Raw genomic sequence first — 72,089 nt, forward strand, 5'->3', positions numbered from 1 at the left:
TAGATGTCCACTCATCCCAGGCTTTAGCAGGAAAATTTTCAAAAGAGAGACCACTACTCCCAGACAGGAGCTTCCTCTTTGCTTGAGACGCATACCTGCTTAAAAGGACACCATCTGTTTACCTTTGCCTGGTTTTTAACACCTTTCTCTTAGTTTATTTTGTACTATCACAAGTGTTTTTTAAATCAAGAACATTTTGCTGTTAACGTATTTATTGCCTTTCCAGTTTAGGTCCCCATTAAAATGAGTTGTTTTATGTAAAGACACTAAGGAAGAATTACAAAATCTTTGCATTCAAATGACCATTTTCAAATGGTTTGGTTTGGTTTTTAAAGTCTTGGGTCTAAAGAAAATGTGCTCATAGCACTTGGCTTAAAATGTTAGTTATTCCAGGACACAGGACTTTGGGGGAAATATCAAATAAAGCAGTATCAATTCTAGCTGTTCTCTTTTCACACATTGCCTGTCCCAAGATTATATACACAGAGCAGTGTATTTTTTAGGCGGGGCTCTAATAGCATGGGCCTCCTATCACACCTGACACTGTGGACCACTCCCCTTTCTTCCTGAAACTTTGTTCTAATGACTTTCGGGCACTTTCTTCCTCCCTCTCTTGACCGGCTGCTCTGTTTCTATCTTCTCTCCCACCCCCTCTCAATGCTGCCCCTGTCTCCTGGGTCTCACTGTTGGTTGGATTTTCCTCATTTTTCTCTCTATATTGTGTCATTTGAAAGTCTCATTCAGTTTCATGAATACAATAAGAATTTCCACATGGTACAAGACTTCCAAAACTATATTTTCAGCCCTGACATTCTCGCTAAAACTCTGTGTAAAACTCCCTCTCAAGATGTCCTTGTGGCCTCTGAGACCCAAGGCATCCAAAGGTGGTCTCACCAGCTCTCCTTCCAAAGCACACAGACTCCAGTGCTCCCTCTACCCCAAGCAAGCCTTCTCCCTCTAGTTTCCTCTCTGCAAATGACCCGGGTTAGCTAGCCTCATAGTCTTTGTATCCCTCTTCTTCTTTTCTCAACCAAAATAAAACAGTTGACAAATTCCTCCAGATCTATTGCTTCAATATATCTCAGATCTGTCCATTGCTCAAAATTTCCTAGCCTAGCTTGTTTAGACACTACTGTCTCTCACCTGAAATATGCTAACTGGTCTCTTCTACCCTTAATTTCTCTCTTACATTCATCCTGTGTAGCAGCCAGGTTAAAGCTCTTAAAGATCAGTTGGATCATATCACTTCTTTGTTCAAGTTTCTACACCTTCAGTGTAACTTGTTCTATACTGTTCAAGTTTCCTGGCCTCCCATCCAAGAGCCAATATTGACCTGACCCTATGTGATCATTTAGATCTCACTTAGCATGACACTTCTTCTGGGACTTTTTCTCTGAGCCCACAACTCTGTTCTGTGCTTACACAGCAACGGTCCTCTCATCATACCCTGGATCAAACTTCACTTTAAAGATTCATTTATTTATTTATCTTCCCTCAGGCTGCACACCATCCACAAGTGCAGAGAGAATGGGAAACTTATTTACAATTATATTCCAAGTAGTGGCCCACGGGAGGAATAATAAACATTTGTCAGATTAACTGACAAATAAGTGCATCTACTCACATCAAACAAATAAATAGATCTACTCATTCTAAAGCCCAGTGGTTCTGGACAAAATGACTTATTGTCCCAGCTCCTATCTTGATGTGGTCCATAGCTGGTCCTAACCACGAGTCTTCACATAACTAAATTCAACCGACTGTGATGGGCACGTGACTCAAAATGCCCCTCCACCATGAAGCCTTTCTTGAGCCTCTTAGTTATGAGTGCCTTCTTCCACTTCTAAACTCTTGCTATGTTTTCTTCATTCCTCTTTTATGATCCTGAATGTAATTTTATCTTTTAAATAAAAATTGTATATATTTAAGGCATACAATATAATGATTTGATATACATACACATAGTGAAATGATTACTACAGTCAAGCTAATTAAGGTATCATCTCACATAGTTACCTTGTGCCCCACTAGCTCTGTATGCTCTGAGAAGACAGAATCTTTGCTTCTTTTATTTTCAACTAAGTACCTAGTATAATCCTTATAGAGAGGAAAAACTTAATAAATCAGTATTTACTGCTTGCAATAACTGAATGAATTAGCTATATCAACAAATGATGACACTTTCTTATCTCAAGCCATCCAATCTATATTTCTCAGAACTCTTCTGTAAACTTTTGCCCAGATTTTTAATTTGAGAAATAATGATATCCCCTCCCCCAATGATTTTAAGACTTACACTTAACTCTTCCATAAAGATCTTCCACTTGGGGAGTTAATTTCTGTGTGTGTGTGTGTGTGTGTGTATGTGTGTATATAAATTGTATTAAGTTATAAACTACAAGCAAAAGTTCGAAAAACTCACATGTACTACATGTACTGTTTGATGAATTTTTATAAAGCGAGTAGATGCATGTAACCAGCACCCAAATGAAGATGCAGGAAATGTCCAGTAACGGAAGTCCCCTCATGTTCCTTCGCAGTCACTACCTCCCCAAGTGTAACCCCTAATCTTGACTTCTCATTTTATCTTACAGTATCTTGTTTTTAAACCTTTTATAGCTGGAATGCTCTATGATGTCTCTCTAACCTTTTATTTGTGTGATTCATTCATACCGTGTGTGTAGTTACAGTTTGTTCATTCTCACTGATATATAGAATTCTTTTGTATTAATATTCCATAGTGTTTTTATCCATTCCCCAGTAAGTTACACGACATAATGACTTTACACAGTGGTCCTGACCTCTCTCATCCAGCCCTTCAGTTCACCTATTGCTTCAGAGACCACTTCCATGCTGGCTTTGTCTAGGTTTGCACAGGTACAACAAGCAAAGCCCTACCTGGCCTGGACTGCATATCTCACACTTCCCTACCTGGGTCTTCTCTGATGTGAACTAGGACATACTTCATGTAAACCCCTGTAGCACTCAGATGTGTACAAGCCGGAAGTGAGAGGAGTTCATACGTACAGGTGTGTACTAGTGCTTAAAGGCTTCACTCTTCTGTACTCAGATGGGCAGTTTGAAACCCATTTCATAATGTTTCTGTGAAGATCTGGTGGGATAAAATTCTTTTTTTCCTTTTTATTGAATGTATTGGGATGACATTGGTTAATAAAATTATATAGGTTTTAGGTGTACAGTTCTATAATATATCATCTGTATAATGTATTGTGTGTTCACCACCCCAAGTCAAGTCTCCTGGGTGAAAAAGATGAGGGATTAAGCAAAACAGACAAACAAACAGAACAAACAAACAAAAAACCTCACAGACAGCAGTGTGGTTGATTACCGGAGGGAAAGGGGGGTGAAGGGAGGTAGAAGGTACAAGGGGGGTAAATGGTAGTGGAATCAAATTCTAATCACCCTCTCTGGTAGTCATCTAGATAATGCTTCCTAATATTGGCTTTTCCTTCTTTCTTATTTTATTCCCTCTACCCTGTAAACTTATTCCTCAGTGATCTCTGGTAAGATGCAATCTCAGTTCTATTTCCAGGGAACTCAGACTAACACTCATAGCTATTAAATTATGACCAGACCCAAATCTTTGGATGTTGGCTCTGAAAATTTAAAGTGTATCTTTGATGCTCTGCCCCAGAGAATGAGCGCATTGCAAAGAATCATCATGTTTTCGTTTTATTATTTCTTCAAGACACATCACACCTAGAAGTAGAATTAAGAAGACAAAAAAATTTTACTGGTTCTTATGACTTCTTTCCCTTATGAAAAATTTAAATAACTATTGTCTAGAAAACTTGTAAGCATGGCTGATATCATGTGTGTATTGCTCTTCAGATGCTTTTTAGCAGGGCTGAGTCTATCGAAAAAGAACAGATTATAGCATTAAGTGCAGACTGGGACCGCGACAGTTGTGGGTTTAAAAGTTAAAAATTCAATCAATGGTTCACTATGATGATCAGCACTGAACTTACATATTAATGTAAGAGAAGAAAAAGAAAAGTGAACTGAGAGGAAATAAAGAACTCTCTATGGACATGCAAATACCACGTAGATAATCAGGAGCAGACATCAATGACAATTAACTGACTGAAAGCTCAATCTGGCGTGCCACATGGCCAAGCCAACATCATTTTAGGAAGAGGCATCTGAAAACAAATACTCACCTTGCTCCTAGTTTGTGCCAGATACTGTTTTAGATGCTTCCCTCACATACTGTTGGCCCCTACAGGCATCCCTTAAATGATATGAGTGATAACATAATTGTAATAATTGCAGCTGTCCTTTATTAAATATGAGTCAAGCAATATTCTAAACACTTAAAATCGTATATTATTTAATACTTACAACAACATAGGAGGTAAGGACTCTTATGAGTCCCGTTTTTCAGATGGTGAAATGAAGGCTTAAGAGAATCACACAGCTGGTGAGAGATAGTAACTGATAATGGGCTCAGGTCTGTAACCCATGACTCTAAGTTCCTAAATTCTGGTTAGTTCTGAAGCTCCCAAATTCTCCTCTGATGGACCCCAAGATACCAGTCTTCCCTGTCTCAGAGCTTTGATTCCAACACATTTCAGTCATGTTTCTGGCTGCAAAACTCTTCCCGATTTGCTGATCACCTAATTCTGGGTCAGTTTTACCACCTATTGCCCTACATGTCCTAGGAATCAAAATTCTCCTCTGACCTGCCCTATCCTCTGAGATATCACTCTCATCATTAGTGTTTGGGGGAAATCTAACCAATAATGGGGGCAAATAGATTTTCACTCATCCTGCATAGATGCACTCTAAGCCTAGCTTTCCCCCCAAGGTTTCTTCACCATGGGGAGCTCTAAGGTTTCCACTTGGACTGCTATATCATTAGTTTGTGTTCAGATCTCCTGAGAATCATAAGTAATGTCAAATACAAAAGCTTCTGTATTTGCCAGGTAGCCATTTTCAAGCATTTTCTTGTGGGCACACTCTGATTTTATTTAAGACCACTCTATCATTAAAGTCACTTCCAAGTCCCAATGTATGTTTATCTTCATGCAAACATGTTGCGATGATACATTAAAGCACACCTCCTTTATATACCATTTTTCCTAGCACAACAAAATGCCACGTTGTTGTTTTTTAATGAACTTTTAATATTTCAGACAGTTTTATGTGTACAGAAAATTGTGATGGATGGTACATATATATATAGAGTTACCATATACTCAACAGCCAGTGTTGCCTCTTACTAATATCTAACACTTGTATAGTATATTTGTTACATTAAAAAATAAAATTGACACATTATTATTAACTAAAGTCCATACTTTATTCAGATTTCCTTAGTTTTTACCTGATGTCTTTTTTCTGTTCCCAGATCCCATCCAAGATGCCACATTACACTTAGTTTCTTGTCTCCTTCCGCTCCTCGGTTTCTCAGACTCACCTTGTGTTTGAAGAGCGGGACAGTTTTGGAGAGAACGGTCAGGTGTGTGGTAGGATCTCCCTCACCTGAGTCTTGCCTGATGTTTTTCTCCGGCTTAGCCAGGAGCCTGGGAGAGGAAGAGCACAGAGGTAAAGAGCCATTCCCAACTCATCACTCCAAGCGCACATGCTATCAACATGACTTATCACTGTTGATCTTGGCTTTGATCACCTGCCTTACATAATATTCGTCAGGTTTCTCCCCTGTAAAGTGACTCTTCTCTCCCCCTTTCCATTCTGTGTTCTTTGGAAGGAAGACGCAATGCACAGCTCACGCTTAAGGACTGGGAGTTATGCTCCCTCTCGCTTAGGGTGATTTAAATAATTTATTTGGAATTTTTCTGCATGAGAAATTTGTCTCTTCTCTCCCATTTATTTACTTACTGAATCATTTATTTATATCAGTATGAACGCGTGGATACTTACTTCATCGTTTCCTTTATAATCAATACCCTTTACTTACTTTGTTGCTCAAGCACTCCAGCTGTGGCCACACACACCGAGAGCTCTTTCAGTTGGCTCGCATGTCCCTTCGGCACACCCTGAGCGTTGGGAGGATTTTGTTTGTTTGTTTTGCTTTTAGCACTTCTTTACTTCTTGCCACTACAAGATGCTCCAGGCACATCTTTTCCTCTTGTATATTTCTATCTCCAGTCTTAGGAACAACCATTTCTCCAGGGTGCCCTGACTCCTTTCGTTCGAGGATAGCATTAGAACCCAGGTCCAGTTGCCAGCTGTGCTGATCGCTACTGGTTGCTTTTAGGACCAGCTGGCTGAGCAAGGAAATATATGTGTGTGCACTAATACCTGTATATATACATATCTGGAAATATTTGTATATGTAACCATATATGTCTATATTAAGCTAAACATGCGTTCATAATTGTGTCTCCCACTCTAACCCACTTCTACACGGATCATCCCAGACTCCTCCCTGCTCATCTATGAACTCTCACTCCAACAGCAAGAACCCTAGCTTCTGCCACCTGCCACCTGTTTCCTTAGTGTTCAGTTCCAGTATACACGTGTGATAATATCAGAATTGTTAACCCACACGCCCACGGAAAGCAACTCTGTCATCTATAATATGACACAATGCCATGTTTTTAAAATGTATGTATGAAAAAATAATTCTAAGGCTCTCTCTCCATGTTTATTTTTTGTTTGTTTGTTCCTATTGATTTCTAACTTAGCTCCACTTTATAAAGGAAACAAAAGCTATAGATCAGAATAAAGCAGAAGTTGTCTAGGAAAAGACTTAAGAAAAAATGAAATGAAACCCACAGATACAAGCAGAGGCAGGGCTTTGAAAGGGGTGCGATTTCAGGTACGATTTTACCCAGCCCGATGCGGGTGGCAGTGTCGCTGACTTTGAGTGAAGGACACAGCCGACTTTGACTGACAGAGCTGGTGACAGGCAGCAATCGCCTGTTGCTTCCTTTCCTCGGTCGCCGGGCTTCAGAAAGAGCTCCCTTCTCATTGCTCCGCAAAGCAAAACGTAGAAGACAAAACTAGAGGATTTTCAAAATAGACTTTATTTTTTAGAAGTTTAAAGTTCACAGTGAAACTGTGTACGGAGTACACAGAGTCCCCCATGCTCCCTGCCCCGCCGCCCAGATCGCCTCACCCCCAGGTCCTGCAGCACAGCGGTCGCTTCCTAAAACGGGTGAACCGACAGCGACACGTCATGGTCACTCCGTCCACAGTCCACATCGGGGTCTGCTTGCCCTGCTGTCCATTCTGTGGCTTTAGATAAATGCGCAATGGCTTGGATGCACCACTATAGTGCCGTATAGAGCATTTTATTGCCTTAAACATCCTCTCACCCTGGCTGCTGTGGCTCTATTGGCTGAGCGTTGCCCCTGCATTGCGAGGTTGCGGGTTTGATAAGCCACCAGGGCACATGCCCGGGCTGCGGGCTCGGTCCCCAGTCGGGGGCCTGCAGGAGGCAGCCGATCAGTGACTCTCTCATCACTGATGTTTCTCTCTCTTCCCTCTCCCTTCCTCTGTCTCTAAAATAAATAAAACTTTTTTTTTTTTTTAAATCCTCTCTGCTTTGTCTATTCATCCCTCTCTCACTCCTAATGCCTGGCAACCACTGATCTTTTCAATGTTTCCTTAATTTTGCTTTTTCCAGAATATTATATAGTTGGAATATACAGTACGTAGCCTTATTAGGTTGGCTTCTTTTACTTAGAAAAACACCTTTAAGTTTCTTCTCTGTATTTTCATGCCTTGGTAGCTCATTTCTTTTTAATGTTGAATAATATTCCACTGTCTGGAATATTATTATATCACATTACATCATAGTTTATAAATCCATTCACCCACTGAAAGACATCTTGGTTGCTTCCAGGTTTTAATAATTATGAAGAAACCCCTTATAAACATCCATGTTGAGATTTTTGTGCAGACGTAATTTTTTAACTATTTGGGTAAATACCAAGCAGCACAGTTGCTGGGTTGTATGGTAAAAGTATGTTTAGTTTTGTAAGAAAGCACCAAATTGTCTCCCAAAATGGCTGCACCATTTCGCGTCCAACCAGCAATGACAGAGTGTCTGTCCCTCCACATCTTTGTCTGCATTTGGTGCTATCAGTGTTTTGCATTTTCATCATGGTAGCAGGTGTGGTAATCCTTGTTTTCATTTGCAATTCACTAATGACATATGATGTGGAGCGTTTTTCATATGCTTATTTTCATATGCATACCTTTTTTGGTACAATTTTTGTTCAGATCTTTTTCTCATTTTTTTTCTATTTCTTTTTTTAAATATGTCTTTATTGGTTTCAGAGAGAGAAAAGGAGAGGGAGAGAGGGATAGAAGCATCAATGATGAGAGAGTCATTGATCGGCTGCCTCCTGCACGCCCCCTACTGGGGATTGAACCCACAACCCGGGCATGTGCCCTGACGGGGAATCGAACCCAGATCTCCTGGGTCATAGTTCGATGCTCAACCGCTGAGCCTTGCTGGCCAGTCTTGCTCATTTTTTAACTTAGTTGTTTGTTTTCTTAGGGAGAGCTTCAAGAGCTTTATGTATGTCATGGATTAGGGCTCTTTATCTGATATGCCTTTTGCAAATATTTTCTTCCAATCTGTAGCTTATCTTCTCATTCTCTTGAAAGTGTCTTTTGCAAAGAAGAAATTTTTTATTTTAATTAAATACAGTTTATCAATGTTTTCTTTCACAGATCATGTTTCTGGGGTTGCATCTAAAAAGACATCAAACTCAAGGACATCTAGATTTTCTCCTTTGTTACCTTTAGAGGTTTCATCGCTTTGCATTTTACATTTAGATCTATGATTCATTTTAAGTTCCTGTTTGTGAGGGGTGTAAGATCTGTGTCTAGATTCATTATTTTGCATGTGGATGGCCAGTTGTTCCAGCAGCATTTGTTGAAAAAGACTGTCATTTCTCTGTTGAATTGCCCTTGCTCCTTTGTCAAAGATCAGTTGACTATATTTATGTGGGAATATTTCTGGGCTCTCTGCTCTGTTGCACAGATCTATTTGTCTATTTTTTCTCCAAAAGGAGAAAGAACACTGTCCTGAGTACTGCAGCTTTATAGTAAGTCTTGAAGGGAGGCAGTGTCAGCTCTCCAACTCTGTTCTTCTCCCCTCAGCACAGGCTCCTTTTAGACCAATTCCTTGTGAATGCAACTCAAAGGCATTTAATTCTACTCTCTGGTTCTCTCTCCCCACTTTTGACTTTTCCTGTAGTGCTCACCTTGGGTAGAGTTGACCAAATTGCATCTGGTTTATCTTTTCCTCTCACCTTAAGGAATTTTGATATCAGAGTGATTTCTCTGTTAATTCTCTACCCCCTGAGAGGAAGAAGTTAGTTTTTCTATGTAGCTGAAGGAAGGGTGGGGAGGGGAGGGGACCCTCATGGATGCTTTGCAATTACTCCAGACCAGGTCTTTCTGCAGGATGCCCAGCAAACAAGCCATCACCGAGCAATGTGAGTCAGTTCTTTCCTGGGCCAGACCCTTTCCTATGGCCACCAGGAATAGGACATACAGTTTTAAACACTGATGAAACTGCTTTTTGCAATATGGGCTCAAAAATAAGGAGACATTGCAAAGAAAAGATTTCACAAATATTTGAAGATCCTAGATTTTCTAAGTTATATATTTTTTGATGTTGGTCACATAGGAAAAAGTGAAAATGTAGTTTTTAAAAAATGTAAGTATAATGTATATATTGTTCCAATTGGAAAAATTTTCTTCACTTATTTAGTAGTGTTCAAAGTAAGCTGGAAAAAAAAGATTCAGAATGCTTGAGGCTAAAGAAGTTACTTCAGATTGACTATTGTTACACTGATGTAATCAATTTAATAATTGGTATTTTAGAATACATTAATGCAAGTGATAAGGTTAGATTGACTTAAATTTTAAAATATGCAATGCAAGAAATTTTCATTTTTGTTAATTTTCTCAGATAAAATTGTCACCTCAAACACACGCTTAGTTTTACTTATGAAAGAACAAACAAATTGTTTTGTTTAATTATAGGGAATTTAAAAAAAATAAATAGTGCATTTCTGGACATGAAATGGTATTGAAATAAGAAAGGTAAGAAATGGTGTGCTTTATTTTCTAGAATACCTGAAAAAACAAAGGGATAGTTACAAAGTCCCCACAAATGATCTTGTAAATAATGTATATTCGTATAAAGAAAAACTCTTATTTTAAAAGTGTCTAATTACAACCAATAAAGAAGATCAGACAGACTGAATCTTAAAAAGTGTAGTCAACATATACAAAACCACTTGAGGCTATTTTTGAACATATAAAATGCATTTTCTACTTTTTCAAAAGGAGATAGACATTTGGAAAATGTCAACTCCTGGTACTTTCTGAGTCATCATCATCACATGTACCATTGTCCTTTACAGTCAAAGAGAGTTCATCCAATAATTTGCTATTATTCCTTATGTGTTGTTCTTTTTGGTTGTTTTGGCCCAGTGTTTGGTCCCATCAAGTCTGCTTGAAATAACTTGCTATCAAATGCATCCTGGAAAAATGATCTAAAATTGTTCTGTGGCACTACTCTGCTTCCTCAGGTGAATCAAACATATTTTCTACACTACTCCACATTCTACACAAGGATAGGACGACCTTGAAATTCATTATTAAAATGAGAACAACTTTAAGCATGAAAGGCTGTGCATCAAGCTATTACCTTAAGACAATAAGCACAAACTAAGCATTTCAAAGAAATGGAATCATACAATATGTGGTCATGTGTTTCTAGTCTCTTTCACTTAGTATAATGTTTCCAAGTTTCATCATGTTGTGGCATGTGTCAGTACTCCATTCCCTGTAGGGCCAGTTCACTGCATAGCCATCCATTTCTTTTTCTCCACCAGCTGATGTACATTTGGGGTGATTCCACTTTGGGTTATTATGAATAATTCTGCTGTGAACATGGTATACAAGTTTTTGTATGAACAGCTGTTTTTAATTCTTCTGGGTACATACCTAGAACTAGAACTTTGGGGTCATAGGATCACCCTATGATTAACTTTTTGAGGAAGTGACAAACCATATCCCACAGTTGGCGGCCTCATTTTACATTCCCACAAGCAATGTATGAGGACTCTAATATGTTCCCATCCTCACCAACATTTGTTTTTTGTTTGTTTGTTTGTTTTTAATTATAACCAACCCACTGCATGTGAACTGGTGTCAAATTTTGTTTTGTTTGGCATTTCTCTGTGACTAATGATATTGAGCATCTTTTCATGTGGTTTTGACCATCTATATATATTACTTGTAGAAATGTCTCTTTTTTGCCTATATTAAAAATTGTGTTATTTGTCTTTTTATTTTTGAGTTATAAGAGTTCTTTGTATATTCAGGATACTATACCATTATCAAATATATACCTTGACAATATTTTCTTCCAGTTTTGTCTTTTTGCTTATTTGAAAGTGTCCTTTGAAGCATAAAAGTTTAAAATTTTAAATTTCCTTTCCATTTTAAAATATATACTATTTATTTTCTTAGTTGTGCTTCAAGGGTTACCATTAACATCTTAATTTTTAATAATATAGTTTGGATTTATACCAATTTAATTTCAATAGTATACAAAATCTTTGCTTCTATAATGCTCCATTTCCCTCTCTTTTATGCTACTGTTTTCACAAATTACATCTTTATAGAGTGTGTGCCCATCAACTTAGACTTATAATTATTTATTTATGAAGTTGTCTTTTAAATCAGATTTAAGAAAAAAGTTACAATTACAAAACACATTATACTTCCTTGTATGTTTACTTACATTGATACTTTTACTATTCACCTTTATTTTTTCATATGCTTTCCAGATATTTGTACTAATCCAAATATCAATTCCAAAGTTTCCACCACTTTTAAGCTTTCTGTAATGATCCTTTGTTTCACTTTCTTCTTTAGATCTTGTATTCCTCACTAGAAATATTCTCTTTCAAATATGTCCAACAATTTTGCTCTCTCTCCATCACTGGTTGACCATACAGTCCTAATTTTTACAAGTCTTCCCTGAGTAATTATTAGTAGCACCCTTTACCCTAATAATCATTCCAGGTTAGACAAAATTATATTGCTATCCATTAGTCATACACATTTAACAAGATCTCAATTCTGGCTGAAACAAAACATGCCAATTCTCTACTAAGCTGCACACTAATTTCTCCAAGTGCCTATCAGACATCTGCACTAGAAAGTCTAATAGCCATCTAGTAATTACTATTCCCAAGACAGAATGTTTGTCCTGTCCACCCCATCTCCCTAAACTCGCCCTCGTCTCAAATCCTCAGTTATTATAAAAGACAATAACATGCACCTACTTGCTAAAATAATAAATCCACAGTCATCTTCAGTTTCTACCCTTCCTGGTAACCTAAGAAATATATATCGAACCCTCCTACCTCTCTACCCCCACTGCTACCCCTGGGCCCTAACATGCCATAACATCATTCTTGAATTACTGTAAGAGCTTCTTAATATCACTCAGCCCATTCCTCCCATGGCTTCACCATTAACATTTTATAAATGTAAAGATTGCGAATGGCACCTAAGACTAAGGGACATAGCTTGAAAGCAGTAAATAAATCAAAAAGTAATCCAAGTACTATATATTTTTTTTCATGAGTACAGGGCCTGACCATTAATGGTCTGTTAGCAAGAAGTGGTCTTGTAGTCTGATAACATTACCGCCTTGCTGAAGAGCTTTTTTATCTTAACTTTAGCCGTTTCTATTTTGCTCTCAGAATAAAATACCATGGTCTATAGAGCCCTGCTTGATCTGGTTATTATTCCAAACCATTCTCCCCCTCCCTTGCACCAGCCACACTGGCCTCCTTTCGCTTCTGGTCATTTACATTATTATTCCTTGTCTTTATAATTCTTATTGCTTAGCTCTTCCATTTCATCTTTCAAGCATCAGTTAAACAATCATTTGTTCAACAGTCTCTGCTGTATCTGTGCTAAGTGACCCCGTCTTAAGTGACCATTCTCTGTCACACCGTATAGTTCATGGATTTTGCAACATTATGGCAATGCAAAATTATTTTTTGTTTTCATTATTGTTTACTTGTTTATTTTTTATTTCTGCCTTTGTAATAAAGTTTTAGGATACTTATCAATTTTGTTTACTTCTATAGTCCCTAGAACAATACCTGGCTCAGACTGTGTGCTCCCTAAGTAATTACTGAATAAATACATTTTTGAAAGGATTCTGAAAATTCCTCCAAAGCTCCAAAAAGTTCTTATTAATCTATTATTTTGCTGAAGTAAAATCTAATTTCTCAAGTATTAGCATTGTAATAAAAATGATCTATTCTTCAGCTTTATGTTTTGATTTCATATATAGTACAGCCAATTATATTTTATTGCAAGTCTAAAGCAGTTGTGTTATATCCTAGATCAAATAAGCTTAATGAGCCTTCTAGGGAGCCTAAACTGAATGCATCACATTGTTTCTGTATGAAAATGTGTTCTGTGATCCAAGTAACAAAAAATGTACTTTCCAACAAACTTGGAGTTCAAATACAATTTTTGAATTGAACACTGTCTATATTGAATTCTGAACAATATTAAATTTTTGAGTCAGAAACCAAGTTACATTAGGAACATCCTAAGATCCATGCAGCAACCATATTATCTTCTGTTTTCACAAGTAGGAAAGATGTAAATGGCAAATAGTCAAATATAGTCATTTATATAGAACAAGAAAGGTAAATAGTATATAACCACAGCTTCATCTTAGGTACATTCTGATTTTGACAACTGGGTTTGAGTCTCACTCCAAATGTTTGTGCAATAGGAAAAATAGCCCTTGAATAAATCTCTTTACTACAGGCTACCTAAAAATGCCATTTAAAAAGACTATATTTACTGATATATTTTTGCCAATTGTTTAACAAAAATTTAGAGTTGAGACCCATTCAGTTTCTTAAATTCATCTGATGAAGATGTAGAGAAGGTATTTTCGTCTACATGAAAATAATGTGTTTGTTTGGTTTTGTAGTCATATTTTTTAATAGTTAAGTAACTATTTCATGAGATTAATAGTGGGCTCTATTCTCTACCATTCAGCCCAAATATTTTTACTTTCTTAAGTGTTTTTTATTTAAATAAGAGTTTTTTTAAAAAACAAACAGGAATTTAACATGTTTTTCTGGAGAGGAATTAAAACATAATTTACTCAAGCACAGTTAACCTCTGAATTTCTGTATTGATGGTCACAAAGTCAAAGTGTTACTCCAATAGAAAGTTATATAAATTTAGTGACTCTCAAAGAAGAATTAAAAATAACTTTATGTCCATATATCAATAGAACTATTTATTATTTTTAAATGGATTTTATTTTTCTTAAAGTTCAGCAAAATAATGTGATCTTTTACAATACTGGAGAAGAAAGAAAATGAGTTAAGACTGCTTTATAATAAATGAATAATGCACATTAAGATTGTATGTGTATGTGTTCCTCATATACTGAAATACTTTTTCTCTCTGCAAGCCTAATGGTAAACATAAAACTTCCCACAACAGGCTGTATTGGTCAACGTGTCCCTGGAAGAAGGTGCTTTGTATCTCAGAAGTAGCATAAGCACCACTAGATGTGATGTTGCTATGGTAACTGCCCGCTCCCTCCCTCCCTGCCTCTCTCTCTCTCTCTAAATAGTAAGTAGTCTTATAAAACCTACCAACCCATAATTTTCTGGAGCCTTAAGGCAACTTTAACTTAAGTACCTTCTCTTTATCTTTATTTTTTCAATTATTCTAAGGGACTCAAGTGTTTTACCTGTTTCATAGTCCGATGTGCCTTGGAACTGAAATCTTTGGGTTGTTGACCACAGGTGATTTTTAAACAAGAGCTCAACATAGTTGTAAAATCAAGAAAAAAATACAAAATTTCAAAGGTGAGAAGAACAAAAGCAAACTTCTATATAAGGCTATGTCTATAAAACTCAAAATGGAATAAGACCCCAGTATTTGATCATCTGATTTCACCAGAAGCAATTATTCTAGAAACACCAGAGCCACAAAGAGTGTTGTGTTAAAATACATCTTAAGCAACAAGCTCACATATTTTAGTTTAAACAGACATTCTGGGATCCAAGAGTCCTATTTTCCTTTCTAACTCAAACACACACCTTGTAAAATATCTATGCCTTAGTGCAAAGATGTTGTATGAGGTCCAATAAAATCTATTGCTGCTCCCTCTCCACCCAACTGCTTCTTAGAGAAATAATTCTTTCTGGTTATTTTGCTACTTTTTTATGCTTAGTATATTAGTAAATCTCTTTAAAACTAAAATAGAGTATATAAGAATTGTTAGTGCTCTGTGGGAAAATAGGGCTCTTACAACTTGTCCTACTTATGGAAGAGAGGGCATTGTGATATGATAAAAAAACATTCCAATAATATTAACCTGCTATCAACAAATACTAACTATTGAGTAACATTATTATTTTCCAAAAGACGGGATAGATAAAGACACATAGAAATGACTCTGTAAGTTTATACTTGGTGTTGACCCTTCACAATATCAAAGAAGCACAAAGTTGAGAGTGTAGAATTTAACTTGTCCAACTTCCCATGCATTTAGAGATCTTCTTTACAATATTACCAAAATTCATCTGAAAATATGATTCTATCCAATCTCTCAGTGCTTTAAATTTTGATGCAACTCAAATATAGTTGATTATTTCTTTCTTAATTTGCTAGCATCTTTTTATAAGGTGAATAATTTAGTTTGTATTTAGGCAATGAATAAATACCAGAGCAAAGTGGTTAATTATGACAGCTTACTCTTTGCAGAGTGTTTCTCTGCCTAACTCACAGAAAAACCAGAGAAATTAAAGAATTAGAACAAGGAATTAAGTATAAGAATGAAATGTGCCTCCAGTATCCTTAGAAGAAGCACATCCTATTGAACAAAGGAAACGAAGAACTCCAGGTGCGAGATATACAGACTTTTCCTTGGGTCTCTGTTGCTTCTACTGTCTTGCTGAGTACGCAATGAATTCAAGGCCCTAATTGCTCTTTACCTGGCCATTTTTCAGTGTTGTGTTTACATTGAGTGACCTTGAGGGATGAGATAATGCCCCCCTGCTGAGACAAAGAGCAGGCTTGCTTATTGTTTGCTATAAAATGGTAGGTTCCCAGTCTCAGTGCTCCTTGGCTGTAAGGCAAAGCCATTGCAGGTGTAACATCAATCTGGGCTGTCTGCGTCACCACTGTGGGACATGGGGGTCTAGGGGAAAGGATGCAAACATGCTGGAGCTTATGCTGCTTGCTTCATTGTAAGTAATAAAGACCCGGGAGTCTTGTGTCTTTCAGCAGTATTCATAAAGCAGTAGCAGGCTTATTTATTAGTTTGTAAATAGGGTAAAATCCAAGACCAGTTAGCAGGAAGTTGCATTAATTCACCTCTGCATCCTTTTGAGGGTGGTTTTAATAGACTACCGAAGTTGTAACCTGATTCTTGCCAGAAAGAGGGCTATAATTTAATTATTCTGATTGGAAGCCATTACCTTGGTCGATGTCCTAAAAACAAGTAAAACTTTTTCAAAGCACATAAAAAGGGAGAAAGGCTAGCACTGCTCAAAAGTACATAGTAGTTCTTTAACAAAATGAGGATGCTTTTCCCCCCATGAGGCAAGAAACTTTTAGACTAACATTGTTTTGCCATAGCATTTGGACTAGATTGTGGACCTTTGACTACCTATGTGTTTATGTGATATAAAATAATTTTAACCCATGATAAGCAGTATTTTAGCATGGTTTACAGACTCCATCACTTTCTAGCAGAAGTGGCATTTGGGTCCTGACTAGCTTTGTTAGGCAAATCAGTTTTCACATGAAATGTCAACTGTATCCCTGCAAAGATATCTGTTTGGGCAAAGGTATGTACATTCAATTGGTAACAGGCTAATTGTACTCAGTCAGAGTAGACACTCTGGAATGTACTGATGCTTCATAGCTATTAAATCCACAAGTGGGAGAAATAATATCATGAAAGAAATCTGAAAAACATGCAGTACATTTATTTATCTAAACCATTATTTCTCAATTTTTTAAAAAATTTCCCCTTACAGAGCTATTTTAAGGCATCTTCCTGCCCCCTGTTGCCTCCCTGGCAAAGTTGAATACCAGAAATATATCGTTTATGTGTATGTGCTATGGCTGTTTGGAAGGTTGTGACCATTGTAATATCTGCGAGGTTTCTGCCTACCAAGGCCCAGTCATTACCCCTTGTGGATGATATTGCCCATGTTAAGAACTCATGCTCTAAAATCGACCTTTGGACTCAGCTGTCTACTTCTCTGTCTACATTCTTGTTGTCTCTCAATTAAAAAAAAATTTTTTTTTTACTGCCATGTACTTTGGAGTGATGCTTATATTTAATGATGCTATAAAAAACAGCACCATGAAACTACTGTAAGGCTGGTAATAAATTGGTCATTAGAGGCAGCCTAGCAAAATGATTACAAGTTGCATCTGACCACCTGAGTTTACATCTCGACATTACCACTTACGAGCTCTGTGACCTTGGGTGTGTTGGTCAGTATCTTGTCTCAGTTTGGCTATGTGTCAAGTGAGGATAACAATAGCACTGAAACCACAGGCTTATTATAAATATTAAGAATAAAATGCATGTAAAGTACATGACCTAGATTAAAATGTTCAGCAATATTTGCTTGTATATACATATAATTATTCAAGGTCTTCTCCACAAAGACTTTAAGTAAAAATGTTCTCCCTGATGCCACTATCAAGAATAGTTGAGTAATTGAGTTTGTCCTAGAAATAGATGGCCATAGAGATTAATCACATTTCTTTCTTTTCACCATCTGATAGAACGTTTAAAGTCCAATTTGTGTTCTGCCCCAAACGAGTACACAGTAACTTATAGTGTATATTTTACCTCTGACACCAAATAATGCCTATACTCTTATTTTCTTTTCTTATTTATCACGGCTATTGGGAGCATATAGCCGTAGGTTTCAGTCCTGCATCCATTACTCATTAGTTAACTTCAGGTGAATTCTTTCCCTCCTTAACATTCCTTGTTCTCATTTATAATACACTATTTTGAGGAAATTACATAGTACCTAATGAGTAATAAGAATTCAGTAAGTGTTAGTTACTTTATTATTTATGTTATCTTACCATATTTTTTGTATCTATATAAACCACTGTACATCTTTTTTTTTTCAAGTAAGGAGATCAATAAATTAAAAATATACCCAGAATGTTGCTGCTATGGTCTGAATGTTTATGTCCCCCCAAAATTCATATACAAAATCCTAATGCCTAATGAGGGTAAGGGGTGGGGCCTTTAAGAGGTGCTTCAATTAGGAGAGTGGAGCCCCCTTCACTGGAATTAGTGCTCTTATAAGAGAGACCCCAAGAAGCTCTCTAGCCTCTTCCACTATGTGAGCACATAGTGAGAAGTCTGACCCAGAAGAGAGCCCTTACCAGTAATGGCTCTCTGATTTTGGACTTCAGCCTCCAGGACTGTAAGAAATAAATTTCTCTTGTTTATAAGCCACTCAGCCTGTGGTATTTTGTTATAGCAGCCTAAATGGGCTAAGGCAGTTGCCATGACAACAATATCCCCTCTATCAGGGTTTAGGATCTCTGGCATTATCTCATATTGTTACTCCAGCCTCCTTGACTAGGAAAAGAGCAATGAAATTGACCCCACACCACTTTATGCATCATTGCAGATCCTCAGGTTCCAGTCCCCAACTGTGACATTGACCTATGGTCCGTGGGTAAATGAGAGAGAGAATTTGCCCTGTGCCATGAGTGGCTTAGTAGGTCAAGCCCTAGAGACAAATTTAGATGTTTAGACACTTGTCTTGCAAGTCAGCACAGCTTTGTTATGACACTAGGTAAAGCAACCTGAGCATCCTCATGACTGTCTCACATCTGCTAATAGAAAGGGTTTGTCTTTTTTACTTGCTTTCACTAACTCCTGTAAAAGCCCTCAGCCTAATTAAAGTCCTACCTTCTTCACTTCACTTATGTGGTCTTGAGCAAGGAATTTCCCCTCCTTGGTCTCTCATTCATAAAATGAGGATAATAATACTCAGAGATTTTGGAAGAATGATATAAGTGAACTTTTATAGAAATATGTAAAGCATAGCACCTAGCTTATAGTAGACGTTTTATAAATGTAAATTTGACTCATTTCCCTTTTCTGAGTGGGAGAATCAGAGGTTTCTAATTGATCCTCAGGTTAATAATAGGAAAAAATAAAGGATTTACTTTCCTAAGTCTCTATATTGCATGCATTGAGCCTAGAAAAATAGACCTCAATACAAATTCTAAAGGCAAAGTTCTCTACCCATAATAGTTTCCTACTTATCTCTTTTTAGAGGAGTTTTGTTATTGTAATCCTCACCCAAGGATATTTTTCCATTAATTTTTCTTTTTTTAGAGAGAGCAGAAGGGAGGGAGAGAGAGAGAGAGAGAGAGAGAATAACATCGATGTGAGAGAGATACATCAATTGGTTGCCTTCTAAACGCACGATTGAACCTGCAACCAGGTATGTGTCCTTGACCGGAAATTGAACCCATGACCTTTCAGTGCGCAGGTCATATGGGCCAGGACTTTTCAGAGGAGTTTGACTATGCATAGGTAAAATTAATGAGGGTATGTATGAATGCAGAAAGGGGACAAGAAAGGAAAAGTAGACGTTTGATATGTATTTTTACCTTGTTACTAGTGGTGCCATTAGTAGTTTCTGATACATAATGTAATAGGCGGAATCCTCAGATGATCCCCAAGAGTCCACATCCAGGTTTAATTTCCTCCTCTTAACTGTGAGAGTAGCCCCAGAATTTGATACAACATCTCTCCTATTAAGTTATATGGCAAAAGCAATTTTGCAAATATAATTTTGGTTGCTACTTAGTTGACTGTGAGTTCACTGAAAGGTAAATTATTTTAGTAGGTCTGACTTAATCACATGAACTCTTTAAATTTAGGTCTAGAAGATGTAGACAAATAAGGTTAAGGATATGAAGCATGAGAGAATTTGACTTCAATACGGAGGAGGCCACATGGCAAGGAATGTGGGTGGTCTCTAGGAGCCGAGAGTGGCCCCAGCTAACAGCCAGCAAAGCAAAAGGAACCTTGGTCCTATAACTGCAAGAAACTGAATTATGCCAAGAAGAATAAGCTTGGAAGTGAATTTTCCCCCAGAAACGTCAAACGAGAAATCTGTCTGACACCTTCATTTCAGACTTATGAGACCCTGAGCTGAGACACTAGCCATTTTGTGCCCAGACTCCTGACCTATGGAAACTGTGATGTAATAAATTTGTGTTTTCTTAAGATACTGGGTTTATAGCAATTTATTGCACAGCAATAGAAAACTAATACTCCGTGGGTGATATGGAATAGCTTAGAGATGCCCAAGGCAGCACCTGGGAAGGGCCGGAAGCTCCATCTCATCCATTTCAGCATTAGCTCCATCACTGTGGGACAGTATCCCCTTGCGCTAGTAGCCCCTCAGGTTTAGCAACTTCACCCCCACCTGCAGCTTAGAAATGAGGCCCTGCGAGTCCCTCATTGGTGTGGCCCCTAATTCATCACGTACATGCCAGTCTGTTCTGACGTGGTCAGTTCATAGCTTTGCTTCTGAATCTTTTATCATGTGCTCTTCCTGCCTTTGAATGTCCTTACTCCTTCACTATTACGTAAAAACTACTAGATTCTAAGGTCCTGGGATGAAGAGACTTTTTTTCTTCTTTTGATCTTCCTCGATACCTACTAGGGTTTGCAAACTAGATATTCAAATATTGATTAAAGGGACAATGATATAATAAATCTTGCTTTGCTTCAAGTGTCATCCCCATCAATAAAGCATTTTATGATTGAGCATCCACCTGAAAGATGGAAAGGAGCGGGAATCACAATGATGGATGCACCATCAAAAGAGAGCCAGATAACGCACAGAAAGCTGCGATGGACATGGGAACCCTTCTTTCTGGCAGAGAAGGGAAAGGCTCCATGCTCAAAGTTGTCAAGACATCTGAGCAGAAGCGGGCTGTGTGGCGGTTATCAAGGAATTAATCAACATACTGTCTCTTAAACAACTGGGCCTGTGAAGTCTTGGTGCCCATAGTCGCTCTTCCACCCCTACAGCATAATTTACAGTCATGTCCATCCCATGAATACACCCAGAAAGCTGCCATTTAATAAACTAAACTACTCTGCCAGAAACAAATTAGGGACCATGGTGTAGGTGCTGATACATAAAGAAGTAGAGCAAAAACTAATGTATACCAACCAACAGACAAGACGTTTTAAAAGAAAGACAGAATTGACCAAGAGGGGGAAATAATAGCGTGTCCCCAGAGTCATTGGTATGGACCGACTCCTCAACTAACTGCCTGCCTTCATTTAAAGTACAACTAAAGTCAGCCACGCCACAGTGCACACCTTGCCCACTCTTTCAGGGGAGGCTAATGGGAAAACAGATCACAGAGATGCTGAGGAAAACCATCCCAGTAGCCTGCTAACAGATGTTCAGCTAATATTATGTTCTAATCCGGCTCTTGCCTTAAGAGATGGGAGGTGTTTGTGAAAGCTGAGACCGAGAAGGCCTCACAGAGGCAGGTCCAGGAACAGTGTGAGCCACGGCAGGCAGATGGGAAAGAGCACAGCGCGTTAGAGCTCGAATCAAAGGCGGGCACCCTCCTCGACACCCAAACTACTTCGCGGTTCACCAACAAATACGAGTGGATACCGAAGGTCACGGGACATCGAGTAAAAGCTGCAGCAAGGGGTTTATCAAATCAACAAAAGAGACTTATAAAAAAGAGTACATAACTGATTCTGGAAAGAGAACTTAAAATTTATTATTTTAGTATTAGAGAGATTTGAGAAACTATCTTATCCAGAATTGAACAGGACAAAAGAACTACAAACAGTTCTTGGAAATGATGCATATGGTTGTCAAAATAAAATATTGGATAGGATAACTGGATAACTCGGGCACAAGTTAGTAAAGTTGGTGGAGTGAAAAATTCATAGGCATTTATCCCTCCATGCACTTATGTCTAAGAATATAAAGCAAAATGACAAAGAGATAAAAAATATGAGAGAAAATATTGAGGCATGGGTAATATTTCTTAAAAATACATTAAGTAAAGTGTTCAGAAAGAAAGAAAAATGTATCGTTAAAGATATAACAGGCAAATTACTCTGAGCAGAAGAAAGACTTATATCATCAAATTTAAAAGGGGCCACGAAGTAGCTGCATTAATTGTTTATTCAACGAATATTTTGAGCTCAGTTTATGCAGAATTTTGAGAATATGAATGTGAGTATCAAAAAGAATAAAAATGAAAAAATTTAAAAATCTGTGGTAGGTAGAAGTTTAAAGTCGCTCACAAGATTCCCAGGCCTTGAGGACCATGCCTTATATAATCTCCCTTTGAGTATGGGAAAGGGCCTAAGACTATGGGAGATGTTAGTCTCACACCAGGTCACTTTATTTTTTTAAATTTTAATTTTTCTTTTTTGTTCAAAGTATTACAGATGTCCCATTTTTCCCATTTACCCCCTCCACCTCACTATTGTCTGTGTCCCTGGGTTATGCACATATGCATATAGTTCTTTGGTTAATCACTTCCTGCCCACTTCAGCCCCTTCCCTCAGAGATTCGTCAGTCTGTTCCATGCTTCCATGTCTCTGGATCTATTTTGTTGGTCAGTTTATTTTGTTCATTAGATTCCACATATAAGTGAGATCATGTGACACTTGTCTTTCTCTGACTGGCTTATTTCATTAACATAATACTTTCCAGGCTCCTCCATAGTGCCTCACAAGATACAAGATCCTTCTTTTTGCCAGCTGCATAGTACTCCATGGCGTAAAGGCACCACAGCTTTTTATCCACTCAGCTACTGATGGGCACATGGGTTATTTCCAGATCTTAGCTATTGAAATTGCACTGCTATGAACCTAGGGGTGCATATATTCTTTCTGATTGACGTTTCTGATTGGGATTCTTAAGATATATTCCTAGAAGTGGGATCACTGGGTCAAAGGGCAGCTCCATTTTTAATATTTTGAGGACCCTCCATACTGTTTTCCATAGTGGCTGCCCCAGTCTGCATTCCCACCAGCAGTGCACGAGGGCTCCCCTTTCTCCACACCCTCGCCAGCACTTGTTGTTTGTTGATTTGTTGATGGAGCCATTCTGACAGGTGTGAAGTGAAACCTCATTGTGGTTTTAATCTGCATCTCTCTGATGATTAGTGACTTTGAGCGTTTTTTCATATGTCTCTTGGCCATCTGTATGTCCTCTTTGGAGAAGGCTCTATTTAGGTCCTTTGCCCATTTTTAAATTGTGTTGTTTGTCTTCCTTTTGTTAAGTTGTCTGAGTTCTTTATATATTTTGGAAATTAACCCCTTATCAGATGTGTCATTGGCAAATATGTTCTCCCATACAGTTGACTCCCTTTTTATTTTGTTGATGGTTTCTTTTGCTGTGCAGAAGCTTTTTATTTTGATGTAGTCCCACTTGTTTATACTTCCCTTTGTTTCCCTTGCCCTAGGAGATGTGTCTGCAAACATATTGCTACGTGAGATGCTTGAGATTTTGCTGCCTATATTTTCTTCTAGGGTATTTATGGTTTCATGACACACTTCAGCCTTTTATTCATTTTGAGTTTATTCTTGTGTCTGTTGTAAGTTGGTGGTCTAGTTTCATTTTTTCGCATGTACTTGTCCAATTTTCCCAGCATCATTTTTTGAAGAGATTGTCTTTACTCCATTGTATGTTCTTGCCTCCTTTGTCAGATATTAATTGAGTGTAATGGCTTGGGTCTATTTCTGGGTTCTCTGTTCTGTCCCACTGATCTATATGCTTGTTCTGGTGCCAGTACCAGGCTGTTTCTCTTACAATGGCTTTGTAGAATAATTTGATATTCGGTATTGTGATCTCTCCTACTTTGTTCTTCTTTCTCAAGATTGCTGTGGCTATTCAGGGTGTCTTTTGGTTCCATATAAATTTTTGGAGTATTTGTTCTAGATCTGTGAAATATGCCATTGGTATTTTAATAAGGATTGTGTTGAATCTGTAGGTTGCTTTGAGTCACTTTATATGGTAAAAATGAAGGGATTTGGCTGATGTAATTAAGGTCCCTAATCAGTCTCACTTGACCTAATCAAGTGAGCCCTTTAAAAGAGAGCCTAGAACTTCCTTGTGCTCAGAGACTGGAAGGACAACTGTCTCTTCTGTTACTGCTTTTTTTTTTTTTTTTTAATATGTCTTTATTGATTTCAGAGAGAAGAAGGGAAAAAGAGAGAGAGAGAGAAACATCAATGATGAGAGAATCATTATTGATCAGCTACCTCCTGCACGCCCCCGACTGGGGATGGAGGCCACAACCCGGGTATGTGCCCTGACTGGGAATCCAACAGTGATCTCCTGGATCCTAGGTCGACGCTCAACCCCTGAGCCAGGCCAGCTGGGCCGTTGCTGCTTTTGAAGAAGCAAGCTGCCATGAGTTCTGCAGCTTTGAGAAAATAAACCCTGTCCATAACCTGAGGGGCCATGGGAGCAAATCCTTGCCTAGTCCAGTCTCCACATGAGAAAGCAGCTAGTAAACACCCTGGTTTTAACCTTGTGAGCCCAGAGCAGGATTTCTCTAAGTCTTTTTCAGACTTGTGACCTACAGAAACTATGATATAAGCAAGTGGTTTTAAACTGCTAAGTAGATGGTAATGTGTTAAGCAGCGATAGAAATCTGATACAACAGCTACGGCATTATGGTAAAATTTTAGAACTCCAAGTGTAAAGGAAAGCCCCTTAAAACTTTCAAAGGAAAGTTATAAAAATCAAGTTGACTTTAGACTTTAGATTAACAACATGATATCCATTGAAAACAATGGACCAGTTCCTTCAGTGTTCTGAAGGAAAATGACTTAGAGCCAAACAAATGGGACAGTGAAATGAAGACATTTTCTGACATGCAAGGAATTTGAAAGTACACTGTCCATATGGCAGGCATGATTTTGAGAAAATTACAGAATATAAAATAAAAAAAATCAATTTGACCTTCACTCTCAGAGCAGTCTCTTTAGAAGGGTACATATGAATACGTGCCAAATGTGTCACTTGGGTCTGGAGTATTTGCAATATCATAGTGTCATAAATGCTGCTTGTTGTTTTTCTTTTTTACATTTCTATTGAAAAAGGATATATATAGACTAATGAGCGCCAAGTTCACTAAGCTTTATAACTTTTGATGAATTTTTAAAGATGTATACACCCAAGTAAGAACTATCCAGATTAAAAAACTATTCCAGTCCCCCAGAAGTCGCATAAATGCCTCTTACCAGTCACGCCCCTCCCTCACCCCCAAATGGTAACCACCATTCCGCCTTCCACTGCCACTTGCTATTTTGTCAGTTCTTGAACTTCATCTAAATGTAACTCTGTGGTGTGTATTATTTTGTGCCTGGATTCTTTTGCTGTGAGTCATTTTTACCCTTACATTTGCCAGTAGTGCATTCTCTTTTCACTGCTGAGTAATATTTAATATATCACTTCATTTATACACCATGACTTAGCCAATCTTTCAGACGTTTGAGTTCTTTCTGGTTTTTGGATATTATGAAAAAAGCTGCTGTGAACCCTCGTCACAGTATTTTGGTAGCTGCGTGTACTCATTTATGTACTGGCAAATGCCTACAAGTGGGATTGCAGGGTCATAGGGTAGGATATATTTTTAGGGTTTTTAACATTAACATTAAACCTATAGGGAAAACATCAAAGCCTCCTGTAGAGCAATAAAGTAAAAGAAAATAACAGAAATCTTGGAAACTTTAAAAGCAAAGTCAAGACAGGAGTAAAAATTCGGTGGAGAAAATAATAATACTCCAGTTCATTAATTCATCTTCACCATACTATAGTCAGGGTAAAGTTTTCAAACTATTCTGATCACGAATGGCCTCTGCTTAAAAACCAGTAAGTCTTCCCCTTGCTCTTAGGATAAAGGCAAAATCTCTTAATAAAGCCTGAGAACCTCTGCAAGGCCAGCCCATATTTATCTTTCCTGTCTTACCTCTTGGCTCTTCCCAGCTCTCTCCATCTGAGTCCCACTGGCTTCTTTCCTGTTACACTGATGATGGCCTTTCTGCCACAGGACCTTTGCATGAGCTGTCCCTCTGCCTGGAATTCTCTCATTACCATTTTCAACATAATTAAATCCTACTCATTTTTTCAGATCTCTTATCAAGGTAACCTCTTCTGAGAAGCTATCTCTGACCTCCTTAACATAAACTCTCATATCTTTGTGAACTTCTTGGCAGCACTTGTCACTGCCGTTTGTTTGTGTTATTATTAATTGATTTTTGCCTTTTTCATTAGCAATTTCAGTGATGACAGGGTTTATGTCTGTTTTACACATCATTTTATTGTCAGAATCTATCAGAGCATTTGATCAATGTAGTTAATAAATATTTATCAAGCAAATAACAAACCTTACATAGTAGAGATAATTTTGAAGTTAAAGAACCAATGTCATTTAAAATTATGAATTTAATCACTTGAAGAATTGAAAAGTAATAACATATGTTGAAATGAAGCAAGGGGAAGACTTTAGTAGGTGAACAACATTCCTCTTCTTTCTAGAATAAAGTCTGTATAAGCAATCGAAAGCCTACTACTTATAGTGCCAATCACCACAAGAACTAAAATTAGAAACATTTACATATGAGTATCTGTGGAAAACAAGGCCAAGGCTGGGGAATCAACATTGGGAAGGTGGATTTTAACTTTCAAAATTCTACTCTTGTATTTAAATCGTTTTACTATACTACACGTATTATAATATGTGACTGAAAGATGAAACCCAGTGTTACTGTGCACACCCAGCCTCAGAGCACTTTGGAAGAGTGGGGGACCTAGTTTGCATATCTGCCTGTGTCAAGGTTTGGGTGTGGAATAAGGCACATGTGAATAGGTGTTCCAGGTTGTGGATGAATTTCCTAGATTCATGATAAATTCAAACCTTCTGAGGTACAGTGAAGTAATGGGAGCCAAAGACTGATTCGAAGACTGTGAAGGGCAACGGGTTTTGGAAATTCTCACAGTGAGGTGTCCAGGTTCCCGGGAGTTAGTTCAGTCAGGGATCAGAGCGAAACATCCCACTAACCTGGGTGTTCCCCGCATCTGTGCCACGCTGGGCACAGGGCGGGTGGGAGCAGTACCCAACCACACTGGTCCGACAGCAAGGAAGAGCGGGATGGAGAGCACACAATATCAGTCGGAGTATGCGCTTCAAGCAGAAGCCCTCGACAGCTGAACAGGAGCAACATTTCCACCTAACTGGTGAATCCTATATGGGGATATGGGGGGGAGCAGGGTGGTCCGTATTAATTCTGGCACACCACGATGGGCTTACTGTCTCATTAACTCTCTTAAAGGGTCGAATCTTGCCTGCCGGGCTGTGCCACAGAGCATTTCCAGGATATGCCAACCTGTAAGCAAATTTTTTTTAAATGCTTCTTTTAAATATATATATATATATATATATATATATATATATGTATATATATACATATATATATATATTTTTTTTTATTAATTTCGGAGAGAGGAAGGGAGAGGGAGAGAGAGATAGAAACATCAATGATGAGAGTCATTGATCAGCTTAAGCAAACTCTTTTAAAGCCTTTCTTTGACTCAGAACCAGAAATAATCCCTCTCTCCCAAAACACTTCTTCCAGTTTTCTTATGGCTTTAGCACTTCGTATTGTTTACTCTCATTATATGTGTGCTTTTCTTACTCCCCTCATTAATCTGTAAACTCATGTAGGATATATGCATTCATCACAGGGACCGGCCGTGGGCCTTGCCTGTCACCAGTGAAAGAAAGTTCAGGAGCAGATTAAGCAGCGCCTGAGGACGCCAAGATGAGAAATTTTGCCCATCTCTTTTGAGATTGTATTGTCATATGCGGTGTCCCTCATGACTATGACTTGGTTAGCTGTTCGGCAGAATTTAGAATTTATGGCATGCCATATACATGTTATAAGTACATACTATTATTTCTAATATTTAGGGGATTGGAAATATTTTCTATCAATGTTAACAAGTACTGCACATCTTTCCACATCAAGTATTTGTGGCAAGAAACTAGACACTGGTTTGCTTTTCTTTAGTAAGAACTGAGAAGATATTTGAATATGGCTGTTTTAATATACCAATGATTTATGCAGCCTGCATAATTTAAGTTACTTCTAAGATTATATCACTTAAATCCTTATAAAAATTATAATATTCTCCCACAAAGACAAAGTAAGACAACTACAGACTCCTTTGTCTATAAATCTAAAATACAATAAAATGTCTTAAAAAGAAGAAATAGAAGCAAAATTCATGCTACATTCAATGCAAGCAATTTTCTGTGGCTTTTAAGTATATGCAAAGTATGTACTCTGAGTAACCTACCCATGAAAGTTGTGATTTCTAAGAAATAAAGATGTGGGGTCTACTTGTGTTCCAAGGGATTTCTTCCTTCCTCTTCTCCTAAGGCTGTTATCTCTTTTCCTGTTATTATAGATGAAATTGGTTTAGAACATAAAAACCAGAATTGATATTTCATCCTTGAATAATGCAGAAGATAATGTATGCAGGAAAGTTTTTCCAAAGCATCTCTGAGTATATATTCTTGCATTTCACTGGAAAACATGTCATTCCATTCAGAACTCTGAATTAAGATGCACTATTTTTTGCTGAAGGCTATTTTAAATTAGGCTAATAAATTGCTACTCTCTGCCTTGCGTGATAATGCATTACATTATCTACTGATGTACACGTATTGTTTGACTCTAATGGTGTGGAAATTAAATGTTAGACATGGGCCAGATGTTCCTATAGATGAATATGAAGTATGACTCCGGCATGGTTATGTCTCATTGGGATGGAGAGGGGGGATGTGACAGCAAACAACAAATAACAACCACCTCAAAAAATATTAGTCTCCGGTAAGAGCCAACATCACGCCAGCCTAGATCCTCTCTCAGCCCTTGTCTTCAAGGAGTGTTATAAATGTCAGCAGTATTTGCACCTGTTCAAGAGGAAAGAAGTCTAGTTTCTTAAAATACAGAATAAAATAAAATTGTGAATAGGAAAGTACCGGGAAGGGTGTCCAGAGACGGTAAATATTTGTCATCTTTATTTGACAGACAGGAGCAGTTTGAAGTGTTTCCCTGGACTGTGCACCTCAACGTGGCAGTGAAATTTCCACGGGTCATTCCTTTGCTCTGAGAGTCCACAGCAGGAAGGGAGGGATGTGGGAGTTGGGGGAAGGAAAATGGCAAACAAATGGGCCTCATGGGGAATTTTAATGAAGATTCCCTGCTGGCTTTAGCCCATTGGAAAAAAGGGGAAAAAAATTTTAAAAAAGAAACCCATAATTTCCTATTTGAGGCTAACTTACGAATGGGTTCATAACTCAAATACTAGAAACATGTCACAGAAATGAGGTGGGGGTGGGGGAGTATATAGGAAGCGGCTGCTGATCCTTCCACTGATGCTAATCAGACTGCTAATCGCATGTAAATATGTCTTTGAAAATCGTCAGGGAAGTGGTACTAGAGATGAGTGCATTACCACATCTTACTGTAAATCAGCCCCCACTAACCGAGATGTGCTTTTGAAGATGGGTGCTGATGGGTGATATTATGTGTGAGCTTCTGGAAGCTGCAGGTGGGTGCACTGTACTGCATTTGTGAATAAAAAGGTGATGAGAGTGGAATCCAGGGGTTTGCTCAATAACATAGGAGAAGAACTGTAAAGGGAGACAGTGTAACTCAGGGAAAGGCTGGGTCAGTGTTTGCAAATATCTTCTTTCCAAAAGCTGCTGAATTCCAAGAGGAGCACCATAAGCAAATGTAACATGGAGAAAGAGAAGACTTTGTTCCTTCAAGAGTTATTTCAGCTGCGAGGGTTACTATCATTTTCCCCTGTCATTCTCTTGCGGTTCACTTGAAATATGGGATAGTGGGGGATTCATTATTTTGCGCAGGAGAGGTTTTGTTTGTACGCTTCTCTTCATTAACAGCGATATTTCCTTTCTGATTTATTGAACTCATTTCTTTTTTCTTTACTTAGCATGGTTTCTGACGTTTTGTTCAATAAACTTTGATTTCTCAAGAGTAGCCTAACTTTTCTCTTCTGCCTTGTTTTTCTTTCTCTCTTACTTCTTTCTTTGTTATGTCACTTTTGGGGGGGAAAGTGGTGTTTTAGAAATATTGTCCTTATTAATCATAAAGGTAAAGTAGCCTGTTTTCAGCTCTCGCGTGAACGTTCTACACAGATGAATGCCATGCTTCTCTGGGTTTCTCTCAAGCTATACGTTAACAGAAACCTATTTTTTCCCCATTTTAAAGTATTATTAATTATATAGTCAGTATTTTCATTATGCCATCAGTTCCAGACAAATTTAAAAAGTCTATTCCACCCTTCCAGAACCATGGACATGCATGAAATGTTGGGTAACTGTCTGGAATCCTCATTTTTGGATAAAATTGCTTCCATTTCTTTTAGTCCTAGAAGTTTTCTTTCTTCATCATCTAATCAAATGGAGTCTCACGATCCCTGAAACAGACAGTTTGCAGAAAGTCATCAATCATTTAATGTTAGCATTTTTGTGCTTAACATACTTCATGGTTATTCTGCCAAAATAAAAATTTTTTGAAAATCTCCATCTTAAGGTCAAACTCTGTCTTGCTCTTTATTTAGTGTGTTAGAGAATATCTTTAATAATGAGACATGTTAAATAAAGTAATCAAAAAAGCAGAGCAAAAAAGGGGGAACGAAGAACAGAAGAGACACTATGAACTTCTGATGTTCTTGCTCTTGAGCGGTCTTTCCTTCTAGGCTCCCACTTCTCCAGCTTGGGAGCATTTAGTGGGTGGGCTCAGGAAGAAGGGAAAAGGGAATCGAGATACAGCTCCAGATATTTTATTGGGGTTGGGGACTAAGGCTCTAACTGGCTTTGTTTCTGGACATATATTTCGAGCACCTACGAAAGCAGATTGCCGTAGGAGCATAACATGAGAATCCAGGATCCTTAGCAATTTTCAAATGAAAAATTACAACACTTGGCAAAGACATAAACTTGGGAGTTCAACAGATAAAGATGGAATCACATCTTCACCACCAACCAGCTGTGTGGGCATAGACAAGTCCTTTAGAGTCACTCAACCCCAGCTTTCTCATTTGTACAATAAACGTGATTATAGTATCTACTACATAAGATTAGGTTGATTTTTCAATGAGATGATACACATAAAAGTGTTTGTAGCTCAGTGCTTAGTGTATACTCCCTCAATATATGTCATCTGCTACTGGTCGAGCATTAATAATGATCATAATCACATCAGAAAAGGTTAGGAAGAGGAATTATATTTCATATATATTATTTAAATAATCTCCCTACATATATTGAAATGAAAATATAGACCAATGGAGACAAAAGTATGTAGATGAGAGAGAAAAGGGCAAAAATAATTTCAAAATAGAATCCTTGAATAAGTGTTATTTAAAAATATTGGCTAGTAATTTTAACATTATATGAATTTAGTGACATAAAAAGCAACTGAGGTAAATGTAAGCTTGTAGAACTTCACTCTTTTCATCATATGAGGTAATAGATACTAAAAGATTCCTCTAAGTTTAATAAAAAAATATGAAAGCCATCAATAAATTGTAGGTAGCATGAATTTATTTAATTTACATATTTTAATTTTAGTCATCATCATTAATTTACTTCTATGAAAAATGAGGTAATTAATAACCTCCATGCCTCTGATTTTGTTGTTTTTATCATTTAATTTTGAATGGTTTATGATATATCTTGTGTAATAATAATTACCCAGTTACTGTATCTTAGAGGCATAAGTAAATAAATTAAGTGTTCAAGTCCCTGCTCTATTATCATAGTTTCTTAATTTCAGCATCTTTTATTTTGATTCACATCTCCATAGGTTGCATTTAATTTCAAAAGTTTCATTGAACCTGTTATTTCATGTATGGAAATGTTTTTCTGTTGTTTTTATATCTGAAGAGCAAATTGACTCGATATTATGGAAATTTCATTACACTGTTTCTGAAATTGTGTGTTTATTTTGAGGTCAGTCAGACTTTCCCACATGTATGTAACTTGCTTTTTCTTTCTAGAAACTTGAAAAATGCTCTGCTCAATAACTAAATGTATTTGGTTGTTGCTGTTATTAATCTTCACCCGAGGATATTTTTTCATTGATTTTTTTTTTTTTTTTTTTTAGAGAGAGTGGAAGGGAGGGAGAGAGGAGGGAAAGAGAGAGAGAAACATTGATGTGAGAAAGACACACTGATTGGTTGCCTCTCCTACTTACCCAGACTGGAGCCGGGGAACCAACCTGCAACCCAGCTATGTGCCCTTGACTGAGAACTGAACCTGAGACCCTTTGGTCCCCAGGCCACACTCTAACCACTGAGCCATGCTGGCCAGGGTAATAACTAAATGTAGTTTTATATTGCTAGCTCTGTGTCAACTTTTCTTGGTATACGATGTACCCTATTGACTGGAAGAATCAGCCATTCATTTACTGTCGGTAATTTTCCTGTATTATACCTCTGACTATTTCCTATCCTACTTGTTGGTGTCTCTACTTGAATAATATCCAACCACCTTTAGGGTAGATAGACTATAGTTTCCATACCTATTGTCTTTCTAATTATTTTAAACTTGTTGTCCCTACTTTTTATTCACTATAACTAAATAAAGCCTCATCTTCATGACAATTTTCTGTTTCTTGCTGCTTCTAGTTTATTTATTTTCATTGTACTGTTTTTATTTTTATCTTAGGGTTTTTTTCTTTTTTGTCTTCTTAATATATCTTTATTGATTTCAGAGAGAGGAAGGGAGAGGACGAGAGAGAGAGAAAAACATCCATGATGAGAAAGTCATTGATCGGCTGCCTCCTGCATGCCCCCTACTGGGGATCGAGCCCGCAACCCGGGCATGTGCCCTGACAGGGAATCAAACTGTGATCTCCTGGATCGTAGGTCGTTGCTCAACCACTGAACCACACTGGCTAGGCTTAGGGTTTTTTGTTTTTTTTTCTTTTGTCTTTGTTTCTTGGGCCTTTCCTGCTTTTGCCAAGGTCCAGTTGTGGTTTGTAGACTATTTGTGCAATGTTTGATCTAGATTTTCCCAGGCATATCTACTCATCCCTTTAGCCCACTCCTTGTAAAATCAGAGAGCATTCAGAAGTATTCTTTCAAAATGGACTACTTGTGTTACTTTTTGAAATCAATGCCTTTCTTCACTTGTATAGTTTGGTTCGGTAGAGGAACTGTTATATATTTTCATAGTTCTCAAAGTATTTATTTCATCCCTCCACCTTGTTCAGACCTTATTTTTTCTCTGAAATAGTTTGTGTGATTTCACTTTAACATCATTCCCATCTTATGTGGAGTCATTTATCTTCCCTTCTGAACTAGAGGGCACAGAGAGCAGGATGAAGGGAACGGGAAAGCATAGCTGAGGTTGACTGCCGTCTTTGCTGAGGTCCCAGCTTCTCTCTTATTGCTGAGATCCCACCAGATGGCCTTTGTTAGACTCCATTCCACTCAGCTTGGCATGCATTCAGCTCTTTTGAACTTTGGCTTATTGCCCCAACTTAGCACTATATGCTGGAGCAGTAGAAGCAAGGGCTTTTCCTGCTTTTGCCAAGGTCCAGATGTGGTTTGTAGACTATTTGTGCAATGTTTGATCTAGATTTTCCCAGGCATATCTACTCATCTCCTTAGCCCACTCCTTGTCAAATCAGAGTATTCAGGAGTATTCTCAGGACTTTTTTAGCTTTCTATATCCTCAGTGCCGCTTTCCAATCTAGGAGCTGGGTTGTCAAACTGACCATTATACCATGATCTTCTTCTGTTCTTTCACTAGTTATCACTTTTTGAAGTTTAAAACTAATCCTTATTTTTTTCTGCTGCTGGAAAAATTTTGGCAATGTTGTTTCATTCTTCCTTCTGTCTATTGAAGGAGGGAGATTCTGTACCGCAATTTCATGGTACCACCATCCCTCAGACTCAACACTATATGTTACTGTATTTGTGAGATATGCATCTTAATATTTTAAAGCAAAAATACTAATGTATTAAAATAAATAATCAGGTATGTGAAACATGTTCAACAGCTTGGACTATCATAAAATTTAAAATTTGTAAATACTGACTGAGTGTTCGCTTTATACAAAGTACTTGACCTGATGGTATGACACACATACAGATGAACAAGTAGAGATGGGAAAATGGAAAGAGAGGCAAATATGCTATGATCTTTCTACAAAGGATTATTACTTTCAACAACAAATCATAGACGAAGTGTTAAGGAGCATTAAAGAAGGGAGATAGTACACCCAGTTAAGAGAATATTAAGAAGTGCAATGGAGAACATGGCATTGATTGTGTAATTCAATGCTGACCAGGAAAGGGGATAAAGGTATAAACAGAGGTGGAAAAGCACAGAATGTAGTTGGAAATGAACAAGCTATACACTAAACATATAATTTTACACACAGGAGGCAGTGGGGGAGAAAAGTTAAAATTACAGTGTGGAGCTGCAGTGTAGGTAACTGGATGCCAGAGTGACTTACCTAATGGACAATAGAAAGCCTTGAGTAGTTAATAAGGAAGAGCATGATGTGAATAGGTCAACGAGGGTGAACACTAGCCTGGAAGGACAGAGGTTGAAAACCATGATGCTGGAAAAAATGCCACAGTAGGTGTCATGAGACAGGCTCTCATTCTAGCTCTTCCACACTACCCAGATGCGTGAGATTGAGTCTTTTGACCCCTCTTGATCCCATTGCTCTTTCTGTAAAATAAAGGTGGTGAACTTGGCTTCTGATACTTATTTTAGCTCTCAAATAGCCTAGCTCTATATATTGTAATGAAGAAAACATGAAAACTCTTTTTAGTATGTGGTAATAATTTGGGCAAAAATAAATGGGGGAATAAATTATGGCGATTGAAGTACTTATAGAAAATATTTTTGTCATGCAAGGGAATTTGCAGAGGTAGGATAAAGAAGTAGGAGAGACTGCATTTTAAGATGATTCTCAGTTCCTGATTTGGTGTTAACAGGGGGATACAGATGACTTTCAGAAGTGTGGAAATAAGGCCAAAAAGCTGTTTTTAAGGACAAGATCATTTTATCAATTTGGGATATTGGGAGGTTAAGGTAGTGATGCCGACATATGGCGATGATAAATTGGCAGTTAAAAATGCAACTGTGACAATTCAAAAGAAAAATGTAAGAAACTTAGGACTCCACTTGATAAAAGTGATTATTTAACTACAGAATTGGAATGTAGTTAGTGAGACAGAGAGAGGAAAAAAGAAAGTGCAGAGTAAAGTCAACTCTTAAAGGCATGCTTATTAGTAGTTAAGATGAGGTGGGCAAAATATAAGGGGTAGAGAAATGAAAGATGATAACATAAAAACTTGTTCATTCAGCAGATATTTGAGGGGTACTTTTTGAAAAACACTGAAGTACTTAAGGAAGCAAACAAATTCTACCCTCAAATCTGACAGAGATATGAGTTTTTTATTTTGCTTAATTATGTACACTTATTAAAAGAGTTGTAGATAAATGCCTTGAGAATTCTGAGAGAGATGATACTACTTTCTGTATCTATCTGTTGGGAAATACATGGGAGTATTATTTTATATAGTAAGTGGCATTTGATCTGGACCTTCAGAAAAGATTTTCCAATGGAGAAAATGCTGAAGGGTCAATTCCAGATGAAATAGCTGGTATTAGTTGTGGTCCTGCGGGAGTGGGGATCCTTGTAGGAAGCATAAGGCACAGTGTGGTGGAGATCTGGAAAGACTTTATTGACCATTTATAGGGGCCCATGGACACATAACAGTGAGAAGTCACAACCAGAAAAGAGTGTTCTAGGAGTCACTGAAGACTGGGGCCATGGAGAAAAGGTCATCTGACAGACAGCTTGAGGTAGAAAATGGATTGGGGTAGTGGCCAAATGGAGGCTAACCACCATATCTACTGAGATAAGAGCAAATAAAATGTGTCTATGAGAAAAACAGGCACTACATTTTCACTAGAATAAATCATAGATGAGGGTGATAAGCCAGAAATGTGCTTACAAAAAGTAAGTGGCTGTTGACATTCATAGTGACAAGGAAAAGGGAGAGAAAAAATTTGTGGAGCTGGTGCTTAAGTCATCAGGAAAGTTTGGTGCCTTTCCTGGAAGTCAGCAGATGAAAGCAACAAAGATAGAGAGAAATAATATTGAAAAAAAGAGGTACTAAAGGAGATAAGTTTGTTTTTAGAAATATTAATGGAACAGCAGCCAAGAAAAGGCAGCAGGGAGAAAGGACTTCTCTGATCCTTTCTCTTCTTCACCTTATAAGGTAAAGAACACAAATGTCATTTATTTTAAATGTACCACTGTCTTCATACACACACCAGGATCAGGAGAGACAGACTACTTTCAGATTTAGGTAATCCTGGGGAAATTGGTGACCAAAAAAACCAAAACGAAGGACAGTTCATAATAAAACAGGAGCTCCTGGGAAATATTTGTGGACTACTAGAAGGAGAGGGAGCAGTGGAGTGGAGAGAAATGGCCAGAGCTAAAGGCGAAGTAGAGAATTAGAAGAAATGGCATCGGACGGGTTTGTATTCCCAGGATGGTGATTTTCAATAGCAGGAGCAGAGAGCGGGTTGCTGGAAAGTTTAGCATATATATATTAACTCCAGTGGGGATTCTATAGGGAGGAAAGCCAGCAGGGAGAGGTACTTACTAGGTCTACAGTCTTAAGATAAACCTTGTCATTTGAAAGTGGGTTTCAAGAAGGACCTTGGAGGTGATTGACTACCACATGTAATGGTGTCTGGAGCTGGCTTGTACTGGCTCCTGAGAGTTGATTGTGTACATCTCTTTCCACTTCTGGGTTCAGTGGCCTCACATTGGCAACATGAAATAGGTCACGGGGGGTGTATGTACACCACAGAAATTAGCAAATGCTGGAAATCAGAGTCCCCCTCTACCTTAGATCCAGTTGTTAAACATTTACCAGCACAAACTCGTCTTCTACAAAGATTCATGTTGTGAATATACTGTTGTGTTAAGCAAAGAGGATGGTGTCCTGTGAGAACATTTTCACAAGAAGAGGGGAACCCTCTCTGCCTAGAGTGAGGTGCACTCAGTAGGTACAGGTATGCTTTTCTTTAAAAAGAAGAGAATGAGTTCTGCTCATTGGACAGAACTGTAAACTGATCAAGTGAAGAGAATTCCAGGTGATACAACCTGGAACAAGCTGAGCAAACAAAAATAAATCATAAACAATGCATCAGGCCTGCAGATACAATGAATAGAAAATTAACCCATTCCTTTGAACCAAGTAGTGACTGATTTAGCTTTTGTGAACCTTACAAGATGAAGCTGATGCCTTCTTCTTGTTTGCGCCTCCACTGCAAGGAGCAAAATTACACACCACCCACCTGAAGCTTGTCACGGTCACCTGTGCTTCTTTATGAACCTTTTATGCATCCTGAGTTACTGCTCTAAGTTTCTAGCAATTGTGTCTGTGTTTTTCCATTTGTGGAGAAAATAAATACTCTCAATGCCCAACTGTTGTTGTTTCCCACCTTCTGATGCCTCATACTGGGCTTAGTGGGCTTAAATAAACTCTACTACTGAACAAAAAATATTTTATTGTAGGAATATAGCATTGAGGGTGAAAATAGAGTTAGCAATTTTTTTTCGTCCTTATAATTTTCTAGGTCCCTTCCTTACCTTTTCCTCTTATCTTCCCTCTTTAATTTTTTTCTAGATAACATGTATTCCACACTAGTCTTATATACAAGGTTTCTTAAGGACAAGAAATGCCTAAGAAGGTTAACAAGTGGAGATTTACCTACTGAACAATATTGTTCACATAGCAGTCATTCATCATTCATTCAATAATATTCTTTAATCATCTAGTATGTGATAGACAATGTTAAAAGCATCTTGCATCACACAGAGTATTGCCTCTCAAGGTACATGCTCAAACAGAGAAAATGAGACCATCAGGCATGCAGTTTCTACACTAATTTGGGTTTGAATTAAACATATTTGTTACTGTGTTTACCTGAACACCCTTGAGTATTTACCATGTGAATGCCTTCTACTTTGTATAAATTTTTAGTAAAAAAAATAATAATTTCAGCTTTAATATATAGTTTATGCTTTCCATTGCCCTAGATATTGATCTAGGAGGATGGGATATAGGTCATAGGACACATCTGTGAGAGCGATCATGCTGTTTTCAAAGTCGCTCCTCCTCTCCTATATATACATAAGCTCATTCACCTAGGAGCCTCCTTTCCCAAAGCAAGAATGCTTAGCCCCATCTCCCCCTCTAAATACATATCTGTCAAACTCATCCTACGAGTTCAGTAGATATGCTCAGACCGATGACATTTTTTTATTCTTATTTTTTTCTTTTTATTGATTTTTTTTTAGAGAGAGGGGAGAGAAAGAGAGAGAAAAACATCAGTGTCAGAGAGAAACACTGATTGGTTGTCTCCTGTACCCCAGGGACCAAACTGCAACCTGGGCATGTGACCTGACCGGGGATCAAACTGGTGACCTTTTGATGCCCAGGACTACGCTCAACCACCTGAGCCACACCAGCCAGGGCTCAGGTCACTCATATTTAGAGCGGAGTTTAAGCAGACATAGCATTGGTAGGACATAGGCTGGGGCGTGCCACTTGAAAATCATGACACACGAGATACAGAACAATAAATGTCTTCACTGAAAGCATGAGGCATACTATTCAATACACCAAAAGTGTCTGGAATTGAGATTTCCATATTGTTCTAACCAACTGTTTTGTGCAGCATCCTAATTGAGTGTTACGTCTATCTGATTGAAAGTTCTGTTTTGATTCTAAAGTAGATTTAATCTATCATGCTGTAAATGGCAGTAAAAGTGAATTCTGACACCAAAAAAAATGGAGTTTTATGATCCAGCAATTGTGCTCGTTGGTATTTGCCCAAATGAATCGAAAGCTTATGTCCAAACAAAAACCTGCACACAGAAATTTATAGCAGCTTTTTTGAAAAGTGCCAAAACATGGAAACAACTATAACGTCCTTCAGTACGTGAATGGATAAATAAAACATAGTATATCCAGAAATGGAATATTATTCAGAGCTAAAAAGAAATGGGCTATCAAACCATGAAAACACATGAAGGAATCTCAAGTGCATCTTACTAAGTGAAAGGAGCCAATCTGAAAAGGCTACATCTTCTATGATTCTGGAAAAGGCAAAGCTGCAGAGTAAAAGTTTCCGTCCTTGCCAGGGATTATTGGAAGGGAGGAACGAATATGTGGAGCACACAGGATTTGGTGGGTAGTAAAATTACTTTGTATGATACGATAATGGCAGATACATGTCGTTTTACATTTGCCAAAACCCATAGAATGTCCAACATGATGGAGGAACTCTGATGATGTAACGCATGGACTTTGGATGTGTCAGTGTAGGTTCATCAATTGTAACAAGTATATCTCTATGATGCAAGATATGGATAGTGAGGGAGCCTATGCACGTGTGTGTGGGGACTGGGGCTAAATGGGAACTCTCTGTATGCTCCACTCAATTTTGCTGTGAAACTACAACTGCTCAAAAAAAAAAAAGTCTATGGGGAGGGGCAGAGCTTTCACGAAACGAATGTTAATATTCCTAATACAATCCAGATTTTACCAACATAAATGCAGCCCCACAGTCTACTGTGAGAGTCCCTATTTCCAAATTCAGGAGCCCCAATATATTGCCAGTAATAAATTATATGAATATAGGTAAAAATTATAAGATTCCTGAGTTATTTATTTAAAGAAAGTAAGAAAAGCCTTATACCCTCTCCCTCTCTCTCTCCCTCTCTCATTTTTTTAATTATAGGAATACATCCCATATGTTCCAAACCTGAGATCTTAAATATTGCTAACAGTCTGGATGAGATCCATGTCACAGTTCCTTGCCCTTAGAGAACAAGGAGGAGACAGATGTCAAAAGCTGGAATGCGACAATGTATGCCAGCTACTTGGAATGTATTATTTCATTGTAATCTCCAGAACAACTTTTAAGCAGACATTATCATTCCCACTTCATTAATATTTTGCCTGAGGTGGGGTCAGAATTTGATCTTCCAAACATGTTTTGTTTTAGAGTCCCTCATTCTCCAGGGACCCACACTTGTAGACAGGAACACCAGTTTCTCCAGGAAATTTGCTCAGAATTATATGAGAAAATGTATCAACTGGGCCAGAAGCCTTGAGTAGGAGAAAACAGTGGAGAAATAGTCCTGTGAATTTGCAGGAGTAAAGGGCAAGAGAGCAGACAGAACTGGGGTTGAAGAAGAAGCCTCTGGCAGGAGAGCAGCATTACGGGTCCAAGACAGGCTAAGAAACACAGCCACTTTCTTAACCAGGATGAGCATATTGAAGTATTAGGAGGGTGAAGGGGGGTGATAGATATTTAAAAAAAAAAAAAAAAAAAAGAACAAAAGTGGAGCTATTTACAATTGTGGGCCATGGTGGGTGCTGTGGAATGATGATGGCAAGCTATAAGTCGGAGGAAAGAGGGGGTGGGAATAAAAAATATATATATTCTTTATTTTTTATTTCTGAATCGCAGCTCTAGACAGCTTGAAATTGACCTCACTTTCATCCCATGTACTAATACAAAAAATAAAATAACATTAAAGCTACAACTCTCATGAGCTTGCCTCTGAGGCTTTAAATCTGAAATATTGGGATGGCCCTGCCATCAGAAATATGGCCCCGTGGTCAATGTCAAAGTCAGGATGTTTCTGCTATGCTACATCACTACCATGGAGGAAAAAGGGAAAATAATAATAGTTTCCACTAATTGTTGGTGAGCTCAAACCCAGTCACCATTCCCAGTCCTTGCCTCCCCATTCCCTCCCTCGTCCGGCTCCCATGTCTGTCTTGTACTCAGTTGAGAGAGTTGCTGGAAGTTGCAGTGCTGCTCAAGCCTAGCTTCACATTACACTCACCTGGGAAGCTTTTAGAAATAAAAAGCATGGACCCCACCCCAAAAAAAACAAACCAAAACCTTGGGTGCAGGGAGCACCTGGGCAATGGTAGGTCTCAAACCCACCCCAAGAGGGTTCTAATGTGTAGTCAGGGTTCAGAGCTACTAAGGTAAGTTGTCTTTCTACCTGAACTTGCACATGGTAAAACAAAGGATGAGCTGCTATTCATTTAATTCTGAGCAGGCTTTTGATTCTCATATGTGAGCTATGAGATACTTTGTCAATAAAACTACCTTCAAAATATTTTGAAGATTAGGATTTCTTGTTCTTAGCACAAAGAACAGAGTATTCCAGTATCAAAGTAACAACAGGAATTTGGATTTAAGCAGATCTGGCATTTTCCTTTATATCTTTTTTTTTGGGGGGGGGGGGTCAATTTATTATTACCTACTCCAAGAGAAACAGCAAGAAGTGAGCATTTCATTTGGGTAATTACTTGAATGTGAATGCCAGTAATTCCATTCTACACAACCCAGATATACAACTAGAGTTCTGCTAAGAAGAAAAATAAAATGTATTAAATTCACAAGAAAGACTTCCAAATAGTGGACCTTTAAAATGACTTCAGATAAGAAAAAGTCACTGGTCTGAGGTGTGACAAGTGATGACAAAAAGCTACAGGGTCCTGAAAAGTGCTCCAGCACTTGAACATAACATGATAAAAACCCTGCAAAGAATTTCTTGTTCCTGGAAACATGAGATCTTATTAAAAATTGTTTATTTCTGGAAGGGAGGTATTTCTCAGGACTCCCTGTCTTACAACTAAAGTATCTATTAATTGAACAAAGAGTAAAAGGAAGGTTAAATCTCAGTATCTGATGGCATAAACCAAGGATGCTTCCTTAGGCAAATCTAAGTTTCTCCCACTTCCCCTGCCCCGGGGCACCCAGCCATAGGGATTGGTGAGGGTTTAGGTTGGTGCTGAGGTTCAAATCTGGTAAAATGACTTGGATGTGACCTTCATTGTTTCCAGCCTGTGTGCAGCTTGTAGTCTGCCTTTAGTTGCCTCTACCTAACATTTGCGAGACATTTTCATAGAGTCTAGGTTACTTGCAGTTTTCCACAATCTCTATTTTCAGTTTTTATACATACATACAGCTGCGTGATGGAAAAAAAGTCCTGAAATCTCACCTCCTTCCTGAAGATTTTAAAAAATTACATTTCTTAAACTGATTGAAATGCTCACGAGGCTTCCCCAGCAGCGACTCTTTTTGATACTTTCCTATGTTCTTCAACCCTGTGAACTGCATTCCCTTATTTGACGAAAATGGCAAGGCGAACAGACGATTCTATATCAGGGAAGGACTTTCAGACTCATGAATCACCGGCTCCTTTATGGTTGGCTTAGCAAAGACCTTGTGCCAGGTCTAAAAATATTTGCAGGACTTGGGTCCTCCTGGTGGAATGGCAAGCAGGGGAACATCAAAACCTAACACAGTTGTCTGAAGAGTGCATGATAGAAAATGAAGCCAAACCTATTAAATATGGAAGAGAGAAACTGATCATGTACCCAGAGTGAACAGTTTCAAAGGAAAAAAACAAACCAGGAAGCAGCAGCCACAAACCCACCGTATGGGTTTGGTAAACAAACAGACCTGGGTGTAAGTCGAGCTCCTGTGTTTCTTGGTTGTGCCGCATTCAGTAATGTCCAAAATCCGTAGCTTGGCCATAATTCCCCCTACCTCAAAGATCGCTGAGAAATTGCAGAAGGACTGGTTAAGAAAAAGTCGATACTGTCCCTAATGTACCTAATATGGCATCTGGAATATATAAGCAAAGGGATTTCATAGATGTCAGTTACCACCCCTTCCCTTTGTCCTTGGAAATGTTAATGCAAAAGTAGTATCACTACCCAGCTCACCGGAGCTGAATTCTGAGGCTAGATCTTAATAGTTCATTATGTTTTTCCCTTAGACCCTGAACAGGTACAGGTCAAAGCCAGTCCTTTGAGTCTGAAGAATAAAATCAGATGCCTGTAAGGAAAGCTTGGGTGTGTAGTCTGGTGTTGCGGGGATGCTTTTCTCTGGGATCACGATAACCCATTATGAGTGTGCTTCAGCAACCTTGAAAGTGGATAGCAGCAAAATGCAATTCACTGTACAAAAGCGCTGGGAGACAATGCGCCTCTCCAAAGTGTTCTGAAGTCCCAATCACGCCGTGTCACAGAGATTAACGGGAAATTATAAAACAAGTGCATGATAGCAGTGGGTTTTTTAAATGAAAGTAGGGGAGTGTGGAAACATAATAGGCATCTTCTCTCTAAATTTCTTATTACAGTGTCCTTAGTCAAAGAAGAGACATAATCAAGAATAGATTAAAAGCACAGCCCAGACGTTGCTCAGGATAATGTGCCTTTAAGGGGTGAAGGTCATGTCACCTTCTCCATTTCAGCCTTCATTACACTTGTGAAGACAAAGATAAGCAAGTTTCCATTGAATAGAGTAGCCACAAAATCAATACAGAGAAATTGTTAATACATAGTGCAAATGCCACTTGAAGCAAATACCCTCAAGGAAAAGAGAGTCCCAGAGCAAGAAGAGATTTTCGAAACAATCTCGTCCAACTGTATCATTTTACAGGGGAGGAAAATCAAGCCCTGAGATGTAAAGGAGATATCCTGGTTAGTTGCAAAGCCTAGAGTTGATCCTGGGCCTCTGAGATGGTAAGTGGTTCTCTTACTGTCATACATCCTATCGGATCTAAGAGTGTGAGTTGAAGCACATAAGGACAGCTTCAATTGCCATCCTATAATAGGGTCCATAAAAAGTCACAAAATAAATAAAAGGCAACTTTCACCAATGAAAATGTTTTGATTCTAGTTTAAGCGGTCTCTACTTCATAAACTGTATAATTCTGCACAAATGGAAGAGAATAGGTTAGAGAGAATTGTGAATTATATTTTATTTTCTGATTAAATTTGTAAACTTTGGAAACCAAGTCCATTTCCCTAAAAAAAATTGGCTATGAATTCTCCGACCTGGAGGCCAGGAACAATACCTCTTCAGTCTCTCTTTTTCCTTGCCCAACTCCCATCCAAATTTGTCTTCTTGAAACAAAAGCCCTGACAAACTTTTGCCCAAGCCTGAAAAAGCTTTATATTAGCTCATAGGGAAAAAAACAACAACAAGGCAAAAAAACATAAACAGCAACCCTGACAGCAGGGATGAAAGCCTTCTCTCTGCTTTCTTGGCTGCTCAGTCAAGATCTTGAAGCCTGATGGTGAATAGATTGCATGTGTGCAGCAGAAGATAAAAATGATCTTTGTTGGCCCTTTCCCAGCCACAGATGTCATGGCCCTGACCTTAAATATCTTACTCCAGCCCCAGTTTGCTGAAATGCTCTATGGCAGAGTCCCTGTGGCACTCCTCCTCAGTGTGGCCAGAGGCTCCCAGAGCCTGGGAATGTGCTCATGTTTGGTGATGCCTTCCCGTGTCACTAAAGCAATCAGATGGGTCCAGCTTGAAAGAGACAATAAGGGCTGGACAAAAGCCAAGAGGGCAAACAGATGGGCAATAACCCCCTCTTTTATCATTCGTGCCTATGGAGAATTCTACAGCAGAATTGGCTACCCTGATGAACAGAGCCCAGGACAGCTTTGTGCAGCTAACATTACAGGATTCTTTCTTTATATTTGCTTCTGTGCTCTGAGAGAGATGGTGAGAGGATATTCTTATTCATAATAGCAGAGAATGTTTGTAGAATAAAAAGGGGTCCACTGATGTTTGTGACGATTAATATAGTGTGATGGTACAGAGTGGGAGCTCCACTCACCCAGACCCTTTTCTCACAGATCAGGATATATATGGGACATCTGTCAACACCCTCCATAATTTCCCAGGGCCAGCCTCTGATCTGTGATGGACAGGGCTCGGCAAAAGAGATGATACATGTGCTATTCTAAATTGATTTTGGGAATCAGAATCACCTAAAGGGCCAAGAAAAGAATAACCCCCATTTGATAAGTTTTTAAATAATTCAGTAAACTGTGATTTGGAAAACTTCAGCAATGGACTTGGGAAAAGGAATTTCCCTCATAATCCAGGATGAAGAGACTGGAAATTGGGGAGGCATTTGCTGAAATAGAAAGTTCATTGGAGACTTTCCTATTTTCCTTCCCCATTCACGCCTTTAATCCCCACTGTGTGGCTTTGAGGGGGTCCTGCAGGTACTATGGGATACCAGTGGACCGCTGAGTTAGACATACCTCTAGGGCCATTCACCTTTGCAGGTACCCTTACCAACTGCTACTGCAATCTTGCCAGTTTTGTGGTCATGTTTTCCTCTGAAATGCAGCAGGAAATATCTAAGTTTAGGCTTAGAACCTGACCATATCTAGAAGAAATTCTTTCAGATAGATGGGTAACACATTTAGCTTTGCTTTGGGTCTGATTTCAACAGGTGTTTTAAAAAACTAACTGGAATAATATTTTATCACATGCCTTAAAAAAATCTATTTCATATCAAGGATATTTTGTTATACAAAAATAAAAATAGCAATAATAGCTACTACTTATTGAGTTATTCGTGTGTGTGTATACACTAACAATATATAAGGGCATATACACTATTAGAGGTTAAGTGGCTTCCTTAAGATAATACAAGTAGTGGACTTTGGGGCCAAGAGCTGTCTGATTCAAATCTCGAGCTCTTTATATAAAACCAAACTATCTTATCTCTATCACCCAGATGCAGTTGATTCAATACTGCCCTAACCTCTTAATGCTCTTTTCACATTTCCTTAACTATGTTGTAGGCTCCTTGAGAGCCGGAGCCCCACCCTATATTCCTTTGTTTCCCCCCACAGAGCCCAATAGGAGTCCAGAGAGGCTGTCTGCAGGGCCACTACCAGACTTCCTTGTGATGAGATTCTGTTGTATACATCAAGTGATTTCCAGTGTTATGAGACCTCAAGTCTTCATTTAATTTGAAAGACAAGGTGGGAGGAGTTGCAATCAGAGTTGGAGGGTCTTGAGTGCCCTGTGTGGCAGAGGGAGCTGCTCCCTGTGTGAATTTCCATGTGTACCCCATTTCCCAGCCTTCCCCCATCAGCTGTACTGGGGACATATGAGTAGTTTTAAGGGATAGACTGCGCAGAATGACATTTATCACATCTGAATCATGAAAGTTAAGAGTTGATTTCCCTTTTCTGCTCTTCTCTTCTCCCATCATGATGATATGAGATGATACCACCTCAAGATAAACAGCCTGAATTTCTCAGTGATCAAATGGATAAGAACCCTTTCATCAGACTTTGCTAGAGAAAGAAATGCACTTTTGTTTTCTAAGCCACTAAGATTTGGGGTTTACACGTTATTGCCACAAATCCTATTCTTCCTGTGTGAATGACATACATGGCTGTCAATACAGCAAGAGCTTTTAGAATGAAGAGGGGCCCCGAGCCTCTGAGATTTATGCAGGTCTCATATGAATATACCATGCCATAACATTTGGACTTTATATTAATTGAGTTGGAACACTGAAAATCTTTACACAGGGAAGCAGCAATTGAAAATATTTTAACTATCAACTTAGCTCTTTTCAAATAATTTCTTCCTATTTTCTCTCCTACTGGCATTTTCCAAAATCATTTACTTTTCACTCATTCATTCAACCATTGATTGTTAATCATCTTATTTATCCATTAGTATGTGTCTGGTGTGGGACATTTAGAGATGACTTAGTCATTTATTAAATATAGAAATAGAGCATATTATATTCCAGACACTGTTCTGGTATGTGTGAAATATTTGCTTATTTAATCCTCATAGCAATGCTAGAAAGCACTGTTATTATTCTTATTTTCTATATTAAGGAAACTAGAACAGAGAGGTTGAGTAATATGCCCCAAGTCACAGAGCTGGTAGTGGGAAAAATGGGACTTGTATCTAGGCAGTCTGGCTACAGAAACTGGGCTGTTCACCACCAAACCATGTTGATGACAGTGTTTTAGTCTAAACCGTGCAGAGAGTAGAGTCCTAACAGACCACAATGGCCAGCTTGGTCTTTATCCCATGAGCCTTATTGAAGCTACTATTTTCCTCCTAATTTATCACAAATATCAACTGGAGTTCAAGACCAGGGAGTTCTCAGGAAAATGCTGAGAGAACTAACAGGAAATTGATCCTATCTCTACATTCCCTTAATACTTTCTTACTAATTCCCATGAAGTCACTGCTCATAGCACATCTTTATTTATTTACTTAGTTATACACAAGTTTTATTCATCTTGGTACGCCTACAACACCTACCTCACTACATGAACATGCAGACTAAATGTTTGACAGATGAGGCTCAACTGCATTATAATAACTCCACTGAGGTGTAACTAGCACGTGGTTATAATATCTTAATGGACCAGATTTCAAACCCAAGCAGTCTGACTGCAGATATGTTTTAAGTGCTGGAACATGATGCTGGTCTACTTCCCCCGAAGAGACCCATGATTAAGCTGCCCTTCTCTTTTCTACTAAATTTGTCTGTGGAACCATCACGTTGAGCTTTGAAACAAATCTCTTCCCTTCCAGACAAGAGAGATTCTCTTGCATCTCTCAGACTCCCTGATGGCTCAGGATTTGAAAGAGAGAAGAATACAGACATGACACATTCTTTTAGAGATGGAAGATAATCCCCATGTCTGACAGGACTGGAACACCAGTACTTTCAACTTCAAGCAGAGAGTCAACTGCCTCTTGAAAATTTCCTCTTCTTGGCCATGTTGTATCCATTAAGCAGCGAGAAAGCTTTCTCAGCGCACTGTCCATATTACTACATTTTCATAATTAACATCATTGGTTTCCATTCTTTCCATATATCTGAGGATGGCCAGTATACTTCATTTGGTGACACTTTAATTCATTGGTTCTTATTGCGTTTGGATCATGGGCCATTCTTACAATCTGAAGAAAGTTATGGACCTATTCGCCCAGAAAAATGCACACAGTAGCTTTTGCATAAACCTCAGAGACTCGGGGACCGTCTTCATTCTAAAAGCTCTTGCTGTATGGACAGCCATGTGTGCCGTTCACACAGGAAGGACAGATGCCTCTAGCTCCACTCTACGCCGAGGTAACGACAGCAAACGGACAATCTAGGCTGCAAGGACTGGCAGGAAGGCGAAGGTGGGTTTCTGGTCATTGCAGGCCCTCTCGTTACATTTGTCAGGTTTAACTTTGCCTCCTATTTCAATACCACGGCTTTCTTCTCACAACCCTGTAGCTGTTTGCAAGCCCTTCTCACTGAGAAACAAGGGCAAAGCACAACATGTACTTGAAAAGAAAGAAACGCTTTGCTTCCCTGTAGTGGGGCGTTGGTTTCTGAACCCTGGGAAATGGGTGATGTTACCACACGGCCAGGCAGAGTTTCCAATGGCAACTGACAGCAGAAAAGCAGGAAACGCGTTCAACAGCTGACGCCGGAATGCCTTTCCATATGTAAAGCTGTCCTAAACCCACAAGACGCTGAGAATAAACTTTGTGCTTTCTTTTCTTTTTGCTTAATACCAAACGGGTCAGGGAGAAGTGCTGGACACTTTTAAAAATGCACTTATAATTCTGAATCCAAGCTGTGCGAGTGCCCATTGGAGACAACTGTTCTCTCATGGCCGGCTTTGAATAAACAATCCCGGCTCTGTGTGATATTACTTCTGAACCAGATTCTAGCATTGAACTGTGGGCTCGCCATGGTTACTTGCATTTTGAACCAGTGTCTCCTTTTCCTTCCCCTTGGCTAAGATTCCTGCTTACTTGGCAGTGGCTCCTTCTTATTTGAACTTTTGCCCTCTTTTAATCTCCACCAAATTTTAGTCTAAAAGAACCTTTCACAGGCACCTTTTGTTACTGAGTTTCTTTCTCGTGTGAGAACCAGCTTAGGGAGGTGGGTACTGGAAAACACTCCAGGGCCTGTCTTCCTTCTCTGTGAAGCCAGCAGTGACAAGCTGTTTTGTGTATGTACTTAAAAAAAAAAAAAAGTAAGGAAGCACAAAATGCAAGCTATTTGCTGAAAACAAAATGTTTGCTTTCAAAAGCCAGCGCACACACACATATTTGCATTTGTCCCTGTGGCTTCACTCTTGTCCGTTCCAGAGCTGCTCTTTATTTCCTCATCATCTCGCACTGTTAAAACTTATTTCAGATCGAAAGTCAAACCAATGAAGAGTTTTATGCCCTCCTGATTTCCCACACCAGTTACAGTTCAGCAGGCCTTCCAGGCGTCACCATCCAGGAAACCTGTTTCCTTTTGAGGACAATGGCCAGCACGTCAAGCCCCCTCTCCTCTTAGACCACCTGCTTCTTACTTACACAGATCCCACCATTTACTCAGAGCCTCATGTTTCATCCTGTCTGTTCTCTGGGTTCTCTTCCACTCCTGGGCCTATAGACACTCAGCTCTGTTCTCTCCCCTCCTCACTGTAGCCTAATCCCTGAGCTGTGTCCACTCCTTTCCCCAGATCAAACACTCCTTCTCTCTCTCCATTCCTTTTTGTCAGGCTCAGGACATATAGGTCTGTTCAGAATCACCAGCCCCACCGACAACCTGGTGTCCAACTAGATCCTATCTTGTAGCCTGGTGATTTGGTTCTATAAATTCTCCCCCACCCTTCTCTGAATAATCCAGACCCTCCCTCTTTTTTCTTTTCACCCTGCCACTATTGGCAATCTTCTTGCCTTTTACTTGACACAGAAGATGGGAGTTTACCGGCTTAAGCTACTACATTTGTTCACACTCACTCTTTTTTCACACCCTGGTAAATACTCAAATGCAACCGTCCAGTCTTGTAGGGGAGGTGAACTTCCATTTTTCCAAAGCCAATCCCTCCATCTGTGTGAGCTATTGACAGAGTCCTCCCAGATGCAGAGGGACTGCTTCATAGTCACAGTATTGACTCTCTACCAACCCGTAGTCTTCTGCCTTTGAACATGTTTAAGTTATTCAAAACAACAACCACCACCAAACATTTCTACACAAGCTTTCCTGTTCTGCATGTCCTTACTGCCACCCAACTTTTCCATCCTTTCACTTCACACTTGAGCTATTACCTCTGCTACTTTCTCTATCTCAGCTCCATTCCTTTCCTTTCTTATCTCCCTGCTCTAGCTTTCAACTTCACCACCCTCCTAAGATTTTTCTTATGAAGATCATCAATAAACCCAAGGATGTTCCCTTCACCTTCAGTCTCCTTGTCTTCTCTACCATAAATGGCCTACTTTTAAGATGACTCATATTTCCTGGTTTTCACACTATTGAACTTTCCTCTCCTTTTATGTCTCTGCTTCTTTACTGGTTCCTCCTTCCAAGGCTCCTTCCTTAAATCTGTTGTGTTAATTTTATCAAACATTTTGTGGAAATTGACTCCATCTTAGCTCAAATGTAACAAGATATGGAATCGGACTTTTCTTATTATCTGGGGACTTAAGCTCAAGCTTAATAACCCCAAGACTAATGGAAGGACTGATAATCACTTGGTTGTTAAGATATAGAAATTCAGGACAGTTGGTAAATAACCACTTCCCTGAGCTCTACCACTCAACTACACTAACCTCTTCCCTGGAGCCCCCTTGATTTCCTGATGATCCAGCAAATAAAGGATTAAATCCTGGATCATCAAGGCCTTTCCAGAATACTGTTACAATATCATGGTCTGAATCCATTCCAATGGTCTGCCATGATAAGCATACGGTATATTACCACTGTTAATAAGTGCCTCTATGTTCTTAAGAGCAGCCAAAGAGATACTCTCAAGGGTTTGCTAAGAAGTGATCAGACTGAGACTTTTTTCTCCCACTCACTTTTCCCATGCATTCTATATAAGCAAAAGACAGGAGTTCCTGAAGAGAAACAAAAGTTGTGGAAGGAGAGAATTATCTTCCTATTAGCAAGTGCTGTTACTGGGAGGAATACACATGAAGAAAGGGAAGGAGGATTCTCTCCACTTAACCAACTAAGAGAGGCTCCAAGAGAGCCTTTTGTAGAGACTTTGAATGTCTTCAAAAGAAGAGAAACCAGATCATCCTCTCCAATCAGACACTTTCAAGATGCAGAAATGTTTAGCTTTGGTCAGTGCATCAAAGTTTGATGGGGGAGGCCTTGGGAGCACTTGACATTTAGAAGGAATTTATGTGTGTCCCCTGAAGTTTGACAGTGTACATAAAAATAGATACTGAAGCCTGCTGTCAAACTGGAAAAATCAGAAGATAAATAGCTGGCTACAAATGCCTTCTATGAAAAAACAAGGAAGAGAGAGTGGGTTGGGGAACAAACTATCCACAGTCTGGCCTGAAAACAGGCATGAATTTCCATTAGGCCAAGTGAGCTTGAGCTGTCTTGGTCTGATCACACTTAAAAAAATGCCTACTGAGGCTGAGGGGATCCTAACAGAATGGATCCCTGGGGAACAAAGGCTGAAAGGATGTCATTCGAGGTCAGCTGAAAAGTACATCACCCATGTCATGAAGCAATAATCTGGAACAACCTCAGTGAACAATGTTTGGAGATGCTGGCTGAAGAACTAAAAGAAAAAAAATAAGTTATACATGAGAGAGCAGCAATTAGAAGCCTGCTATAATGCAGAACACACTGGGCCATTTACCATTAGCCAAGAGAGAATTACAAAAAACAGAAGCTAAATAAAGGCTTGAAACAGCAATAAATACATAAATAGATAAAAATAAATAAATACCTGAAAGTTTAGATCATGGCTCATTTTCTATTGCAGACTAGAGCCATGGGCCTGACCTGAGCTATGGGGGAAAAAAGGCACTCAAAACAAATTAGATGTGAGACTAGAATTTTGATTTAAACTTGCCTAGAATTTTTCTTACTACCTGAAAGTAAGTATATGTACTTCAATATTCTTATAATCTAAAAATACTAAGAAACTATGGGATCATCTCAAAAATCATAGGAAGAAAATGGAGATATGACTAACCATATTAGAAGACAGATATTAGTGTAAAATAAAGATATTGTCTCTGTGTACCATTGCTCAATAACTAGTCATACATAAATGGTTTTCAACCATTTGGATTACTGATGTACTTTTATTATTGAGATATTATAATTTATAGTAACAAAATTTTGCTTTATTTTATCAATGACTTTCATGAATAAATTTGTTTACAATACTATATTTCTGGGGAATTAAGATAATTATCTTGCCCGGCCGGTTGTGGCTCAGTGGCTGAGCATCGACCTAGGATCCAGGCGACCGGGGTTTGATTCCCGGTCAGGGCACATGCCTGGGTTGCGAGCTCGATCAATGACTCTCTCATCATTGATGTTTCTATCTCTCTCTCCCTCTCCTTTCCTCTCTCTGAAATCAATAAAGATATTTTTTAAAAGAAGAAAAAGATAATTATCTTAAAATATCTGAAAAGAGAGTTAGCTAGTCAATTTGATGGTCATAGAGAGGCCATTTGTTCCTTTTCTTCCTTAACTCTCTCTTTTCTGGAACATGATAATATTCTCACTTATAATTTGGCAGCTATAATCTCTGGTTGTAATAAACAGAAAGCTATTTAAGTGAAAAAAATAAATAAATAGAATCACATACATAACTTCTAATCCTCGATTTACTTGTAAAATTTATTTAATTCTTTTATGTAGTATATTAAAGTTAACAATAACAACAAAAAAATAAGTGCCAGGCTGCAGTGGCTCAGGTGGCTGAGCGTAGTCCTGTACACAAAAAGGTTGGCAGTTGGATTCCTGGTCAGGGCACATACCTGGGTTTCAGTTTTGATCCCTGGAAAGGGGACCTAGGAAAGGCAACCTATTGAAATTTCTCTCTCTCTCTCTCTCTCTCTCTCTCTCTCTCTCTCTCTCAGTATATCCTTCAGTGAGTATTAAAAACAAAAAGAAAGAAAAGGAAAGAAATACATACTTGGTCCCCCACTATTTCTGGCACAGAGCTCCTAAAACCCTTGGAATTTTCTAAGTGATGGGAGCAGTAAAGTGCCTTTTGTTACGTTAATGAAGTGATTTTTGGATCCCACCTAAGGAAGGGGCTAATATGCAGGAGAACCAACCATGTGATTAGATTTGAACTTTCAATTCCACCCTCCTGACCTCTGGGAAGGGGAGAGGTGCTGGAGGTTGAATGAATTGCTAAGAGCAAATGATTTAATCAATGATGCCTTTGCAAAGAATCCTTCATTAAAACACAAAAGGACAGGGCTTGGAGAGCTTCCCCATTGATGAGCACGTGGAGATGCAGAGAGAGTGGTACTCAGAGAGCATGGAAGCTCCAAGCCCTTCCAACATAACTTGCTCCATGCATCTCTTCCATCTGGCTGTTCCTGAGTTGTAGCCTTTTATAATAACTTAATGACCTAGTGAGTAAAACGCGAGTCCTGAGCTCTGTGAGCCACTCTAGCAAATTAACCAAACCCCAGGAGGGAGTTGTTGGAATTTTTGATCTATAATTGGTCCGTCAGAAACACAAGTTTCTTTTCATTGGTATCTGAAGTGGTGTGTGGGGAGGGGGCAGTCTTTAGGACTGAGCCCTTAACCTGTGAGAGCTGACACTATCTCCAGGTAATCAGTGTCAGAATTGAGTTAAATTGTGGGACACCCAGCTGCTGTACATGAATTGCTTGGTGAGGGGAATGCCCACCTCCCCTACAATGGAATTGGTGACCAGAATTGTAATTGTTAACTCTGTTTTGCTGTTTTGTCACTTAGAGTTGCAAGTGACAGTATCCTGACTCAAATAGGCTTCAGTAAAAGAGGCATAGAATGCTCATGTAATGAAAAAGTGTACCAGTAGTTTAGATTCAGAAACAATCCAGGACTTTAAAATAATATTATCAAGGCATCAGCTTTCATTTTATTTGAAATCCATTTGTTTCTGCTTGGCTTAATCCGGTATGCATGTTCTCTTTCAGTTTTAGGTATAATGGATCCTACCATTCTGGCTTCACAAATCTTGCAAAAATGAAATAAAAATGTGGAGTGGCACGGCAATAAATTTCCATGAAGTTCTATAACTGGCTCATCTTGGATTGTATGTTAACTCTAGAGTCTATGGAACCCTAATTATTCCCATCCTTGCAGATGGCAAGGCACATTATTCTCACATGAACCATGTGAAATGAGTTCTCACCAAAAAAGGAACTATATTAAGAAGAGAGTGATATGAACAGCAACAAAGATAAAAGATGTCCATTAGGGCATCCTTATTTATAGCTTTTCCAAGGTATCTCTGTCTATTTTTTCTACAGTTCTGTCACTTTTCTCTTTATGTATTTTGGGCCTTTCTTCTTAGGTGCATATATTGGCCCATTTTTTTTTTTTTAAGTCCTTTTTGGTTTCTTATTATAAAATGATATTCTTATGCATATATGCACAACCCAAGTACACAGACAATAGTGGGGAGAGGGACTGGGGAGGGGGATGGGATGGGGTGGAATGGGTCATTGGGGAGAAAAAGGGACATCTATAATAAACAAAAAATTTAAAAAAATAATATTCTCTGCCTCAAGAACAATTTTGTTTTAAAGTCCATTTTATCTGATATTGACGTACTTAAAGAATGTTGTGAGAAAGTAAAACTACAGGACTTGGTGACGTCTTAGATTTTGGGAAGTTATCAAGCATATTGGTATGATTTTGAGATCTGGAGCTTGGGTGACAGAGTAAGATTATTCTCCAAGAAAGGGAAAAAAGGAAAGATGACACAGGTGGGATGTAAATAGAATAAATTTCTTTTGGAATGTGATGAGTTTAAAAATCTGTGAGACAACCAAGAGGACTTTGGTAGCTACTTTAAAGTTGTATTATTATCTAGTTCTGGGTATAAAACTCCATCTTGAACTTTGTTTGTGATTCTATCACGTTTAGCACAGAGTTTAACTCAGATTAGATAAAATGCTTGTAGACAGAAGGCTTGATTTAGAAAACTTGACACTGTCATGTGTTTCCAGCCATTCTAAACAAAATTTAGTTCCTTGAATATACCGTGTTTTTGGATTTTGGTTTTTGTTTCAGGGATTTTGTTTTTGTTTGCTTTTTGTTGCTTGAATCTTGGGTCTTTGAATATGCTGTGTCTTTTCCTGGGAATGCTCTTCTCTCCTTTCTTCTTATTACTTGGCTAAGTCTTCTTGCCCTTTAGGTCTCAGCTCAGATACCACCATCTACAGAAACCTCTTTCTAATGACTTGGGCTTTTCTGTGTAATTCCTTCTATTTATTCCAGTGCAGCCTTTGCTGCATCACAATGTTAAATAACCTGTTCCATGAGAGAGATACCACCTTCTGTTGACTATTTTATCGCTAGTAGATAACATAATACATGAAAATTCAATAAGTTCTTTTTTAACTAACTGACTACTAAATAAATATATTTAGTCATAGGTATGAACTGTCTGTCTACACCAGTATATCCAGGAATTAAGTGGAATCACTCTTGGATGAAACTAAGGAACAAGATAGTTTCATATAAAGAAGAATGTATTATTCCAAAATAGATGTCCAAAAAAAAGAAAGCAAGAATTTCTTTGTGGAACACTTAGCAACTAAATTCTTTTTTGGAATCATACTTCCATGTGCCCTCAAAGGTGCCCAGTAATATGAACTAAGTTGATTTTGGAAAGATTGGCTAATGAGTAATGACATTAGCTAAGTTTGTTGGTAGGTGTGTGTGGTTCATACCTCAATTACACAGCATATTTCATCAAATGTAAGATGGCATTAATTGTAATATGCACTATTATTTTATGTACCTTCAAAAAATGAAAGTAAAAATTGTTGATTATGCTATTACACAATGACTATAGAACATCTATTATGACACAGACAATGGTACGGTCATTACCAAAGGGAAAGAGGAGTGGGGAGAAGTAGAAGAGGGAAAACGGAGATAAATGATGATGGAAGAAGAGTTGACCTGGAGTGGTGAACACACAACACAGATGATGTATTTTAGAATTGTATGCCTGAAATATATAATTTTATTAGCCAATGTCACCCCCATAAATTCAATTAGAAAAAAATCTGGCTATGAAATAAAGAAGACAGGATCATTAAAAAATAAAACAAATGTTGAATGAATGAACAAATGTTCCCTTAGATGAATGGATGATTCTCATTCCTTGTGATCACCTGTTGGTATCATTTCATACTGTTGACCACTCCCTCTTTCTTAGGTCGCTCTTCTCCCTTGGTGCCCCTCATTGCCCTCTGCAGCCTCCATTTCTATTTCACCACTATTTCTTATCTTCTCCTCATGCTCACTTTTTCTGCCCACTCTTTAAATGTTGGCTCCCTCCAGGGTTTCATCCTCACTACCTTATCTTACCATTGTATTAAATATATTCTCCTCGGGGGAATTTCATTCATATCCTGGGTTTGACTACTACCAAACACTTAATGTCCCAGCCCAGACCTCTCCACTTCACGTTAGACCAACGGGATGCTACAACCGTCTTGTACCAGCTCATAAGAGCCAATTGTTAAATTTTAGGAAATTTTGTGAGCCAGTTACTAAATACATCATTATTAAAAAATTTTTAATTTATTATTAAATATATTAAAAACAAAGGTAATGAATACTGAAAACTCATTACTTCCTAACAATTTTGCTACATTTTTCTAATCATCAATGTTTTTGAGATACTAGTGCACGTCTATTGTATTTGGACGTTGGAAAGACAGTTGCCCCTTGAAAAACACAGGTTTGAACTCTGTGGGCCCACTTATATGTGGAATTTATAAATATTGTAAATGTAAAAAAAAATCTATTGTAAGATGCACTTCAATTTCATATATTAAAATGTGCAAAAGCTGTAGGTTTTAAACTCAATTAAATATGCTAGATGAGACTTAGAAATGAAGGGGCCAAAGTTTTGCTATCTAAAACTAACTACCTTTTTGGGATATTGATTTTAACCTGTTCATTAAGAAACAAAAGACGCAGAAGAAATTATGACCCTTGACTTTTTCCTGCCCAAGGGATTGAGACAGAGAAGCCTGCTTTGGACAGGGAACCTTGGATTAATCACCTTAAGAATCTTCACCCTAGCACCAGTCAGGAAGGCTCCAAGCCTGTTAGCTAGGTGGTCCCTGTGTCCCACTGTTTCTGAGTTGCCTACCAAAAACTTTTTTGCTGGTAGGTTCTGCTCTTCTTCAACTACATGTAAATCACCCATTCTTACTTCTGAAATCTAATACCCTGTCCTTCTTCCTTTCTCTTTTGTCCAAAAATGTCTTATATGCCCAATGTTGCCTCACTGTCTTTGGAATTTTCATGCTTATGTGAATTCCCTATGTGCATGTGTTAAAACTTTGATTTCACCTGATAATCTGTCTCTGTTAATTTATTATCTCAGCCTGAAGAACTTAGAAGGTGAGAGGAAAGATAGTAATACTTTTTTAGCCCCTGCAGGGCTATAGATTGAGAAAGGACCTAAGAATTCATCCACTCTAGTCTTCATCAATTTACAAGTGAAAATGAATCAATCAACCCCAGAGATCAGTTAGACTGGTTTGTTTTAGTGTTAACATTTCATAATTTTGTGTACTATTATTCATATTAAAAGAGACCCAGGGGAAATACATGTCATCATCAAATGACGAATGTCTCCTTTTTATATTAGAGATAGCTAAGTGTTCTCAACAAATATGTTACTTTAAATTTCCTATATTCAGACCCCTGAATCCTGTCATCTATCCCCAGTGAATCCAGGATTTCCCTAGAAAGAGAGATCTGAGTCCAGTTTTTGGCAGTCAAGGAAATACCTAAAGAGACGCATGTATATCTAATGGTGCATCAGATTTTTTTCTCTTCTGTTACTTGAGAACCTTTCATTTAATCAAAGACCATTTTCATGGCATTAAGATATGCAGTATTTCACATGAAGAACACATAAAATTTGCCATAATTATGGTAAATTTCTAATGGCAATTTTAACTTGGTTTCCTTCAGTAAATGAATGTTAACCTCCTTGCCACATAAGGCTGTAAGTTTTGCATTAAGAAGCCACTTACTGCCTTTCTCTGTCCTTCATTTTCCCCTTCCTTTGACAATTGAAAAACTCCCCCTCAACTCCACACCCTCTCAAATTCCCCTACCTACCAGGAACCTCAGGCCCTCCTTTTGTTACCCTGCTAATAACAAAAGCCTCTTCATTTTCTCTGGAACTCATGCAGAAGAAACATTTTAAGCTCAACTAAATAATTATCCACCTACTTTCTATTTCCTCCCAAGGGGGAAAAAAAAATCTTGATTGACTGAAAAATCACCAGGTTGTTGTCACCAGAATCCTTAACATAAAACGTTCCTTACAATCATTCTTTTTCGGTTTTCTGTTTTTGATGTGGGAAGTAACAAAATTAAGGAGATTTGTGGGTTGCATTAGAAAATGCCACCAGATACATGAAGGCACGTTTAATTGAACAAGTCATCGCGAATGCATTCAGTATCTGGCGGACGTGTCAAAAGGAACCGCAAGCAGGAGGGGGGTGTGGTGCTCTTGCAGCTCGCCAGGCACTCCTACAGCAGGCCTGGGGGCTTCCTGGAGGAATGCGCTCTCAGCGAGGCTCGCAGCGGGGACACCAGTTGGGAAGATGTTCGGGGGTTGCCAACTAAAGAATGACTAGCCGGAGCAAGTAAAGACAAAACCTCTCTTGGCAGACCCAGTTCCCAGCTGCTTCACCACACTCACTTTGCAGAAGACACTCTTTGATTAGAAAGGAGGAGAGGAAATCGTGGGGGTCGGGAGCAAGTGTCTCTGGAATGTGCCACCCTGGCATGCAGGTCATTCTGGACTGAAAGTAGTTAAAGCTCAACAAACTCAAAAAGAGTTTTTTTACTTCTCCCTTTTCTCCTTAAAGCGGTTGAAATAGAAAAATCTGCTTCAGGAAGGGAACCTTAGCCTATCACCTTAAGCATTTTCACCCTAACTTTAGACAGGAAGACGCCAAGCAGGTTCACTAGGTAACCCCTGTGTCTCATTGTTTCTGGTTGCTTGGCAAAAATGTACCTGCCACGTGAGTTCGGCTCTTCCTCAACTACCTGCAAATTGGGCGTGCTCACTTTTGCAACCTAAGACCCCGCTCCTGTGCCACCCTTTTCTCTTTCTTCCAAAATGACATATATACCCAGTTTTGCCTCACTGTCTTCAGAATTTTCATACTTAAGTGAATTCCCCATGCAAATGTATTAATATTTTATTTTCTCCTGTTAATCTGCTCTGTTTTTGTTTTTGTTTTTTAATTATTCAACCATCCAGAAGAATTAAATGGGTAAGAGGAAAGTTTCCCTAACCCTTACAGAATCACGATTCTATTGCAGAAGGTGTCTCTCTGACAAAACAACCGAAAGATCCTCAGTTCTTGCTGTTTATATTTACATACCCACACACATGAACACATGTGCATACATGCACACATACACATATATACAATACCAGTTTTAATTGGTGAAAAGCTCTCTGTGAAGCCAGAGTTTCCCCCTGAGCAAGACTGTGATTCAGCAAAGCTTGACATGCTGTTCCCTCACCCTGTTAATGCCAACTTTCTCCTCCCTGTCTCATCTCAAAGCATCTCATTCATGTTTCTGACAGGTTTAAGCTCCTCCTTATTAATGTATTAACTAATAACTAAGCATTTTTAAAGTACTGCCATGTGGTATTTTTAGTGGTAGTGAAAGGGTCTTCAAAGGCTGAGAGTAATTCAATGTGAAATGTGAACTTTGCAACTGGGAATTTAAGAATAATCTTGTCATTTTGAAACCAAGGGTTCTTATGACTTTGATTAAATTTAGCTTTGGATCCTAGCTCTAGAAATCATCTATTTTTTTCCTCTCTCTCTCTTCCTCTCACAAACCTGGCTTCTACCCTGGATGATCAGGAACCTCAGATGCAGCAGAAGTCGATAGCCCAGACCAGACTAATGGACACAAGTTCCAGACCTCTGGCAGGTTAAAGACAATATCTTTTTTTTTTTTTTTTAAATATATTATTATTGACTTCAGAGAGAGGAAGGGAGAGGGAGAGAGAGAGATAGAAACATCAGCAATGAGAGAGTCATTATTGATTGGCTGCCTCCTGCAGGCCCCTGACTGGGGACCGAGCCAGCAAACGGGGCTTGTGCTCTGACTAGGAATCGAACCACTATCTCCTGGATCCTAGGTGGATGCTCAACCCCTGAACCATGCCGGCCCAGGCAACAGATAACATCTTGATATAACTTATTTTTCAGCTCCTGAGCCCTAAGGTGGAATGACCCTCTGGCTACTTGTCCATGAAACCAGACAGAGGGATGCCAGAGCAGACTTCGGAACTGTCCTCAAGGCCTGAAAATGATGTAGCTACTCTTACTTCACTTCTAACCTATCAGATCCCAGTATGATACCGAACCCTGCACACACAGTGTCTTATGAATTTGTCCAGTGTAATCTGTAACCTACATGCCATGGGGGAGTCAAGTCTTTGGAGCATGAGATCCCCATCTCCAGAGTGGCCAATTCTCTAATTAACCTTTCTGTACAGCAAGCTCCTGCTGGTGCATTTCTCTGGGCCAGTGCACGCAGGCAGACGGACTCAAATATTGAGCTTGGTAACAATCTCTTGGCCTTCTCAGCTGCCAATTTCTGCTGCCAAAAGTATTATCCATAGATTTTTTTTAAAAAATGTGGGAGCTGGGAAAGATCTTAAAAGTCATGTCAAACCATCTGCACATTTTATAGATTTGGAAACTGAGGCCCAGAGAAGCAAGGGAGTTATTGTCAGAGGTAATAGAAGTCAGATTTTCAGGGTAGTAGTTTCCAGAAATCTTGCCTTGGGAAAACTAACACTACTTAGGCTCCCTGAATTTTTGGCACTTAGCAAGTTAAATAAGGTAGCAGATATCATTTGGAAAGGCTGAAGGAATACACCTAGCTTATAAAACCCCATATTTGATGGCTTATCTAAACTCAACAGGTTTGTTTCTATCAACAGGTAATTTATTGCTTTAAAAATGTTTTTCAGCTTAATCTTTTGGAACCACAAAGCTCCAAAAGTATTGAACACCCCTATATTGGAAAGAAGCTGTCTGTTCCAACCTTCTAGGTGAGCAGGCCTTGGTAAAATCTTTTTGGTTATTTCTTTTTAGTACAATGACTGACCAAGTGCTCTGAAGGCCTCCTGCTACTATTGCTTACATAAACAATCTTCAAAACACTGTTGTTTGCATCTGAGTTGGTGGAGATTTTCAGAGGTCCTCCCCTCAACCCTGCCATGTGAATTATAGTAGAGAACTCTGGATAGTCATCAGGGGTCAGGAGGAACAGAGATACCCAAAGATAGATCAGGATAGTAACACTGCTGTTCCTTGCTGAGTCATAGGCAAATATCAAAGTAGAAAAGTTGAGTCTAGGATTCTTGACCTGATCCAAATCTCTCAGGTTAACAGAAGCTTCCACTTAGGACACCCAAAGCCACAGGCAGAAAGCATACCTAGTCTGAAAGAAAGACGTCTTGGTTTTTGTCCTGCAGGATTCCAACCAAATAGATCAAGTAATGTACTCATAACAAAAGATCATTAGCAACCCAAAGGGCAAGCTGCATTAGCTATCTGTAGCTATGTAACAAATTACCCTGAAACTTAGTAGTTTAAAATGACAATAAACATTTACTATCTTTCCCAGTTTCTGAAGATTATAAATTTGTGTACATGGAATTTGGGTTCTGGCTCTGAGTCTCTCATTAAGCTGAAGTTATCTGAAGGCTTGACTGGGGCTGAAAGATCTATTTCCAAAGGCAATCACTCACTTGGCTGGCATATTGGTGTTGGTTGTTGATTGGAGGCCTCGATTCCTCTCTATGTGGGCTTCCTCTCAGGCCAGCTAAGTGTCCTCAAAACATGGCAGGTGGTTTCCCCCAGAGTAAACAACCCAAGAGGAAGCAAGTCAGGGAGAAGTTATTCTACCTATGTGCTAAACCCAGATGAAAGCATAGGCAATTTTATTTGTAATCTTGGGGCAAAAATGGTTCACCAGGTGAAGGGGTCTAAAGTTTTGCCACCCTGAAGTTGCCTTTTGGGATATTGATTTTAAGCTGTTTATTAAGAAACAAGAGATTTAGAAAGAATCTTTGACTATCCTGCCTGAAAGATTCAGATGGAAAGGCCTGCTACAGGAAGGGAATCTTAGGATGCTCACCTTAGCTGAACTTGAATTAAGCACAGTAAAGAGGAGAGAAGGTTCAGGCAAAGGCCTGCTAGCTATACATCCCCGTGTCCCACACTTTCTGTTCTGCCTAGCAAGAATTTGCCTGCCTTGTGTGTCCTGCTCCTCCTCAACTAACTGTAAGTCGCCCATTCTCACTTTTGAAATCTAAGACTCCATTTCCATTCTCTTCTATGTCCAAAATGTCATATGTAACTAATGTTGCCTCACTGTCTTTGGAACTTTTCATGTTTATGTGAATTTCCCGTGTGCATGTATTAAAAATTTGATTTTCTCCTATGAATCTGTCTCATGTTGATTTAATTATTAGCCCAACTACAAGAACTGAGAAGGTGGGAGAAAAAATACTATGTTTTTTAGTGCTTACACATGAAAATTTTTTTTTAATTATAATAAAATTAAGAAATTCTGTTTATCAAATGGCATTATAACGAGAATTTTCAAAAATGGCAAGCTAGGAGAGATATTTATAGCTCAGTAATCAATGGATTAGTAACCAGAACACATAATTTCTCCAAATCAATAAGGCAGAAAAACCAATAGAAAACTAAGCAAAAATCAAAGCACAGGCACCTAACAGAGGAAGAAACAAGTGTGGCCAATGCACATGTAAAAAGGTTCTCAATCTAGTTAATAATTAAGGACATACAAATTACAACCATAATGAGATACATTTTACATTTTTTTAGCTGTTTGAAATTAAAAGATCTGACAACACCAAGCTTGGAGAGGAAATGAATTGATAAGAAAGCTAGGGACAATAACTTGTTATAATTACTTTGATTACTTTGGCAAACAACTTGACATTCTATTATAAATGTGAATATTCATATACCTGATCTCAACCCAACAGATGTATTTCTAGGTCAGTGATTTTGACCCTTACAGAATATTTGTCAATGTCTAGAGACATTTTTGGTTGTCACAACTGGGGGACACTACTGTCATCTAGTGGGTAGAGGCCAGAGATGCTGCTAACCTACAATACACAGGACAGCTTCACACAACAAAAATTTATTTGGCCCCATATGTCAATAGTGCCAAGGTCAAGAAACCCTGTCCTAGGTATATACACGAGAGAAACTCTCGCACATATGTGCATCAGTAGATATAGGAGAATATATTCATACAACAAAACAAACTGGAAGTAATACTTCCTCTTTGACAAGAGAATAGGTAAATCAATTGTGACATAGTTATTTATTGATATATATATGATTGATCTACAGCATGATTCAACTTTAGTGATACGACACAAAGTGAAAAAGAGTAACCCCTAGTAAGAAGATAGTCATTGTGATATATTGAATACAATGCTCAAATATGGAAAAACTGAAAAATCTGTTATTTAGGCATACCTATAAACATATGATTAAACTATAAAAATAGGCTAGGCAATAATAAAAAGTTAAAGATACTGGTTACCTTGATACAAGACATGGGAGAGATTATGGGGGTGGGGAGAGAGAAGCAGAGAGAAGTTATGTGACTATGTTTGAACACTTGGATTGGATAATGGGTTTAGGGTTGTTGGATATATTATGACAATTTATAATATATAAAAAATACATGTCATAAATATTTTTGTGTACCAAATATATTAAAATATAAACAAATTTAAAAAAAATCATTCAAGGCCAAAGTTGTTGGATGGGTTGTACAATATGACCACACAAATAACTTACTGAAATTAGGACAACCAACTTACACTCTCATTCTTTCACAGAGGAGATGCTATTTTTGTGTTAGTGTCAGCTTCCAAATGGAGTGTAATTTGTTCAATGTGCTCCTTCCTGGCAGCCTTCTAGAATGGCAACCCCCTCACAAATATTGTTGACCTACGCGCTCCCTTACCTTTAAGCTCTGCTGGCAATAGACACAGGGCAAATAAAAGATGACATAGAAACCGTAAAGACCTTTCTCCTCTCGGCCTGTATTCCGCAGTCATAGGCTACAGAGGCGCAGTATCATTAGGAAATGACCGGAGAAAATGAACACTCTGTGGCTTTCTTTAGCCCTAGGGAAAACCCCAATTCCTTTTAAAATTCCAAATTCCAAATTACAGGCATACCTCGGATATTTTGTGGGTTTGGTTCTAGGCCACCACTTGCAGTAAAGCAAGTCCCACAGCTTTTTTGGTTTCCCAGGGCATATAAACGTTATGTTTGCACTATACGTGTGCAATAGCATCATGTGTGACTCTTCCTTCCACTTGAACTCTTAGAGGCCGTTGTCGGGCCACTGATTGGCCTAATTTCAATATTGTGGTGTCTCAGGGGATAGAGAGGCCTGAGGAGAGGGAGAGAGACGGGAAGAGAGCAGTCAGAACGCACACATTTAAAAATGTCTTTTACTTTAAGTAGAGTTGGCATACAATATCATATTAGTTTCAAGTGTACAACATAGTGATTAAACATTTATATACCTTAGTCTGTGATCACCACAATAAGTCTAGTAACCATCTGTCACGGTGCGAAGTCATGACAATATCATTGACTGTATTCCCTGCGCCCTACACCACGTCTCCGTGGCTTGTTGTATAACTGAAAGTCTGTACCTCGCATTCCCTTCACCTTTCTCACTTACCTCTCCGCACCTCCCTCCCTCTGGCAACCGTCAGTTTGCTCTCTGCATCTATAAGATTTGTTGTTTTGTTTGTTTATACAGTGCATTTTGGTTTTTTAGATTCCACATATAAGTGAAATCATACAGTATTTGTCTCTCTGTGTCTGACTTATTTCCCTTAGCATAATACCCTTAGATTCATCCATGTTGTCCCAAACGGATAGATTTCCTTCATTTATTGTTTTAAATTTATCTTTATTGTTGAAAGTATTACAGACGTCCCCCTTTTCCCCCATTGATCCCCTCCACCCCGCATGCACCCCACCCCCAGGCCTTCCCCATACCAATGTCTGTGTCCATGGGTTATGCTTATAAACATATAAGTTCTTTGATTAATCTCTCTCCACCCACACCCTCCTCCCCGCCTTCCCTCTGAGATCCCTCAGTCTATTCCATGCTTCTATGTCTCTGGATCCATTTTGTTCATCAGTTTATTTTGTTTATTACACTCCACATATGAGTGAGATTGTGTGGTATTTGTCTTTCTCTGACTGGCTTATTTCACTTAGCATAATACTCTCCAGTTCCCTCCATGCTGCCCCAAAGGATAAAAGATCCTTCTTCACAGCTGCGTAGTATTCCACGGTATAAATGTTCCACAGCTTTTTTATCCACTTATCTACTGATGGACATTTGGGCTGTTTCCAGATCTTAGCTATTGTAAACTGCGCTACTATGAATATAGGGGTGCATAAGTTCTTTGTGATTTGTTTGGGGTTCCTTAGGATATATTCCTAGAAGTGGGATCACTGGGTCAAATGGCAGGTCAATTTTTAATCTTTTGAGGAAACTCTATACTGCTTTCCATAGTGGCTGCACCAGTCTGCATTCCCAACAGCAGTGTACTAGGGCTCCATTTTCTCCACACCCTCTCCAGCACCTGTCATTTGTTGATTTGTTGATGGAGCCATTCTGACAGGTGTGAAGTGGTACCTCATTGTGGTTTTAATTTGCATCTCTGATGATTAGTGACACTGAGCATTTTTTCATATATCTCTTAGCCATCTGTATGTCCTCTTTGGAGAAGTGTCTGTTCAGATCCTTTGCCCCTTTTTAAATTAGATTGTTTGTCTTCCTTTTGTTAAGTTGTCTGAGTCCTTTATATATTTTGGAAATTAACCCCTTATCAGAAGTGTCATTGGCAAATATGTTCTCCCATACAGTGGGCTCTCTTTTCATTTGGTCGATGGTTTCTTTTGCTGTGCAGAAGCTTTTTATTTTGATGTAGTCCCATTTGTTTATTTTCTCCTTTGTTTCTCTTGCCCTAGGAGATGTATCAGCAAAAATATTGCTATGAGAGATGTCTGAGGTTTTGCTATCTCAGATATCTTTCGTAACACCTACAAGTTTCAAGCAAAATTATAAAGATTGCCTTCCTCTTTTACTTTATTTTTCTTTCATTTTATTCTAATCAGGCTTTCCAAGTACCAACCTGCCCCATTGTTCTTATTCTCAGCTGACTTTCAAATAATCTCTGCCGGAGTGTTAATTGAAAAGTACGGTATTAACTGATTATAGCTTAGAACGATCCCTCCTAGGGAGGTTTTTATTTTCATAAGGGACTCTTAACAGTTGGTATTGATAGCAGGGAGTGAAGGGTAAGGGGTGACCTTCAGGAGGCTGCAGCAAATTCCAACACCTGAAGAAGCAAATAAAGAATATTTGTTATGCAGCCTCTGAAAGGTTAGCAGAACCTTGCTTCGGGCCCTGTCTAAACATCCAGCCTCTGGCCACCACTTTTGGAACCGAGCTGCAATAACACCTCTTACTTTCTTGACCTGAGAGGAAATATTTTATAAATTATAGCGTAGAAAATTATTTAGTCAACATTCACAGACGAAATACCCTGCAGAGTGAGAAAGTTAAGGAAAAAATAGATTTGGAGAAAACACAAAGGTCAAAATCAATCAGTAAAATACTTACTAGTGTAAAGAGAAGACACTATTCAAGTGTCCAAGAGCAAATGTCAGGAGTATTTCAACAAAACCCAAAAGACATGAAGCTGAAACATAATGGGGGATGAGGGAGGAATAGAGAAGATTCCTGAAGAGAATACAAGAGTGTGGGGTGCGTACTTTTATTTACAGAATAATTGTTGCACCACCTACCTGTTGCACAGTTTACCTGATATTAGCAGCTGCTTCCCCTGACAAGAAATGGTATCAGCTATTTAAAAAAAAAAGTTTCTGAGCCAAGAGGTCCCAGCCGAACCACAGTATTGGTTCTTAAACTTCACGGTGCATATTCACCTAACAATTTTATGTAGAATGAAGATTCCTGGCCCCCGGCCGAGGTGATTCTGATTCATCAGCTCTTCCTCAGGTCCCAGGCGCCTGTCTGTGGAGCACCCCAGGGGAGTCTAACGCATGCAGTGGGTCACAGCACAACAGGTTTAGAGAGTTGAACCTAGGGTTTGCATCTAATGCTTGTTGGGCCCCATCTTACCTCCTCTCAGACCACCTTTTACTAATGCATCGCTGCAGAAACCAGCTTTGCTCAAGTAAAAGCTGAGTCCCCTCTCCCAGGTGGTGACACCACACATCTCTGGTGCCCTGAGATGCAGCAGCACAGGATTCCTGCAGGAACCCTCCACTCGCTCAGGCACAAAACTGGACTTGTGAGGGAGGTTAACACTCCAAGGGGGATTCCTTGGCCAATGGAGGCAAGATCTAGTAATTAAATGTTCCCCATTTCCCAATCCTCAGCTGGACAATTGGCTGAAGCTCACTCCATATAATTTCCAGGAGGGCCCCAGTAAGAACAAACCCCAGTTGCCCACAGGATGGCTTTCCCTTTCATCTCTCCCTTTCTTCCCAGACCTCAATTCCATTTCCTGGGATTTTATCCCAAAGTAAGATACTTACATGAGAGCCCTTGTTGCAGACTGTTTTGGGGGGAAACTCAAGCTGAGGAAAGGCCCTATGAAGGATAGCCTGAGGGGCTGGGGCTGGAAACCGAGCAGGGCAGGACGACGGGAGCAGGAAGCAGGGGAGCCCTGGCCACGCTCCCCCACTGCGACTCCATTCGGAGTGGACCCACTGTGATCTGTTTTCATATTACACTTTCCTTGTGTGTTTTTAAAATTAAATTTATCGGGGTGATGTTGGTTAATAAGATCATGTAGGTTTCAAGTGTACTTTTTATTATAATACTTGATGTGTATATTGCGTTGTGTGCCACCACCCAAACCATTTCCTTGTTTAATTTCTCTTAAAAATCAAGTGCTGGAGCTAAAAGTGTTTAAAAGTAACCATTCTAAGTCGAAAAAAACCTAACTCTTGGAGCCAAGGGCTTGGATCTCAATACTAGTATAACCTGAAATGGAGTATAAAATACCCCAAACATTAGTGTTCTTAGGTACATGACAGAGGGTTTGAGAGAATAGCACACAATTATTATTAGCTGATAATACAGCACAAAATTGAAAGCAATGAGCCCTGTGGTCCACAATAAGTCCCTTTATCCTTATAGTTGTCATTAGGCTCTTGTTTGACTGCATGAGCTTGCTCACATCAGTGAGCAGTTGAACACAAATCACAAAAACCCTAGAGCTGATAGTTGGAAGTCTTGGGATGTTATTGCAAAATGTGTCTTCATTAGCTGATGCTGCATCCATGTGAGTCTTTAGTTTTTAATCGCTGGTGAAAGGAAAGGAGACAGAAAAGGAAAATAATGTCTCAATAAAAAGAGAAGTATGATTAGATGACCCCTATGACTTCTCTGTGATACAAGCACCCATTTAATTCACTCTTATTCTGTTTTTTCCTTCATGGTTTCTGTTTTTGGTTACATAGTAGTCAGTTGTTGGTTGTGCACTTTTTTCACTATAACACTAGGCATCTTCTGAGCTTCTTACATGGGTTCTTCTGACATATGAAAGTGCAATAAAAAAATAAGTCTTTCCTGGCCATGGTGGCTCAGTGGTTGAGCATCGATCCAGGAACCAAGAGATCACTGGTTCGATTCCCAGTCAGGGCACATGTCCGGGTTTGGGGGTTGATCTCCAGTCTCATCAATGTTTCTCTCTATCTTTCTCCTTTTCCCTCTCTCTAAAATCAATAAAAACACATTTAAAATAAGTAAATAAATAATCTTGTTTTTTATACCATGCACTGTAATGCCATGTTGCTGGATCCACAAACATCTCCCTGCTCCCAAATTTTGCTCTGTAGGAAAAACAAACCAACCAGCAAAACAGAACTAAAAACAAACAAAAAAGGCTATTATGCCTCAGGCACTAAATTCATACTTTCAAATAATGTTTTACTGAGGTATAATACATATAAAAATGTACAGAAATCATAAACGTACAGCTTGAGAAATGTTCACAAAGTAAATGTTCCCATGTAACTAGCATCCAGGCCTAGGAATAGATTACAAGCACCTAAATAGCCTTCGTTATGCCATTCCCAGTTATTCCTTAATCCCAAAGACAACCAGTATATTGGCTTCTAATACCAACTTATTTTACTCATTTCTAAAGTCTCTATAAATGGAATTACAATTTGTACTCACTGTGTCTGGTTTCTTTTATTCCATATTGTCAGATTTATTCATGTCATTACTTATAAAAGTAGTTCATTTTCATTGCTATATATAGTATTCACTTGAATAAATATAAAACAATTAATTTATTCATTCTACTGTGGTTGAACACTTGGATTGTTTCCAGATTTTGCCTATTACAAAGAGTGCTGCTATGAACATTTTTAAATATGTCTTTAGGTACACTGTTTACATCTCTGTGGGAAATGTACTTGAAGTCCCTGGGTACATCTGTTCAGCTGTATGTCAAAATGTTTTCCAAAGGGGTTGGAAAATTAACAAGATGATTTAAAATTTATATGTTAATACACAGGGCCAGGTGTAGCCAAGACATTCTAAGGGGGAAAGAAACCCACCAAAGTTGAAAGACTTAGAGTAACAAGTTTGACCTTTTATAAAACTACAGTAATTAAGACAGTATAGTACAGTCACAAGAGTCAAATAAACAGTGGAATATAATAAGGAGTCCAGAAAGAAATAGAAAGATGATTAATAGATAGATTGATAGGTAGATGATAAATAGACAGGAAGGTAGGTAGATAGATAGATGATATAGATAGATGATAGATAGATGATAAACAGATGATAGATTAGATAAATAGAGATAGATGATAGATGATAGATAGATAGATAGATAGATAGATGATAGATAGATAGATAGATAGATAGATAGATAGATAGATAGATAGATAGATAGATGATAGATAGATATAGATAGATAGATAGATAGATGATAGATAGATAGATAGATAGATAGATAGATAGATAGATAGATAGATAGATAGATAGATAGATGATAGATGATAGATAGATAGATAGATAGATAGAGATAGACAGATGATAGATAGATGATAGATAGATGATAGATATAAATAGATTAGATAGATAAATAGATGATAGATATAGATAAATAGATTAGATAAATAGATAGGTTAAATAGAGAGATGATAGAGATAGATAAGTGATAGATGATAGATGATAGACAGATGATAGATGATAGATAGATGATAGATATAGATGATAGATAGATATAGGTAGATAGATGATAGATAGATAGATAGATAGATAGATAGATAGATAGATAGATAGATAGATAGATGATAGATGATAGATAGATAGATAGATAGATAGATAGATGATAGATAGATAGATAGATAGATAGATAGATAGATAGATAGATAGATAGATAGATAGATAGATAATAGATAGATAGATGTAGATGATAGATAGACAGACAGATAGATACTTGCTTTACAACCAAGGTGACACTGTTGAGCATTGTGGAAAGGATGGTCTTACCAACAAATGGTGATAGGTCAATATTATTTTCATGTTGAAAAAAATACCTTGATTCCCATCTTACACCATACACAAAATCAATTCCACAGTCTACATGAGGCTGTCAGTCTTTACCAGGTGTACAACTTCACTGGAAAGAAATAAAGTTCTAAAGCCTGATCAGCTGTATTTGTCTTAATAAATTGTATTTTCCTTTGTATTAAGATTGAGATTAGTATTTTAGATGATCTTCAGTGAGATTAAAATTTAATCTTTATGTATATTGTGGGAAATTTATTTCCCTCTCTCTCTTTCCCCCTCTGCTCCTCTCTCCTTCCTCCTTCCCCCCCCCACCTACCCTTCCATTCGTTTAATAGCATGCATCAGATATCGAGGTAACAAATCAGCAGCCCACATACCAAGTCTGACCTAGAGAACTATTTTAAAACAAATTATGTTGAAAAAAATCCCATTGCCAACATGATTGTAAGATTTTAGAAAAATGAATTATGGGGCATGTCTTGAAAATCTGGCCTATCTGGCAACTCGAGGCCAGCCGGAGACCATGGCAACAGCCTACTGAGTCTCGTGAAGCCCTTTCCTGCTTTACGAGGGCAGCTGCCGGGAGCCACCGTATTACTCACTGTGCCTGCTTTCCTCGTATGTATAACCTACCTGACCACGGGAGAAATTTTTATTTAAGATCTCTGTTACTATTAATGTTTGAATAGAATATCAATATATAAAAACATGTTTCTAAATAATTATGGATGTATAAGTGTCAATATTGTTTGCTATTTATATACAGTTTTCAGTGTTCTACATATGGTAACCAAAATGATTTTCTTCTTCCTTTTTTAGCTTTTGGACAAATCCTTTCTTGTTTTCACAGGAACATTAGCTCAAATTTGCAGATACTGTGTGCTGCAGATAAAATTGTCGCATTTAAAACCATATGTCACACTGAACTATTCAACAGGCATCAAGCCTTTTCTACTCGCAGATCTTTAAAGATACAATTTTATGCTCAGTTAAGATGGAAAAGAGCATTAGGCTTGAAGAGAAACCTATTTACTGTGGATGCATTTTGCTAAATTATTTCACCAAATTACTAGGTAAGGAGACATTAGTATAGTAAGTTAAAAGACAACGTTTTCAATTTACGTATGTCTTCCTCCATATTAATCATCTGCTAGGAATTAAAATCCTGAGAGCAGCAGGATAACTGAGGATACTTGACGGATCTGCCTCTGCTTATTTACACATTCATGTTGACATTTTCAAAGTTGTAAGAAGAATCTCAATTCATAAAGTGGCTTTGAATCATTTAACATTT

The sequence above is a fragment of the Miniopterus natalensis genome, chromosome 9, assembly GCF_054644295.1.
Source record: "Miniopterus natalensis isolate mMinNat1 chromosome 9, mMinNat1.hap1, whole genome shotgun sequence".
NCBI lineage: Eukaryota > Metazoa > Chordata > Mammalia > Chiroptera > Miniopteridae > Miniopterus > Miniopterus natalensis.